The 72,089-nt window shown below is 38.8% G+C and overlaps 1 long non-coding RNA gene across 1 annotated transcript; it reads right to left on the bottom strand.

The window, feature by feature from the left end:
* Positions 1-11,648: 11,648 nt before the first annotated feature.
* LOC126649487 (uncharacterized) lies at positions 11,649-22,191 on the bottom strand. The gene is made up of 4 exons (XR_007631056.1): positions 22,098-22,191; positions 21,503-21,621; positions 14,762-14,848; positions 11,649-11,675 (listed from the first exon to the last, which is right to left on the bottom strand). It is a non-coding gene; the product is annotated as an uncharacterized LOC126649487 (long non-coding RNA).
* Positions 22,192-72,089: the final 49,898 nt, after the last annotated feature.

The raw sequence follows: 72,089 nt of genomic DNA, 5'->3' as shown, positions 1-72,089 counted from the left end.
TAAAAGAAGACATATGCCAGGCTAATCTGACTTAGAAACGTTGCTCCCATATCTTAATATCATATTTTAACATTTTCAGCCAAGCAACTATCCCACAATTAACAAAAAAGCAAACTTATTCTGACCCTGGGTATAAAATACAATTTCTTGGTCATGGTCAAAATCATCTTCCCATATTCACTACTTCAAAAAAAAAAAGGACTGCAAAGCGTAATACTTTGAGGAATATAAAGCAATCACCAATTGTTAGCAATAATATTTAAAGTACTCTCTTAATGAAAACATTTAAGAAGCATTTAACTACAGTGTTCACAGCAAAAATAAAGCTATGGTTGGGCAGATAATAACTACTATCCTCATTTAGCAAAGAATGAAACCCCCTCAGAACACCTGCTTTGGGCCAGAGATATAATAGAGCAAACGCCAAGGGGGCAAAAATACTCCCTTTTTACTGGAAATAAGCAACTTTTCCTCTTTTTATCCCCCCATAATATGTTTTAATCAGCAGATTCTTGAGGGAAGTTTGCACTAGCAACATGTAAATGTGTTACCTATAGATGTGAAATAGCAAATCACGGGACCAAGAAAGAGATGTGCAACCTTGAAACAAAGTAAAGCATTTTATATGGGCTGTCAGAACTTGCAGAAAAACTCAGAACTGACTTTTTTTCCCCACATTGTGTACCAGGAAATGCTGAAAGTCAAGCTTTGGCAGCAAGTTCCCCAATGAGTTTATTTCTTAGTTATACATGCAAATTTCTGCCCTGAAAATCATTCAAACACAGACTATCACCAACATCTTGGATGCTTTAACTTCTTGTCAGTGAAATGACATTTCTGAAAAATGAAATGAAATTTCATTTCTGAAAAATGAAATGAAATTTCATTTACTGAAAGATCAGTACTTTTGATAACGGTGCTGAAAAAGTTTCCAAATGCCTGTGACCAGAGCACCTGAGGAGGTCCTAGAAGAGATGCTCAGCAGAGACGACAATGACAACTGAACAAGTGAAAGAAAGCCTGGCTAATTTAAACAGTGATCATGTGGATACTCTGACATCCAACTGCCCACGAGTCAAACGTGTTCTACATGAAACATTAATCGTCACGTGCTTTGGGCTTTGCAATAAAAACACAGAAGACAGAAATGCAGGTGATTTCAAGACTATGAGAAGTTTAAAAGACACCATGCCAGATCCCCTTCAGCTCAATGACTCCTGTTGATATCAGAAGGCTGTAGCTGAGACCAGGTATTCCATTTACCCAAAAAAATAAGTTCATGCTGAAGTGCAGTTTCACCAGGGAAGCAAAGTGTGATCAAGGCAGTGTTAATCTCTGTGGTGACTCCTTGTGTGCATGGGATGAGAACGGAGAGAACCCTGTGAGAATTGTGGGTGCAGATGACAGAGGGAAAGAGCTGCCAGAACACTGGGAACTTCTGGAATAATTCTGGGAGTTAATTTTAAAACTTGATTAAACCATCCTACTGTTTATGGATCTTAATGCTTTCAACATTACAAAGCACAAAGTAAAACTTTTATTTTCCTTAAGCACAGAAAACACAGTTCTTAACTGCATTACTTGAAAGCCACAAGATATAAACTACAGTGTAACCACATTGTTCTTAAACTTGCAGTAAATCCCCCCTTCTTTGAATTTCCTGGGGCTGAATGCTCCAGTGTGTCTTCTGTGGTTAAAATCTGTAATGCCTCTTCCTTTTCATTCATTTCTCCCCCTTTGCAGTGCCTTTGAAAGGATCTTTCTCTACCAAACCTCTGCATTTTTATAGCTAGCAAGTCTTTCATGTTTCTGTCAACAGAAAGAAGCTTTGAACAGGATCAAGTATAATTACATCTTGATTTTTATTGTTATCACTGTATTTACTAAAGGACAGCAGACCTTGTAAGACACCTGTATTTTTAAACAGTGGTGGCACATTATTTTCTAGCTATATGGAGCAGTTAATTTTATCTCTGTTTGCATTGCAGTTGTCCTGAGAAAAGTGAGATTTAGAGAAAAGAGTGGAATTTCTTCCTTTAGACCTGTGCAACAAGGACCGTGGGTTTGACCCAACAGTTGTGGCTCAGCAAGTACCTCTGCATCCAAAAAGCCAACATCTGTGCCTTCAGTTTTAGTTGCAGGTGTGACAGAACCCACCAGTGGGGAAGGAAGCCTTTAAGCTTTGTACTACCAGTGAGTTTAAGCCAGTGCATTCCCATGTCAATGGAAAAGTCCCTGCCTCTGTGAAAACATACCTCCAAGATACAAAGAGCAAACAAACAAACAAACAAAAAGACATATTAAATAAATTCTGTAGCATGTCAGCCCCTACGACCTGTCTCATGATACTGCCTTAAGCAAATGACACATCTTTGCAGCCCCAGTTCAAAGAGAGTCCCTTTTCATACAGCATCCACCCCCTTCACAGGGCTTGAAGTGAAAAGGGGGTTCCATGGAGAAAGAACTAACACAGAGTTGAATACAGCCAGAAAAAGCTGCACAGCTCACCTTCAGCAGATCCCAGGTTGGATCTAGGACCATGCAGGCTCTCTCTGGTGCAGCAGGACCATACCAGGATTTTCTGAGTGCCATCAGGACTCGCAGCTTCTTTGTACACCAGAAAAGCAGGAGGTGCTTGACAAGCTCTGCCAGTGCTGCCAGCAACTTCAGAGGATGTGACTGTAAGCAACAGTGATGAGAGTTCAAACTGTAAGCAACCAGGTTATCAAGGTTGGCCCACACAATTAAAAATGAACCTGGGGTACTGGCCCAGGCCTATCCCATTAAAGTCAGGATTCTCTGTTAAAAATGAGATTCTCTGTTAAAATTGAAGCCTTGGGCCCTCAGCTGTCTTTGGCAGTGCCCCTGAGCCGATTGCCATCAGCAGCAACTCAAGGAACAACATTTTTGTCTTACGGTACAGACATTGTCTCTGGGACACAGCAACCAGAAGATTCACATGATTTAATCTCCTAGCTCTTTCAAGCAGGTAAAAGCCCAAATGTTCCAAGAGTCTCTAAGGGAGCTGAGGTTTGTTTTGCCACTGATCATCAGCAACGTGACAGAACTCACCAAACTGGCAAGAATGATAAAATATTCTGATTGTAACATTTAGACAATCCCTGCTGCTTTGCAAAGACATTGGTAAACATATTTTTTTTTAATTAAACAGAGGCTAAATAATTTTTAACCTTCTAAATTCTAATCAGGGCTGTTTCAGTATTTTCATAAAGGCATCTGTTGCATTTTTGCTCTATTTATAGCTGTGTTGTTCTGTGCAGAACTCTGGAGAGCATCGTGCTTTCTTTCCTGCTTTCCACAGATGAACAGAGTACCTGTGTACTCATTCACAATAAAGCCACGACCCTTGTTGCCATCACAGTGAAGCAAAACGTGCCCTCAGAGCTCTTGCCCAGCACTTCTGTGCAGCACTGAGGGGGACTGAACGAGCCTCATTTACCTCTCCACACCTCGGATCAGACACAGAAGCCAAACAAAGTCAGGTGCTCCACATACCCTCAGGGCATTTAGTCACTCAGATGCACATTTGCACTGACCCCAAGGAGACAACACTGCTTAAACCACGGCTCAAAATTACATTAGCAACTGGCAAGAGAGAAATTAGAAAGCACAGATGGCTGGGAGATATATAGATAATTATGTCACATATTTTATATTTGGTGCCGGAAAGCCCCCAAAATTTGTAATTAGCTCTGCCTTCTTCATACCATGCAGAGAGGGAAGAGTTTAAGAAAGTTCTTGAGGAACTTTCTCGACCTCAAATATCCTTAACGCAATTTAAACCAGCAAGGAAGACTGTGCAGGATCAAAAGGTCTGTTTGTTCCTCAGCAGAGAAATCAGGCACCTTTTAGGTATTCCTCATTTATTTGAAGCCCACTTACAAGATTTCTTGTCTGCTTTGGGCAGCTTGCCACCTCACAAAACCATGGTGACACCTTTAAATTCTGTCTTCCACTTAATCTTTACTTATTCTGAATAGCCATTTAGGAGCTTGGAAAAACCTGTCTCTGGGGTTTTTACACTCTGGAAATATGCAAATGAGTTTTCAGCCCTTTTTGCAGCAATAAAGTTTTTTTAACATATATTCACTCCAATAATTTAAATTTAAAAAGAAAAAAAATACAAAAATTGCTTGGAATTTGAGGGGAAAGTATGGCAAACGGTGAGTTTCATGTTCAAAATCAGAAAAGAATCAGCCCTGTGAGATGCAAACAATGCCTCTTCAGTGGTGCTATTTTCTCTCTGAATCAAAATGAGCCCCTCTGGAAAGGTTATCACAAAACTATTTAATTAGTATTATGGCATTACTGAAGTCGTGTAGTTCAGAATAACGATGATCTAACAATGCTGATGAAGGGTTCACAGGGCAGCAAGTTTAACTCCCCCAGAGCTGATCAACAACTGTGATTTCACAGTACAAAAAAGTTGTGCCCAATGTCAAGACACTTTGGTCAGAAGAACAGGTGAGGTTTTACTCAGATGCACATTCCCAGAGTGGCAATGCTGATTATTCTGTGATAATAATTTCAAAGCTCACCTTCAGTTAAACACTAGTGGTTTTGGCAAAGATCTGCAAAGGCTTCCACATCCTCAGGAGGATCCAGGTATCCATAAGCCCTAAGACAGAGCTGGGAGAGGCTTGGCAGGCACGATTCAAACTAAATTTTGTGATGTATTGTAATTGTTCTGACATAAAAGAACTCTCACTAGAATAGTGAAGTCCAAGATAAACAGTTTCAGAGAACTGGAGAATAAAAAACAGAGCAAAGGCAAATTAAATAATGGACTAAAACAGGAACAGTCACCAATCTGTCCAGAAATATCACACATGTAAAGATTCTTGTAGAAACATTTCAGAAGTTCTTCCTAAGCAGGTGCTCCCATCAATACTCCTAAATTATGAGTTTGAATCACTTGCTGTCTCTCCTCCTTTGTATCTCCTGTTACCTGCAGTGAGTCAGGTGGGGATGCTTCCTGCTGTGCTGGGTGGAATTACTCCACATTTGATAAGATTCCTTATCCACAGACCAAATTTATGAACTTGAGCTGGCATTTTCAAACAAATCCAAGAATATGCATCCAAGTCCTCATGGGATTTTTCGTGGAAACTTCAGCATATGATCTTCTCAAACCACGGGATATATCCAAATCCACTTTGAGGGAGGAAAAAAAAAAGAAAAGGGGGAGGGAGAAATGTTCCCATTGCTTCATTATTTCTGCAGGAAATAATCTTTCCCAGCACTGATTCCATACCCTGTGCCAGATTTGACAGGGAAGGCAGAACACAGTAAGTTCCTTCTAGAGCTGGTTTCAAGCAGAGAAAAATCAAACATATAAACAAACCAAACATGTAAAGTAGGTAAGAGCATGAAAATCACCCTAATTCTTCTTTCAGAGATAAAATCTTCCCTGTGTATGTGAGCACAAAACTTTTGTCATTTGTTTTTCATTAGTCCTAAAAGAACATGAATCTTTAAATTACAGTTACACACAGTTACAGCCAGTGTGGGACTCTTATTCTGGCTGATGCCTTGAACTTCAGGAATAAGAAATAATTAGGTTTTGCAGAGAGGAAGATTCCATACATACTGCAAGCCATGTCTTTGTTGTTATACTCACATTTCCCCCCATCTGCTTCCATGAAAAAGTACTGATCTTATGATATAGGCATAACAGACATTCTGACAGCATTTTCTCCTCTCTGAACAACTTTAAGTCGTGGTAAATATTGACATTCATCACCATCTTGCATGTCTTTACTGGGGAGAAGGACAGTCAAGAGCTGACGTGATTTTGACAGTGAAAAAAGCAAATTCTAAACCTGAATAGATCCTGAACACCAAAGGTGTGACAGGGTAAGAGCTCTATAAAAATCAGGAAAAATCTCTGTGGTCGTGCAGAATGGCTAACATTCAATGCTCATGTGGGGTTTTTTTGTCTTCTTCTTTCTGAAGGAATCAAAGAGAAACTTATTTGAGGTATCCTAACTTGGACTTTAACAAAGTTTCAGAAGTTCAACCTTCCTGTCTGTTTACTCCACCAAGGAAACGTTTTCCACTTAAGCAGCACATTATTCTAATTAAATTAAATTATTCCATTCTATGTCCCTGAGGTAGAAAGCAACCACATTTTCATTTATTTATGTGTTATTTTCCCTAGATTCTGAAACTAGTGGCAAAAAAAAAAAAATGTAGTGGAATTAATTTCGAAGATGCATCTGATTTATGTTACTCCTCGCAGCAAAACTATTCCCTTTCCATGGTTAAAGCTGCTTCCCTGATACCTCCCATCTGCAAGGGAAAGTGGCCACAATTTTTTTCCTTTTTAAGGGAAAATGTTTCCAGCAATCTCTCACTTTTACATGATGGGATTATAAAGAAAAAAAAAAGTTGGAACTGTCATGAATACTGCCCTTTTGAGGACTCTTACAAAGTTCTGGATGTGTTTTCCTACCTAAAAGTTCATGATGTGCTGTAACTAAATTAATACTGGTAAGGATTTTCTGTCCCTTCTAGCGAGGAAAGAAAATATGTGCTGAGTTACACTCTGAAAGGGGGTTAAACCTTGTGCCAGATTATAAATACTACTGCTCTGACATGGGTAAATGGGGTTTATTAGGATGCCTTGCTGCTTTTCCTCACATCACTTAGATAACGCTCCAATCTCCTCAGGTTTCCTTTCTTGTCACAGATTGCCTGTAGAAAAGTGTGAAGCCAATCTAGATGTTAGATTACCCTCAAATCATAACAAAGAGAAGTCAAAATACAGTTTTAAAAGCATTGAGCTGTTCTTTTTAGCCCAGAGCACTGTTTTTAAACTAAAGAAAGAAAACCTCTTTTAGTTTGTGCATTGCTCTTTGTGGGTCTCCCAGGAAGTGCTATCCCACTAGGTTTCAACTAATTGAAAATTAACTGTATGAAACAACAGGGCTTGAACTCTCCGTTGCATCCATTCCAGTTTTGAGTGGTTTCACCAAGTACAGTTGTTTTAATCCTAAAATTTCCCTCAATAACCAACACAGAAATGGAAATACCTTTTTGGGCTGCAATTTGTTACCCTTGGGGTGATGCCATGTAGTGGAAATCTTTAGACTCTGCTATTGGATGTGACATTTGTCGTGGCCTTTGCTCGTGGCAAAACGGATCAGTGGGACCTGACTCGAACCAGCGGCTCCAGACACGGATTGGAAACCCAAGGATCTGCCTTTGCTGTGTAATATTTCTGCAGAATGAAGAAAAAAAAAATTGCCATTAACTCACAAGTGTTTTCACTTTGGGTATATCGTGTATCTGACTCCTCAGCTATAAACAACAGGGTTACACAGCCACATTATAATTCATGCGCAGAATATTTGCATTTTTCCATAAATATGTTTCAAATTTCATCCCGTGCACTTCAGTCTGGAGGGTATCTACACTCTCTAGATCTCATTTGAAATTGAAAATGTGCACATTTTCATTTTTATGCAGCCTAAGCTGTTTGCCCACACCAATATTCATGCTCAGATCAGCTGAAGTGATTTGTCAATTTACATCAGACCCATTATTTTAGTTGGAGATTTTGGTTTTTTAAGGAATAGTGCCAATCTTATTTTTCAGCCCTCTAAACGATTTTATAGTCCTTATCTGATGAAAAACTAAAAACATTTCTTACATGTAATTAAATATTACACATTTCCACTACTTTTCATGGGAAAAAAAGCACCTCTGCCTGAAAATGCAGCGGTTCAGTCACATCCCAACTCGCAGCCAACTTTCCTTTCAACAGGAACATTGATCACAGTTCACTCCAGATACTCTGAAACAGAAACCAAGAGCAAAAATACACGTTCAGATCTTGCTGAAAGTTAACAACAGTTTCAGCATTGTGAAAGATAAGAAATCCCTCAGTTTGAAACAAATAATGCACTGGTGTTTTTGGCCTTTCAAAAGGTGACATTTGATGTTAATGATCTGGCTACTAATTATTTGGTTGCTTTTGAGTCTGTAAATTATAAAGCAATTCTGGCTTTTAGAGAAATAACAACTAAATACAGAGAAAGTATTATATATATATATAAATATATTAACGTTTGTTGAGTTTCTTTTTGTATAGTTATTTGCCACTGCTAACAAGTAGCACTTCAACTCTAAAGTGACAGTTACAACACAGAAATTAAATCGAATTTTTGTCCAGAAGATGCTGTAGAATCCTATGAAATTTAAAAAAAAACCAAACAAACAGACACAGAAAAATCCCAAACAAACCCCCAGTTGTTTGTTTTTTCTTTAATGCAGACAAATATACTCCATTCACTCACTTTGATTCACAGATGTACCTCACAGGCACTATCTTGTATCACTGCTAAGCTGTTAAACAACTGGCAAAGACCTTTTCTTATCAACTCTCTTGTTCTGTTGCCAAAAACACAAGCAAATGAAGTTCCTTTAACTTCGCTGGAACGGAACTGCAGCCACAGCAGCAGTCTCAGATGCGTGAACACTCAAAGGAAGATGCCAAATGCATTTTGTGCTGTTGACAAGAAATAAATTAGAAATGAGAGTCCAGAGGTGTGAACCATCAGAGTCTGTGCCTCAGCAGAATTTTTCCTGTTCGATATTGTATTCAAATAATATATATTTTACAGTGTTCATCAAAATCCCTGAACTCAGCTACAAGAGCCGAATAAATGGGAATGTGTATGGAAGAGATACTACATTTTTCAAGACTGGTCCAGCCCTTTTTACTCAGTGTGAAGGACCCTCAGAGAACCCAAGAGGATCAAGTGATTACTCATTCATAATAAGTTTGCAGGTTCAGGGCTTTCTTTGCTTACTCAAAGCTCTTTCTCAACTGCATTTGCAACATCAAAATTTTGTCACAGAGCAGTAGAAGAGGACCCTGATTTGCTTTATTTATTTTTTTAAAGAATGGCTGCAAGTGAAAGTGGAGATCTTAATTAATGCCATAAGCTTTTTGATTTATTTTGTATGGTTTCTTACTCTCAGAAAACAAATAGGTGTTAGCTGAGTACAAAAGGGAACCCACACACAAATAATTGAGACTGACCTAAACTGAAACAACTGAAACCAAACACAAGTCCGAGACAGGGATTTTGTTCTTCTTGCCCTCAACTTCATTTTACAATTACAGGTCTTTCTCTGAAGACAGAAGTTTGGTTAAACAAAAGCTGAGACTTTTTCCACTTAACAAGTAGGCTCAGAAAAATGGCTTTAAAGGGGAATCCCCACTAAATGTGTGTCCCAGGAGTGGCAGAAGGTATAATCCTTGGGCAGCAGTCTCTCTAAATGTCTCTGGATATTCCAGAGGGCAGGGTATCATAGCTGATATTTCAGCATTTCTAGAAAGCTCCTTTCACAATGCACATTTTATCTGTTTCCAGAAGCAGGACAAGCTTCATCCTCGTTCAGTCTGCCAAGTAATATTTCCCAAACAAAGGAAGGAAAGAGCAAAGGGCATGTCAGTCTGAGTTCTTGCCCCCACATGTAAATCAGTGAAGACATTCACACTCATTTATAGCATTTGCCAAACAATATTTTCAGTTTACAGAAGACCACTGAACTGCAAGGCTCTGCAGCTCAGACTTTTTTTTTTCCCCTTTCAAATCAGCATTTTTTAGTTATTCTCTGAGTTGCTGTTCGAGTCACACCTCTGCAAAGAGCGGGAAGCACTCAAATAGCAGCAGACCCTTCTGGATGAGGTTGGCAGCTTGGAAAGCAGTGACTTTCCTAACCAGAAGGGCACAGAATAGATTCACTGTCACATTCTGTGCTGCAGGGCCAGCACTTTTTCTCTAGCATGGTCTTCAATATCCTATTTCTGTTTAGAGAAGAAGAATGTTTGAAGACAGTACCTAAATACCAGTCCCTCCAGGTATGCAAAGGCTTCTTTGCACTGTGCCACAGTAAAATAACCTTGAAGTGACCCAAGTTCATAATTACACTGTTTCAAGAGTGATTTACATTGCCAGAGCTAACCAGGATGAAAAGGGGGTGTAGTGCAAATGAGAACTGAAGCCCCAGCGTTCTTCGGTGTTACGGCTTTGTATCTCTTGTTCCTTCTCTCTTTGAAATGCAGCAGGTATTGTTATAGATAGTTATATCTGCATATTACAAGCAATTACTGGGCAAAGTGCTTTTCTTTGTCAAAGCCACTGGCAAAACTTACATTATCTTCAGAGCCAACAAGCTGAGATCTCATGGCTGTGTGCACACACTGAAAAAGTGAAGCCCGCTGCAAAAACGGGGGAAGATGGAAACTGCATTAATTTAAAACACGTGCTCTTAAGAAAAGAGAGGCACAACCCAAAGGCCCGTGCTAATATAATGAAACCTGACTTCCCTTCAAAGAACATATTAAAAACTTTTCACGTCAGCCCTCAGCATTGGGGTAAAAAATAAACCTTAATTTAACTCCACTGCAATCCACACTGTCATGGGCTCTCTAAGGCTTATTGTCATGTTACTGAAAAAGGCACATTGCCCACGGCCTTACATCATCCTTCTGCACCAGACAATTGACTGCAGGCCGGTTATTATCATTACAAATGTCACAGCACAAGGCACATGTCCCCCCTGCCTAATTTTTCTAGGAAGTTTTACAGTTCCTGAGTAGCCTAAAAACATTGCCTGACCCTGCCAGCATCAGTGTAGTTTTTCAGTCTCCACAGTTTTTTGCATTTAAGGTATAAATTACAACTTCTGGGGGTATACTTGGATCATAGATACTAAGGATGATTTTATGGCTATTTCACTGGTTTGAAAACAGTACTTCACTCGGGTTTATAGCCCATTAAGACACCATGTTTTCCCTTGTATTATCCCCTCCTGTGCAGTACTAATTTAATTTTAACACTGTGATTTGAACACCACACATACAATTAGTTTCTGTCAGGAATGGAAGGTCTCTCACTCAAGGGTGAGTTATAAAAAGGCTATGAAGCAGGATGAACTGATGATTTCAGATCAAGTAAAACAAGTCAAACCTCTGTTTTCAGACTTTTTCTTCCTGATTTTAAGAGAAGTCTCACTTCAGACAAGCTAAAAATTTACAACACTTTTTAAAAACCCAGTTAATTTTCTTTCTATTAACATTATTCCTGCACACATACCGAAATTCATTTTTAGGCAAATTAACAGCAGTTATCTGCACAGATAATTAGAAAACATAATGAAGCACTGGTTTAGAACTTCACCAAAGAGCTCTCAGTTCAGGAAAATTAAACAGCAGCGATATAACTAGTGCAGCATAAAGCACTCTAAGAGAATATTGAAGGGCTTGGGGTTTTTTTTTAAATGTCCACTAGAGGAAAAGTTGAGGTAAGCCCATACCTGTGGTGACAGCAGAGCTCTCTGGTTTAGTCCATTTGTCACTCATTTACAGAAGCCAAGACAGCTTTCCAGGAAACCCTCTCATTTCTCATTTTAGAAATCACTGAGCTCATAAATCACCACTGTGCTTCTAGAAAACAGGTATTTGTGTATACATCATCCTACAGTGTTTAAATTTTCCTGAATGAAGTGCATGCCATCTGTGGCTTTAATTTTGTCATACATCACATCTTACCTCTGATTCAGCTTTGATCAACTCTGCCTTCCTCTTGATACTTGCAATTAAGTTTTAAAGATGTGCCTCTAACCTTGGTGTAATCTTCCTGAGGGGGGAAAACAAAATATATGAATAAGATACAAGTTGTGCTGCATAAATTCAGATTTGAAGACAGAAGGAAAGTCTTTACAAGACCAACTGAGGCAGCTGGGAAAATCAGGCAGGCAGGTTCCTTCCAGTCTTTAATAAACACAACAGATTCAAGAGCAAATATGAGTCAAAAGAGCCAAGACAAAGCTGAGACAAATACAAGCTGGGAATTTACTGAGGAAAGCTGAATTATTTGGTACCTGTGAAGCAGAGGAGATTTGAGGAGTGTATAGTGAAGGAAGGCAGGAGGGTGAGAGGGAAAAAACAGAGAGAAAAGGTAGCAGTAAACCCAGCCAGGACCAGTTGTATCAAATATGTGCCTCTATAGCACTTAAAAAGGCACCTACCTAGCCCTGGTTCTGTAAATTAACTAAAAATCTCTCCAAAACCAGGAAATAAAGAATATCATCTAACATCCATCCTTAGAAAACATTCTCCTCTTAGGGGGAAGCAAGAGAGGAAGCTTTGTAGCATCCTCTGAGTTAAGAGGTTTTAATAATTTCCAGTTAAGGTGGATGGGAATGGAGAGAGCATTTTCCTGGTCACTCCTAAAGTTCCCACTGAAGAAGTGCCAGCTGGACACTGCAGATTGGGGGACAGAGGAAAGATGATGCCTTCATATCCCTGAGCTCACTGAGACAAAGCCTTTCCTACTTATGGTTACATTTTAGACCACCCAGTAATTCTCTCTGCCATCATTTAATTCAGGGTATTATTATTATTGAAGTGAAGCAGTACCTTTGATACAGATCAGTCTCAAGATTTCCTTCATTTCGTTTCTGCCACAGCAAAGTCAGCTGTGTCTGGGCCTTGTTATCACTATTTTGAAAACCGTATCAATTGTCCAAATAAGCAAGAGAAATTTTGAGTACTAAATATCCAAGCAGTGGAGGTACTGTTTAGATGTGCTTTAAAGACATTTGTCATAATTGGAACCTAAAATCTAAATTTCAGTCTGCAGTGAAACAAACATTATGTCCAAGCCTAAACCTGCAAATAAAAGCAACCTGGGATTAGGTACCATGGAATGCAGGTATTTGTCAGTGAATCACTAAACGGTGAAACTACTTAGCACCTCTAGGTATAAAAATTCAATTTTTGTCCTATTTCTCCTGACAAAAAAAAAAACAAACCAGCTCATTTGATGGGACTCTCTCTTAAGCTGCCTCATGTCAAAAGGTGCCAGAGCTGTGGTTTCATACGTTTGGAAGAAGGAACTGCACGAAGAACTCTAAACCAGCAGAAGAATCCTCTCATGCTTGTTCTTTCCTGCTGCTCTGACAGTTCCCTCTGCAGCAAATTGAATCAGGAAATGCATCTGGCTCTTCTGCAATATTTTATTTGTTTTTTTGCTTTTTAAAAGGAGAAAGGGGAGACAAATGGAGAAAAGCATAAGTAATCACTATAAGTAAAGAAATGCTCCCAGAAAAAGGTGTTTAGTTTCATTTCAGAGTTAACATTTCCAGTTTTATGAACTAATATTTAAATGTTACAGTTACATATGTAAGTCTCATTCTAATCACTGCAGAATCACATCTAGCAAGTCCCAGAGTTTAAATGGAACAGGGTTATGCACTACAGAGACAATACCTTCCACATTTAGTACCTCTAAAATCAGCACCATCACTTTCCAGTGTATTAGGACATTCCTGGCTTCTGTTTCCCCTTCCTGACCCTTTGAAATAAACCCTGAATTCCTATAGCTGAATAAAGAGACTGGAGGGCTTGAAAAGTACACTGATGTGCCAAAACAGATAACTGTAGTAGTGATCCACGTTTGCTGTCATAAAACTCTGGTAGTTTCCTCTTTCAAGCATCCTTTTAATATATTATTTCCAAATTATTGTTAGCTTGACTCCTGCTTTTTGTAAGGATTGAATTACCAGCAATTTACAGAGTTGGAAAAACATTATATCTGGCTATGTTTCAAGATTATTTTCACTTCTTATTTAATCTTTCTTTTCTCCCAACAGCTACAGATAAAAACATGACCATAGGACAACATATGGAATCAGAATCATTTATGTTGGAAAGGACCTTCAAGATCATCAAGTCCAACACAACAGACTAACACTGCCAAGTCCATCACTGTATACATAATTATATATATACACCATACATATAAAAGTGTGTAACACTATATATATAACATGTATCACTTACATGAGTACCTAAAGAACAGTTTATTTGTTGATTGTTTGCACTATTGCTCTAGCAGAAGTCAGAGATACAACAAAAATGTTCAGTGCAGTAATGGCTCTTTTGAGATTTCAGGTTAGGAACAAGAGCCTGGAGATTTCTTCTTCTAAGCAGAAGAATACATCCATATAGTAATGATTTTGTTTAGAAATATGTGGGGGGTTATACATTTGTTTTCTTTTACATATGGCTGGGTTCAGCTTCCTGAAAGCTGTTGTGTATTTACCCAGTCAGTCCACAAAAAGGATAAAATGTGATTTATCTGATTAACCACAAGTACACACCATGGTTTGAATTCAGAATATTCATGAACAATCAACTCACTAAATTATTATCTGGGAAAAGCTGTTAATAAAAAATATTTGAAGAGGTGCACTCAAGGAAATTGTGATCTGTTTGTGGTTATTCTAGAAGTAGAAATGAGGGACTAAAATCACTCAATTATCCCACTCCCTCCAGATTATTCTCTCTGCTCCACTGAGTAAGCACATTCAACTATTAAATTAGCCCTGCTAAGCTGTGCTATTTGTGGGGGCTATTTTTATACACAGCAGGCAATAATCATTGCTTAATGAGAGCCTAGGCATCACCACCAGGTGTGATTTTTTTGTCGTTAGGGGATCTATTTTTCTACTTTTCATAGTTTTCATCCCAGGCAGTTTTCATCTTCCCCCTTCCCCCCAAGTCCCACCTATTTCTTCCCTGAGGGTTTTATGTTGAATGCTGATTCCAAGCTCAGCGTGGGGGCACGGGACTTTATTTGGCACTGATTGTCCTGAATTGTCACACACAGGTTTCTGTGAAGATGTGCAATGCAAACGTGATTTTTGTTATAGCACTTACATTAAAAATCACTTCTGATTTTCAGCCTCTTCTGCCCTTTCCCTTGCAAAGAAATGTTGGTCAAATGTTGGTCTCTCAAAATTCTACCTGTAATAATGAAAGAGATGCATTCATGGTACTTACTGACAACAAAAGCAAATATTTTTTTTCCTATAATAGGGACAAATGCTCAGCATCTCAAAACCTTAATTACCCGCTATGAATGGCTGACTTTCTGCTTTGCTGCTCAGCTATTCAACCGGAAAGAACTCTGTAAAATCTCGAGAACAAAAATCAAGAAGGAATAAAAAAGCTTAGAGTAGCAATTCTGTACAATTGTCACCAGCTTTAACTGTGTAACATAGATTATTTCTTTTTTTTTTTTTAATTCAGACTTGAAAACCTCAGTCAGGGAGCAGCCAAGGATGTGGGAATCCCTTCACATTTACATAATGTCTCTTCTTTTTTGGGAGTACCAAAGGATAAGTTGGAAATACTGAGAATGGAATGGAAATCCAAAATATACTTTTGACTTGAATGTTTGAAAACAGTGCTATAACAGCAATCATAGTTCAAATCAGCAGCTTCTGTACTTTATCTCAGGTTCCATCACACATGTGCTGTTCCAGTGTTACCACATGAAATCCCAACTTTCTAATTTGATTCAACAACATATCCTGCTTTACTCTCATGGGTCCTCTTTTTACTACACACATCCCACAACAACAAGGTGAAATTAGTGATTATCATCCATGTAGCTCTTAAAACCTGTAGTGAGCCACATAGAAATACCATTAACAGTCATTTAAATCAATTCTCTTGTTCTGCAACAAAATTTTGCAGGATTTGGAAACTGCAAGTAGAAACAAGAACTCAGGCCAAAAAAAACCAAACAAAAAACAACAACAACACACCCCAATCATAAGATTGAAAAATATTTGCTAGGTGATATTGTAGTAGGTTCTTCTTCTATGCACCACAACCACATTTTAAAGTCCTTGAGAAACCCCCAGATTTCTGTACAGGCACTCATACATTGCATTTATTTTGCACCGGGGAAAAAAAAACCCCAAAACACATTTTGCTGTTTCCCGGCAACATAAATAGTTAAAATCTTTGTGCTGTTCTATCAGCACATGTTCTCACCCCCAGATAACTGTCACCACTGAAAAAGAGGAAAGTGATCCAGCAGTGCCTGCAATATGGATCACTGCACTCCCTGCTGTACCCAAACCCTTCAGAACAGTCTGCTGTCCAGATGAGAGATACAAGTCAAGTCACATTTGTTAAGGAAATGGTCATATTTCTCTTCCATATATCTGTGAAACTCACAGCCAATAGACCCTCTTGAAAAATAGCAGCTAACCGCATAAAGGATTGCTCTCTACCAAAATTTCACCTGCTCATCCAAATTCTACTGGGGCCTTACTGACAGTGCCTTTTACTGCTGTGCATAAATCACCCAGAGCCCAGTGAAGAGACCTGGCTGTGTCAAAAACAATACATCTTTTCAGCACCATAACATGGATCCACACACCTATGAAAATTAAATAGAATAAACAAATCATCACTTTTAGCTGTATACGTGTCCTTCCAGGTCTGCACAAAGAAATGATCAGAAGTATCCCCATCTCTAGCTTCAGTTTGATTTATGAGGAAAATTTCTTCCTTAATTTTTCTGCCCAGAAAGATGCTGGAATCTCCATTCTTAGGTGGTTTTTGAGATGAGCCCAGCTGAGCTCATCTACCCATTGGTGACAGCCCTGCACTGAGCATATGGTTGGACCTGCCCGGGTTCCTTCCAGCCAATGCTTTCGTGACTTTGCATTGTGAAATCAGTCTCACACGTGAACTGGAAGCTAACATCACATTTCTTACGCTCTCTGTTCTAGCACAGCATGATTTTCCTTTCTAGACACCTTTCTCCCTACTAAGATTTCCCTTTTAATGCTTGTCCACTCTTATATAAACATTAAGATACTTCTTCCACTCCGCTTTTGACCAGCTGCCTGATCCTGACCTGGCTCAAACACACTGTTTCTCTCAGATATCAAGTAGAGTTGGACCTCTATTGACAATCACTGCTTAAATCCAACTGCCAGCTCAGTTTTGCTTCTCTGTTATTAATACAGTTGTAGTATCAAGCACTGAATATCTGGATATCTGGGTGTCCCCTGTGCATGGGAGGCACAAATGCAGTAGCAGGAACTGTACAAATACTCAACAAAAAGATAATCCTTTGGCTACTTTCACAGCAATTCCTTGAGTGTAAGCATGCTTGAGATAAGAGAAAAATTACATCACTTATTTCTGCAAAAAAGTTATTTACTGGGCTGCCATGAGTTGCAGCGTTACGAAACTGAAGTCATAAGCAATTTTCTCCTTCTTGAAGACAAAAAGGGAGGGCTGTAGTAGAAGTGAGAGCAGGAAACCCAGACTGCCCTGACCTTTAGAATCTCAGAGTATTTAAGGTGTGGCAGTTGCATTGATTTCCTGGGTCTATCACACTGTGTTTCTCCTGCACTGGCAAACAGGAGACTGGGCTGATTCCTGGGAGCTGCTATTTGCATGGCAAGCTGATTGGCTTTCTCTGCTGCAGCTTCTGTCAGTAATGCTCAACAGAGATCTTCTCACCGTGTGTTCTCCCTGTTGTGTTGGCCAGAGGAAAGATAAAATACAGCAATTTTATATACTGATTGTATACATTTACTTGCTCTGCATTTACTACATTATAATTTTAATGCTTTAACTATGAAAATTAGGGAAAGTATTGCCCACAATTTTAAGAAAAATATCTTGTTTCATGGCTGGTAAATGATGGATCAGTGGGTTCTGGTGCACCTTCTTCTGTCAGGGTGACAGGGGAGAATCAGTTCTTGATTTTCTCCTTCCTGGGGTTAAACCTTGGGTTTCCTCATGGGAATTCATCTCTGAATAACCTCTTGCTTTTTTCTCTTTTGCCTTTCTGTTCTTGCTCCAGCAGGAGGCAGGAACAAGCCCTCTACCTTTTACAGTCATCCAAGTATAAAAGGTGGAGGGTAACCTCGTGTAAGGATTGTAAATTGCTCCAAAAATTAAGTTTGCAGGACAAACGTCTCTGATCTCATAAACCTACACATGTAACCTGCTGAGGATGCTGAACATTACACAACATCTCTGAGGTAAATTACTGCTACTGTCCTGGGTTGCCCCCATGTCATACACAAGTTACCACAGGATGGGATTGCACTCAACTCCCAGGAATCATCAGCAAGGCTAAGACAATAAAAGGGCATAAAAATGCCTGTCTGTGGACAGCTTTTGTAACTCTCTCTCTGTCAGCTCAACAGCACGTTGATAGAAATCACCCAAATGTTCAGATACATGTTCATTAATTAACACTTGTTTCTTTGTAGCACCAGAGCTCTGTCAGATCTTTTCAATACATCACATTTTGATTTTTTTTTCCTAATTTTCATTCCAGTGTTAGTTTTCTTCATAAGCATCCTCATTTTTCTGCCTACTGGAAACTAAGCAACTGTGTGTCTTACATGCTCATTGCATAGCATCGTTTGTACAGCATTAAAAATTATATCTGAAAACAGTTAAGCACAAGTTTCACCCAATTTGTTGTGGCTGAAATTAATTTCTTGAACTACTGCTTGTATTAACCCATCAATTTAAACCATCTGCTAGTTGCTATCTACTGTTACTGTCATTTAAGGTATCTAAGGCACAAAGAGCTAGTCAGGATTAAGAAATTTTCTGTGGCAAACTGTTCTAAGTTAAAGCAACCGAGTTAAATAATTAAATGCTCTACTTCATTAAGTTCTTCATAGAAGTAATTTCATACCTTAAAAATTTATTCTTTCCACGGGACATAAAAAGCCAAGCCATAGAAATAAGAATGTTATGCATATGATTATAATGATATTCAGCTGCCTGAGTATATGCATATAATGTTATTTTAGACTCTCTTAAGGTATGTCAGATGTATGTTGGGACAGCATATGTGGTTGAGAGCCTCCACCCTTCTGGAAAACCACTTGAAGTCAAGATGTAAATGTTTCTAATGTCAGACCAATGTGATTTGACAGCTGAATCATTCCCTAAAAATCTGGTTTTATCACTGTATACATATACATATATATATAATTGATAATGTTACAAATTGGAAACCAACAGAATATCCTACAAACACAACTCCAATTTAAAAATTTCAACCTTTTAGCCTACTTTATGACAGAAAAAGCAGGAAACCTCTCAACAGTCCTTTATGGAACAAAAACCCAATTTTGGCTCTCCCTGTCACTGTATTTATGTTATTCTACTGCCTTAGAAAAACAGAGCATAGACTGTAGGCTGAGGTTCCTGTCTCTGTCATCCCCTTTTAAATCACTCTCCCTACAAAATGCTTAAAAACTTTCGTGTGGAAACCTCATCTTTCACTCAATTGACACCATAATACATAAAGATTTATGTTAATGAAAAAAACCGGTTACGTATTCGTGGAGCTGTAGTGTCAGAGCTGCAAAGGAACTTCAGAGGCTTTTCAGAGAGTACACTCATTTCTGTTATTTCTGTGCCCATAGCACATGAATTTCCTCTTTGGCAATATTGGGATTTTTCAGAAATTGTGGGAAGCTGTCATTACTTACTGACATTTGTGGGTTTATTCAACCATCCTAACTCAGTCTGACTGCTCAAACAGTTGCAGACAGGAAGCAATTTCAAACTTGGTTTCAAAGCTGGATGAGAACCCGTAACACAACAGGACTGATACCACTCCTATAATCAGCGAGGATCTTATATAGAATTTAATTAATTGAATATAAAGATTAAAAACCTTGGTCTGAAATATTACGGATCCCCAAATGATTTTCAACTGGTGCTAATTATTTGAACTGTAGGTCTTCAGTTTCCCTCTAAGCCAAACCATGACTTTGGATGGAGTCAAAACAATAACAGCAGCATTGAGGTCCCTCGAGTATAAAAGGTGTGAGGCCAAAATCAGACCATTTATCTAGAAATGTTAAAAACAAACATCCAGTTTAACAATTTCTGTTTAAGAAGTCACTGCTGCCACGAACAAAAAAGAAGCCATTACCAGAGGCAGCAACAAGACAAAAAGTCTGAATCCATTCACACTTTGTAGAAAAACAACTTAACTGCTGGCACTGCATAAGGAAGACACATGGCTTCTATAAAGCAGAAGTTGTTCAAGCTCATGCAAAACTCATCTGAAGGATTGATGTGCTGAAGAGCTAGAATTTATTTTGGATAAATTGACTGTTGTTTTTAGGATGAATTTCAGGAGACATGCAATAACTAGTGGTTAGGTTCCAACTAGATAACACAGCCAGGCTAGAGTTTCCCGTGAAAAACACTGCAAGAATTACATTATACATCCATTTTCTATGTTTAGCAGTTTTTAAGGTATCAAAAAAAGATATAGGGATTCTAACCTGTGTGGATCACTTACATGATCAGTTGCATTGTAAGTGAAAACTTCGTTGTTATTTTTGATTCTCCACGTTTTAGATCAATGAGGATTCAAAGCTTCTGAAATCTTCTGCATTTGTTACCTTTCCAGCCAGGGGGAAATTCTCCCTGGCATTTCACTAATGAAGTGCCCCTAAAGTCAGCTGGTACAGATTGTGAATGTGGCACATAATGATTTGACTCAATCACATCAGCAAGTTTAAATCCAGGGAAAATTCATAATAGCCCTTTCTACGTTTTTAATCAGTTTACTCCAAGCCATTTCTTTGTTTCAAGTGCCAAATTGCAGCTTAATTTAAAAAGGATGAAATTTTCATTAGTTTTTGAAAATTTATCCACAATCAGGGATTTTATATAAATAAGTCAAGTCTTGTCTTCCTTTTTTTTTTTTCCCCAGTAAAATTCAAAAAGATTCACATCTATTTCCATCAAATAAAATTGCCATAATAACAACTCCGTGTTTCTTTCTTTTTGAGAACGTGAGCTTACAAATAGTAGCTTTTCTTGCAGGAAACCCTCACAGTTTCTATCCAAAACAAATCTGTGCTGTTTGATTCACTTCTAAAGCAAGGGGCAATTAGTAAAATTAGCAGAAAATAAGGATCAAGATCAGTAAATAATCCCACCCGCTGAAATAATCCTGCAGTTGTGGGGGAAAAAAAAAGGACACACAAACAAAACAAAAAAAAACCAAACACAAACACTTGGAAATCTTATTTGTACTTGCAATATAGAGTGATGTTTATGTCAGTATACATCTTTTACATGGCAGAGATATTTATGGCTAAATGCTGACATGTTGCCTAAGAGCAGCAGCAAAATGATGAAGATAATGAAGAAAAGTAGATGCAGTCATTGGAGTTTTGTTTTTTTTCCTATTTATGCCAGGAAAACTTGCCTATTTCCCTTGAGAAATGAGAGTCGTAGGCTCTGTCTACACCACAGTCAGAAGTGTGACTGCAGCAAATGTACCCTTACAGGATAGATTGAGGACACCCAGCTCAGGTATTAGCAAGAAAAAAGAAAAAAACCCACAAAATAAAACAAAAAAACCCACCACATAAATACATGGTTTAATTATCCTGAGTCCTGGCTGGAGCCTTGGTATCTGGACTGACTAACTGGATTAACGCAGGACTTCCAGGTTTTCCCTGTCCCATCCAAACCAGCAGGGCTACTTTAAATTAGAAGCCCCCCTGCCCTGAACTGGAAATAGCTGTTCAGTGCTAAATATTAAAATATTCTGGCCAGGTTGCTTGGATCTAAATGTTGCTTTCTCACCTCACTGCAAGAAAGTCTCCTCAGCTGGAGAGCAGAGCGCAAGCAGCAGGGCCTGGAGGTTAAAGATGCCAAAGCAGGTAAACCAGGCTCATCCTGGCTGTAATTCCTTCTCCCTACACCTGCAGAGGAAAGGAGAACCACTTTGCAGCTGCACATCAGAATCTGTCCCAGCAAAACTCAGATCCTAGCAGATGAGAAGTCACCTAGAACAGTATTTGTGCAGACTCTCAATTAAATATTCCCATCATAGCTCCTCACAACACACGGTCTTCTAACATTTTCAAAGCTGAATTTAAATATTTTATCCAATAGAAAGGAAAAAAAAGCAACACACATTCATAGCAGATTATCAGCTCAAAGGTAGACTCCATTTTTACTCACTCATTTGAATTTCACCTAAAATTTCACATCATTACAGGTCATAAATCACTTAAGCCTCAAGTGGTATATAGGCCTGTATTTATCCTCTAGGATGAACTGGGAATGCCAGTACAAAGATTTGGAAATGCTCTATCTAAGACTGGTGATGAAAAATTATGTGTCTCTTGACCCATTTCATTGTCCTGGTAGATGACCACCTTGAGGGAAAACTTACCTCCTCTAATTCCTCCCACATCAAAAAATCAAAACAAGTCCTCTCAGCTTCAGATGACCTGTTTCAGATTAATGTTTTCATCTGGAATGGGAACAATATTCTTCCTGAGGAAAGAACAATATATTTGCCATTCAGAATGAGAGCTTTCATATGCCCTCCAGGAACCAATATCCCACCACTAAATGGCTAAAATACATGGCTGGAAACAAAAAGTGCCCCTGTTTGCATTAGTATGCTTGAACTACCAGCAAGTTTTTGCAGTTAATGCTGTCACTTTGCCAAAGACTCATGAAATTTGGCAGAAAACGTCGATTCACCAATCCCATGAGAAATTTGTCCCTGGAAAACACAATGCATAATCATTGTCGTGGCAGAAAAAACACTAAATTACACAGGGGTTTGTAGGAATTTTCAGCACTGATCAGTGATAGCCAGCAGAAAATAAAGCAGAGGAAGCACAAACTGTTAAGAATATTAAGCTCCAAGTGAGATTAATTTGCAGATCTGTTAAATTTAGAGCACCCTAAAGCAGAAAGAGTATATGAAGAGGCTCTTGCTTGTCCTTCTACTGAGTCCTTCTACTTTATCAAACTGAAAAAAAGCATTCTGTTTATCCACCTCAGGAGCCCTAAAGTATAATAAAAAGTTAGTGGGCAATCACCACTCCATGCCCACCCCAAAAGCAGCAAAAAGCTGAAATGTTTAGCAGATGACTCTGCCTTCAACCAAAGTTTTGACAGGGAAAAGCAATGCAGGGAGGATGAAAGGCCCAGACAAGGGTAGAGTGACTGCAGTACATGAAACGCCACCAGTGTGTTCTGATAGTCAGAGCATTTTGCTCTGATACTGTTGAGAAAACAAAATTTAACCAGTGACATCCAGTAAATACATAATCAGAGAATGCTTAAGTGACTCGGGATTTGGAAGGCAGTTACTTAAGGAGTAAGTGAACTGTTTATGTAGCAGAATTAAAAATACTTTAAGATGAGGGTGTAGAATGACTTGGTAGATGTCTTCAATAATAATCCAGCAGGTACCACACAAAGAGTTTTGTTAGTACTGGCAAAGCTAAATAAACCCTGAGGAGAAGTATGATTGGAAAAAGCAAACCTTGTGGTGTAAAATAAACATGCATGTCAAAATCAAGTACCAGGTTCGCTCAGACTCCTGACAGAAGTCTCTAGCAGTGAATTGGCAGCCTTGCTGTTTATACTGCTCTAACTCTTGTGTGACTTTAAAGAAAGTTTCTTTTTAGCCAGTGCTGAGACCCTCAGGCAGGAAGTTCCCCATCAAACTGACTTTAAACCGGAGAAAAAGTGGAAGATCATCTACTTTATGTCTCATCCCATCCTTTATCCCACCATCAAAGGTCCTGGTGATAAAAGATGACTCACCAAAGCAAGAATTTGTGGGGTTTTTTTGGAGTTGATTTAGGCTATAGAAACACAAACAGGAGCAAAAACTCTGAGCACCGAGTTCAGAATTCTAATATAAAATTATCCTCGAGATACAGAAAATTAACTCCCAGTGAGATGAAGCTGTGGATTTATGTGCCAGCCTGCAGAAGATAATCCATACTAAACTTACAGGGAGAACTGATGAAGGGGAGAATTAACACATTCTTGCTCTCATCTTTAACACAAGCTTAAAATTTTTGAGTCTTGTCCTGATCCAGATTTTTTGAAAGATCTTTGGAGATGTTTGCTTCGTCCAATTCAGGTACTAATTACAGGCTTTGAAGGATTTTGAAAGACAGTTTCCCTTAGAGATGAGTGTAAATTCTAGGGGTTTTGCAATATTTTCTGGGATTCCTGAATGAAAATAAGTCTTTGATACAGAAATAAAATAGTTATGTCTGATAGGTGATTCACTCCCTTCTAAGTCATACTATTAATGCCAATAGAAATTATTGACTAAATCACATTTGCTGAGACTTACTTGGATGTCAATAGTATTGAAAGGATATTAAAAAAAGGATATCCACATAGCCATTCACAATTGGAATTTTTCTGAATCAAAATTACATATAGTTGTGATACGGTTTGCATTCAGGAAGAGAAATCTAAATTAAAAAGGCAGTCTAAGAGCACAGAGCAAAATCTGAGCACATTAAAAGTCCTATATGTTCAACAGAATGAACTTTTCCTACTTAGTGCTATTGACTTCTTTTACCAATGGAATGTGTCTGCACTGCATGAACGTGATTTACATTCAGAAATTTCTGATTAGATGTATATCTCATGCTCTTGACTAAGTTACAACTTCTTAAAATATTTCATAGCTGCTATGAAGAGATTCATCCTGGATATTGGACAACAGTGGAAATTGCTGCATAAAGATTACATTAATCGTAAAATCATCAGGCATTAATTCCACCAGCTACTCGAGAGGCAAATATTTCTCTTTTGTGATTAGGGAAGGGCAGTGAAGGTTGCCAGGCTTATCAGCAAGTCAAAAAAAACCAAACTGGGCCTGGAATTTGAGGATTATGATGCCCAATCAGCTGGATATTTCCAAAGGACTCAATAAGGACAGTTATATCAAACTCTACACGTCCTGGAGCCCTAACAAGAAAACGGAGCAGTAAACACTTCTTTGGCCTTCACTGCATATAAGGACTGATGAAGTTTCTCAATTATGCCTCCTTTTTGATCAGGGTGCTTTTCTTCCTGCCCCTCACACTGAAGGACTAGAGAATTTTAGCTTAAATTACTGTGTTCTTTAAATGAATCAACATGTCTTCAGTGAAAAAAGCTTTCCCAACAAACACAGAAGAGGAAGAATTACTGTTCACCCTTAGGCCTCTCCATTGTTATTTGTTTTTTTCTTTAATGCATAAAAACACTGGTGTGAGAGGAGAAGACAACCTTAAACTACAGCCATTTCTCTTTTTCCTGTCTTCTTGGTGTCTTTACATCAAGTTCTGCCGTGAGCTCACTGGAAGTTTCAGCGCTGAATGAAACAACTGCAGTTGAAATGCAGATAATTTTGGAGACTCCTCGGAAGGCAGAGCAATTTTTTTTTCCCACTCCAGACCTCTTTCTGATCCACATGGGTAATGCTCCAAGTGTTATGTTAAGCAACCATTATGCTAAGAGAGCCAGCATTAGGAATCCTGAGCTTTGACTGTCGCTTCACGAGGCAGATTTATGGCTGATGACAGTAATTGCTGACACCAAAGGGGCTGGTGCACCATCCAAGCACAAAGCAGCATTTGGAGAGAGCAGAGATACTGCCATTAGATGAGTTCAGGGATCTGGTAATGCCTGCTTTTTACGACTAGAAAATTACCTTTCATTTAAATAATAATAATAAAAAACTGTACTACACACACAAACAGGCACTTGTTTGTGTAAATGAGCATAAACGTTGGCATTTTTGTTCAGCTTTGGTTTTTTTAAAACGACCTTACCCACAGTAAACACAGTGCTCTGGTTCCTCTGTGCTTGACTTCTTACTGCTTTAAATGAACCAGTCAAATCTTAATTTAGGATATTTTGTCTTCCTTGAGTATATGTGCTTATTGTAAGTGCTAAAAAGGAAAAAGGGAGTATAAAAGCAAGGCAAAGTAAAACGTCTGCAAGAAGGAAAGCAAATCCTGTGCCTGCAAATTGCTGGGTTGGGATCTTTGTCAGAACTCAAAGACCAACTCTGTGCACCCAGGAAGTCAATTTAGAAATTTTTACGTGGACTATTAAGGAAAAATAAAAAGGTTTTCTAGTTGCAAAGCTACATATTAACATAAATTGGTAAAACTTGGTCCTATCTCCATGTTCTTTCTCATTCCCTGCTCCATTTTAGGCTTAAAAAGCTCTTCATAACATTGCAATTTGTCTTTCCTCAGAAAACTGAATAAGCAAAAAATAAATCAGCTCCATAAAATATATTGTCTGATATGTTTTTCAAGGTTCTGCTCTGCCAGTAAATCCAAGCATGATCTGAATGGTAACAGCAAGTTTATGGACAATGAATAATAGCATGACATAACTAATTAATGCTATTTCAATCCAGACTGCTTAAACAATCAAGCCTAATTGTGCTAAACAATGTGATGGTTTTATATGGACAGCAGTGAGTGAGCAAATCCAATGGAGATTTAAAGCTAAAGCCCAACTAATTTATGCTTTATGGGTATAACAAACTCAGCCCAGTACCTCTATTACTTCATATCTCTTGTTGGTTCTGATTTCTTCCCTCAGAAAAAAACAAAAAACCAAAAAAAAACAAACAACCAAAAAAACAACCAACTAACCAAAAAAAAAACCCCAAACCAAAAAAAACGCCAGGTACTGTGCTTACTATGTCTTGTTTGGACATATTTTCTGTCACTGATTTAAAACCAAACCAAACCAAAAAAAAATACATGCCATGGATTATACAGAACAGCTGAGCTGCTGAACATGCAAGGATGAATCCTGGATATTTATGCCTCTGTTAGGCATAAATCTTGAGCCTGGTTAGGTTCTTCCTAATTGCCCTGTGGCTAATCTTGATACAGCAGAGTACATAAAGCTCCATATTCTGATTAGCCTCCAACGTGATCAGAGTTCTGGGTGCATTGTAACAACACCCCCACCAATCCCTTTAAACAAGGAGAAATCAAAATAATCAAAACTGATTGCCTGCAAGGGGACCAGTTTAATTTTATTTACATCAAAGCAGGCAGCCAACCCTACTGCACTCCAAAGAGTCCTTGACAATGGGAAAAGGGGTGAGAAGAGAGAAAGACAGAGCAAGGACAAAGCTGGAAGGTGAAGAGCAAAAAGCACTCTGTGTTGTCCTCTGCAAATCCCTGATGTTATCTTTCCTCCCTGCCCAACCATCCTTACCTGGCAGTTCTTCATGCTCCTGCCAGGTAGACCCTACTTTCTCCACCACAAAGTAAGGCAAGGGAAGCATTTAATGTGGAAATCAACTAAATTAATAGCTAACTTTATAGCAGGGAAGTGATTTTTTTCTTGAGCAAGCCCCTGAATTTCAGATCTGAAAGAGTCATATCTATGTGATTTTATACCACATGTCAGTCTGAGGCATTACTATCAATAGATACACTATTAAAAGTACACAAAACTCCTATAAAACGTTTTTATTGCCTTAAGAGCTTTATTCAATATTTAAAGAGACTTACTACCTTTTCTATATTACTTTCTTTTTAGTCAGTCAGTTCAAGCACAAGCCTAGTTAAATGCACATTTAATCTTCATTATCTCAAGATAAAGCTGGTAGTAATTGTCATTCCAATCAAACCACGTAACAGAGCTCTGCAGGATTTCTCTTCTGCAATATTCAAGTTGGGCAGCAATTTATGTCACTTTTGGTACTTGGGTTCTTCTCCATAATGAGGTTTTTAAGTGTCCTACCTGACATTTACATTCCTAATGAGATTCCTACACCTCTGCTGGGGTCCATAATGGCTAATGTTAATAGCTCAAGCTGTTTTACTGGATTGAAAAAGTTAGAATTTATTTTTATATCATGTCCAAGTACAACAGCACTTTCCAGTTCGAATATACTAAACACACACAACTATGACTTCTATGACAACTATGTGCTTCACAATTGAACACATTTAACTTGCCCTTGGTAGAAAAACACTATGATAGTTACTCACTGTGTTAGCACTTTTCCCCTGTGAGAACCACTTCTCACCCCAGGTATGCGCCTGGCCTTCCCCTCTATCCCACTTGGTTTTCTGCCTCTTCCACTTGTTGCTTATTTTTACATTTACACTCAAATTTTATATTAACCTTCTTCAGCAATGAAATTGGATTTGCTGCCACTCAGGGGAACAGAGGATGGGCAGGCAGAGAGGCAGAAAAGACAAGCAGCAAAGAAAAACCCCGGGCTGGCTGCTCCATGTGGAGGAGGAGAGGCTTAGAGAGATCCAGAACGATTCCTGGCTGCAGGTTAGGGGGAGTGGACCAAAAATATTTCCAAGGCGAAAAAAACTGGCTAGTCTAAAGTAGGTCTGTCTCTGCTATTGCCTTTCAAAGTAACAGAAAATCCCCTCCTGTTTCAGGATCTCAGTGAAGAAGGTACTAGCTGGCTGTTCTGCCAAAAGAGAGGGGAAATGCAGTGTGTGTTTGCTGCCTGAAGAGGACTTTGATGGTTTTCAAGAGAGCCATTCAGACTGAACTCTTGTGGTTCTTTTACAGGTGAATGAACAAACGCACAGGGCCCGGTTCTGTCTCATCTGCAGTGTTTGGTCACTCAACAGCATTGAAAATTTTGATTTGATTACCCTTTAGTGCTCGTTTAGTCAGGAACAAATGGTTTCAAGGCACTGGAGCTCAGAATCCTCCAAGTTAATTAGTTAAACTTGCTAAGTTAAACTTGCTTTTCACGAAGTACATTTTAACACCCTACCCCTTAAATCTATAAAAAATATAGTTACATTACCGTCGCAGTGTAAAGATATTGAATAGTGATTGTCACACCAGAGAAAACACTGAAATCTTACTGTCAGGACAGATTTTTTACAGCAGACTCCAAAACAAACTGAAACACAGGGATGTACTGACTGGTTTAGCAGCCTTGGATTTGAGGTACACAAAATATTTTTACCTGCTGATAGCAGTTGTGAGCAGGTTCTGACATGTCTAATAAATAAATACACATTAGCAAAGTAATCATCGCCCCGTGTTATGATTTCTCACCTCTGAGAAATTAATGTGCATAATTTGTTTCTGTTTACATGCAATATTGTAATGGCACAACAGCTTAAGCAAATGTAACATATTTTCTGAGTGCCAGCCAGGGGTTGAACGCTTTCTGTGATATTAAGCATCAATCCTTCTCACTGGGGAGGGGGGGAAAGCAACAAATATTTTTCTCGTGGTAGAATTGATTTTTGCAAATGGAGTCTGGTTCAAGTGGTGTAATAGTCTTCCCTATTTCTTGCAGTTGCTCAATGCACAATCCCATCATTCAGTCCCAATCAATTGGGTGATAAAGTATTTCCCTCACCAGGGAAAATGGAGAGCTTGTACCTTGTGTACCTGATATCAATATAAATCATATATTTAGTTGGCTAATAAGAGATTACATCTTCCCAGCAAACCTAGTGCAGTGAGTCCCTTACCTTTAAAAAACGTGGGAAGTCACCTCCAGTGATTGCAGTTCCTAGATTTCTCTAATGTAAAAGTTTTTGAACGCTTACCCCTCAAAGTTCATTGTACAACTCCGTCAAAATGAGGCCTCTGTTATGAAAATAAGGTCTCTCAGACCCTGATGAGGAAATCAAACCCACAAAATGAATCTTAGAGAGAGAAGACAAATCTTACAGAAAGAAGATGTTAAAAAAATTTGGAAATTCCCAGCCTTGTTTCTATTAAGAGGAATTCCTGTTTCTGGAATGCTCTTTTTTGTTCCTCTAACTCGTGGCAAATATCTTGTCCATACACAGATTTTGAAGAAAGCATTTCTGATCTACAGGGCAATGGAATGGCTTTGTTTGGGGTTTTTTATTAGGTTTTGTAGGTAATTATTCAGCATTGGAGGTTGAAATGCTAAATAATGTTGGTACACATTGTTTCATTAAAGCTATGACTATATTTGACCTAAATTTTCAAACATTTGCTATTTCTTGGCAAATTGTGTCTTTTATGTTGTTTCTTCAGCTCCCCCTCTCTCATATGTTGAAAGGTTTCAGGGCTGTTTTAGAGGTACCTTGGGGTAGGACAAATGGTACCTATGAGAATGAGCTTCCCACCAAAACTTTGAAAAACTCCTAATATTTTAAAAATGATTTATCTATTTATTTTTGAGAGGACACTTATTGTGCAGCAGGTGATGCGTTTGCATGAGTGAAGCAGGTATGCAAACAACTAGCCCTGGTTAAAAATAGCTGTTATTGGCCTGTAAGTGCTGACTCCTCACTGCACACTAAGCATGAATCTGAATTTGAGCCGCTTTGATGACAACGCATGTGCACAGTCAGCTGCGTCCCATTGATTTTGGGGGTGTTGGTCTGAATAAACATCAGTTTGCCCTGCAGCCATTCCCAAAACAATTGATCCAGGCACCGTTTTTCACCGACTCACTAAGTGTTAATTCAATCTGATGGGCACAGCAGGCAATAATACAGACTACAAGGAACTTACCTTCAGCAGTGTAGGAAGCGCATCCTTTTCATCCAGACGTGTTGTTGATGCAGATCAAATGAACTTCCACGTAAAACCTGTGCTGGTTGCCTTTCAGCAAATCAGCATGTTGTAGCAACACACACCATGGTTTTCTTACTGCTTCTTTTGTAGTTTTTCCACGAGGATCTGCAAAATAAAACAACACAACTGCCAACACCACAGGCACGGCCTCCTTTTACACAGAGTACTGAAAAAGCTCTTGATTAATTCATTTTATGTAAAAGTCAAGTGACATATTTAGCAAAGCAGAAGATGAAAATAAGAATAATAAGAGGAAAAGCACTGCTCTCTATAGCACTGAAAATGCAGTGGAGAAGCTGCTCAAAGAGGGGATAAACTGGAATTGTTCCACTTTAGCTCAGTCTGAGGAAGTCAAAGGGGAGAAGCAGGAACTGATTAAATATTAGATAGCAATTAAATACGGAAGTAGCAGTTGGACATGTAAATTGACAGAACACTTTCTCTGGGCATTACTAAATTAGCAATTAAAAGAAGTGGAACCTGCTTTGGAACAAAACTGCTGCAACCAGAAAGCTGCTGTTTTAAACAGTTGGTTTCTGCTGGCATGAAATCACCATCATCTCTCTAAGGTTAGGCCAACCAAATACATCCAATAAGGTGTTGTCTTTCAATCCTTATAAAAACAGTAACACAAAATTTCCATTAATGGAACATGAACATCACAAGAAGAGGCACAAAACCATGTCTTAGCCAGCTATTATCTTAATGTGTTTCCATTTTCAGAAGAGAAAGAAAAACTTCTGGGAGGGAACAAAAAGACCAGGCAGGAAATGGAACAAATTGTCATCTTTGTGAGCCCACAGGCTAAATAAAGTGAAGTTACCTTGGCTAAATGGGAAAATCAACTTCATATTGGTCCAGGGACATGAGCTTTGGAGTCTTAAACAGAATTAGGAAAAAGCTAAAGAATTTCCAGATAAATTCCTGCTGCTTCAATCTGAGAGAAGAGAAGCTACAACAGCACAGGGGCACGTGATTCAGTGCACATACAATTAATAGTTCATCATGGGTTATTAAGGATGTGATTAAAGGACAGCCAATTTACTAAAGACTTAAGAGGTTAATGGTGAAGAAAAAAAAAAATAAAGTGACAATGTCCTCCCTTCCTCATCGTTGCCCTTTTGCTGTGATAAATATATGCTTGCTACACCTTCATGAACACAATACTGCAGATTTTCCCTGTACATTTAAATAAGCACACTGCCTGAGAAGACATGCAGAAATTTAGTTGGGGAAAAAAAAAAAAAAATAAGGGGGAGGAGAGGTGTTGCAATGCAGTGGTTAAAGGAGAATTTTAATTTTTTTTTGGAAAGCCAAAGCATTTTCAAAGACTAACTTAATAGTCACTACACACTTTGTGATGTTGTTAAAGGCTGATAAGCTATAGGTGAGAGAAAAATGTTCACCTTGTGTCTAGTGGGATCAAGGTTAGCAGTGCTCTGTCTGTGCCATTCCATATTCCAGCTGAGAAAATGTGAGTTTGGGTGCACTCCCTGCAGCCTGTGGTGATGACCATGGTGAGGAGGATCTCTCCCATTTTCTCACCCCTCAGCCCGGGAAGGAGGGAGGGATGGAGGGGGGGAAAGATGTTTGTAAGATTTGGTTTTATTTCTCATTACCTTATTCTGATTTGACTGGTAATAAAATAACTCACTTCCCTAAGTCAAGCCTGTTTTGCCCACAGTGGCAATTGGTGAGTGATCTCTTCTGGTTCCTGTCCAGGATCCACAAGCCCTTCATCACATTTTCTCCCCACTGTCCAGCTGAAGAGGGGACAGTGCTGAGAAGAGGACAGGGTCAGCCCACCACAGATACCTGATTACTCGATTTAACCTGAATAAAACTCAAATAAACCACAGTCCTGGAAACAGACAACTGGATTCAGCCTGGGGGAATGTTCAGCCCTTGGAGCTAATTGCAGTGACCACAAAGAGCTTTCTGTGAACAGATGCAGTCATCTCTCTGAAGGACACCCAAGAGTTACACCTATCACATCTCTGACACTTAAGGAAAAAAAAAAACTGGCAATAATGAGCTGACCTAAGGTCTAATCCTACAAGCACACATGTAGCTGACTCCATAATGTCCCTGTGATGCTTTCTGGGGAGTTAATTCTCAGCTGTCCTATTAAAACCCCATAAGCCCCCTAAAAGGGTCAAGAGAGCATCTGGGGTTCTCCTTTAACTGCTATCATAAAATAAGCAGCTGGATCTGTTAAGGCTGGTCACCAGCAAAAAAACAGTCTCCCTGGTGTTTTAGAAGAAAACCAGTCACCAGTGGAGATTAGTTCTAAAGCCATGCCAGGAGCTGCCTTTGGCCTGAGGTTTGGTTTGCCTCTGAGTCAGCTGAAAGCAGCAAACAGTCCTCGTGGCAGATTTGCAGTGTCACAGATCCCTGGAGGGCTGCTCGACACCAGCACGGTCATCACTGATTCCAGCAGTCAGAGCACCAGCTGTGAAGTGAGTTTGTAACCTCTGTGCTGGATGCTCCCCCTCTCTAACCAAAATCTGTGGTCAGACGACCTCGTGGAGCACAGCAGGACCTGTGGGACGGAGCTCAGGTGGGCAAAGATCAGCAGGAGTTTGCAGAGAAGCTGATCCACTGCCAGCAATCTGCTTAAACACTCTGATGTGGACCAAAGGATGGCTTGGGAACTAAAAACAGCAAAACACACCTTTCTGTTGCAAGGGAAGTTGTTCTTGGAGTCCACTTTAGTACCCAAATCTGAGCAGATCAGATATTAAATATCAAGTGACAGTCACAACACACTGACTTACAAACTTACCACTGCTTTGGTTAGGAAGAGGTGATTCCTTAATCCTTAAGTGAAGTGCAGGGAAGGGAGCAGAAAATACAGCCATTTCCACCACTCCATGATAGTGTAGTCAAATAGTCATGGATAGAATTTAACACATTTCCTTCCATGTCCTCAGGATTGTCCCACCAGTCCCATGCAGTTGATCTTGGAAGAAGGTCAGGAATATCTAGGGAAGAGCCAAACGAATTAATCTGACGTCAACAGCATTAAAATATATAGGTGTTTATTTCCACACTACAATAAATTCAGCTCAGGTGACCCTAAACCTGTATTTCTTGAGTTTATTGCTCTCAAGAAAAAAAAAAAAGAATTAAACAACTCAGTCTTCAATCCATTTTTTTTTTCTTGAAATGCAAGCATGCGATTTTGACAGAAGTTTTTATCTGGAAACACTTTGAATATTCATTTCAATGTAATTATAACCAAGATCTGTGGCACATTGAGTTTAAGTTATTTTCTATGCAAACCAGAACTGTATTTGCATTTAGTGAATGAAATATCTCATTCACATCTATTGTGTACTGTGGGGTAGTTATTTAGCTGATGTTACTTCCCCAAGCAGAGCATTTTAATTTGTACAGTATAGAAGATTTTTCTTTTGAGTTCAATGATAAACTCTCAGTCAAATACTATATTGGAATAAATTTATTAAAAAATTAAAATTAGAGGAGAAAAGTTTATTGAGGGTGATTTATTGTTAAGAATAATGCCAGAGCAATATTTTTGATAACTTGGAATATTTTGAGTTTAACACAAAAAAATTATCCTACTGAACTGTCACTGAGAAATAGTAATTATTTAACATTTTTTTCACTCCCAATTATATCTGCTCTGAAGGAGGAAAATAAGCTATAAAATTTACGTTCTGTTGCCAATTATGTAATCTGAATATCTGCATTTCTCTGTGCCACAGTAGGAGAGACTGGCACTGGCAGTTTTTACCATGTACTTCTCAATGGCATATTTAACTGATTTAAAGTGATGTGGCACATACTGGTAAAAAAGAAAACACAGAGTGTTCACCAAGGAAAATCTTTTCCATCAATAACATAGAACCTCGTACCTTGATGTTTCTCCTGATTTTTCACCCTCTGGGTGAAAAACCTTTTCCTGATTTCCAACCTAAACCTCCGCTGACTCATCTTCATGACTTTCCTCAAGTCCTGTTACTGTCTTAGAAAGCTGAAGGCTCTAAAGCTGCCCAAGCTGCTAATTCCTCCCTGAATATTTCAGTATTAAATACCTGAAACTGTAAACCAATGGGACAGGCAAACTATATTTTTTATGCCTTTACTACCCTTTACTGCTGAAACAAACAGCTCAGAGAAAAGGACTTGAAAACTTATTTGTTTGTTGTTTAAAGTTCAAGTCAGTAGTTGTTACAACGTGCCATATTCCTACATTTTTTTCATAGCATTCTGAGAAGTTTGAGGGCTACTGCAAAATAAAACTCATATATAGTCCATTGAAAAACACGCAGTATTTTCATATACCTTCTCAATTGGAAAAACAAAACAGTAACAAAAAACAACCCCCTTCAAAAAAAAAAAAAAAAAATCCCCAAAAGCCACAGTTACTAATTGCATTTGTCAGAAATGGTGCATCTTCCCCAGATGAATAAATTTTCAATCTCTCACTCATAACTACGTGGGTTTATAATAGACCAGCTGCCCCAAAGCTATACATGGTAGAATAACAATGAGGCATCACAAAGACCCTCTCCAGCAGCATTCTACTCTGAGAAAACAAATAAAAGGCCCAAGTCTTGCCTTATCTACTCCATGCAGTCACCAAGTCTCAGGAATTTCAAGCATATTGCAAAGCTGGGCCAGAAAGGTAGGGAACATTTCACTTGTGTGAAGCTCAGTACCTGAAATTCAAACTATAAAACATCATAACCTCTAGAGATGAATACAAACCCAGCACGCTGAGTTGAACAAATTGTTTAAATCTGACAACAGAGTTGTTTTACATCACTGACATCTCATTCTCCCATGGCCAAACGCTCCTTCTGCCAGAACATTTTGGTCTTCAAGTCAGGTCTTTCCAACATGAGCAACAGAAGTTAACGTGACATCTCATCCCCTCTGAAAGATTTGTTATGGAATTTCTATTTATTTATGTAAAAGCAATCACCCAGCGCAATATCTGGTTCTATCATCGTTACTATTTCTTTACTTTGTTCTGGAAGGCATTTTCTGCAGCATGAACACTAAACTGGCAGCATAAGAAAGGGTTCTTTCCTGGGAATAAATACTCAAAAAAAACCAACCACTACCACAGGTTGCTACGGGACAGAAACTGCTCCAAGCAGTTTCCCTTACTAGAAAAGATTTTTTGACATCAGATTTTTAGTTTTCAGTTCATGATAGCATTTCCTCCAATTATTTAATATATTCTGAGGATTTTCTTTTAAACAACAACAACAACAACCAAACCAAAAAACCAAAAAGCAGAACATTTGATTTCTTTTTTCTTCCTATCAATCACAAGCAAAATAATTGTACAGCTTCTACCACGGTGTAACATTTATATTTGCATTATGCTGGTTATCACCCACTAAAATCTCAGCTATGGAAATATCAAGGTACAATTATGATAGTTATCTTTATGTTATAACCCAGACATGCACTTAAGCAGATGTTCAGCTTCGTGCTTATTAGTAGTCTCATCGAAGCAACGAGACTGAATTCTATTATCTGTCTACTCTGCTTTCTTACTCCTTTTTTACCTCCTTCTGTATGCTGGTATCCAGGGCAAAATAAGCACATTTCCTACATGTGTTTTCAAAGAGGTGCCTTTAACTATCCATGCCATAAATTTTAAGCATTGCTTTCTTCATTCTGCTTCATTTTTTATGCCAGCTGACACAATATCAGACTGACATCCTCATTTCATTGCACATATTTTGATTGCTGAATGCACACACCACCAAAGGTTACACCACAAAAGCTGTGTGCATCCTCCAGCTTTTGGGTGGCTGGACCCAACCACTGCTCCAGGTGACAACAGAATTTATCTCTGATGTCAGGAGTTAATTCCCCTCTCGATCTCAGAATGTGTTCCTGCTCTTTCAGATCACCTCTCCAGCTAGGAGGATATAAACGCTGCATTGTTCCAAGGCAGCAGCACCCACGGATACCCTTCCAAATGGCTCCACAGAGAGACTGAGCTTCCTGCAGGAGCATCTGGATGGCTGCTCAGTGGCCATCTGTGTTTCACCAGGAAAAGGATTAGAAAACTATTTGCCAGATAGAACCTTATGAGTTTGTGTTGGGGTTTATGCTGTTGGTTTTGTTTTTTTTTTTTCCTTAAGAGCAGTATCTGGAAAATGGACCTATAACAATGGCACCTGGAATTCAGGTGTTTCTCAGTATTTAAACAAATGTTCATGGACAAACTTTGTGCACTGTTCTTAAAATTTTAATTGGTTTGTGTTTTGGTTTTTGTTTTTTTTTTCTTCTCCATTCTTTCCTTCTCTCCCCTCACTTGCATATGGAAATCGCATCTTAAGCTTGCAGGTTTTCCCAGTGCCCCTTTCTCCGTTATTTACTCAAAAATAAAGTAGTCCCTAATTATTTGGATCCACTGGAGTAAACAGTTTTTGAGAAGAAATAAGTCTCTATAGCTCTGTTTAGGTAATTAGGATGTGACAGCACATCACACTTCAGATGTTCCTCTCAGCAGATTAGGCATTTAAAACTGGGATAGGGCTTGATATAATGGGAAGAATGACAGAGATTTAAGTAAGAGCCAGGACAAAATATTAGCTGACATCTGGAATAAACAGAATATCTCAGAAAAAGTGCTGATCCTATAGGATTGATTATAGTGGATTACACATCCACCAACAGATATAGTACAAAGAAGTATTATCTTTGCTTTAGAGACAGAGCCTAGTTTTGAGGGCTGAAGGAAGAAAAGGAAGAAGTTAACTGTGATTCTTGTTTTCACAATATCTTACTTTGGCAACAACAAATATTGTTTGAAATTTAAAAAAATAAATTAAAGATTTATTTTTTTTCCTGAGAAAGAGGCAATGATCTTGGAGAGAGAAATATCACCTGCAAGTCAGAACACTGCTGAAAAACACACGTAACTATCTCTAATGCAATTATAAAAATGAAAATGAGGTCCAGAAAAAAAAAATAAAAAGGGAGAAATTAAAAAAGCTCATTCTTGCTTACGTCTGAGTTTTCCACTAGTTTAGTCATTTATAATGAAATGGATAAAAGAATCCATTTGGATTAAGGGCACTTTGATAGATTGCTCTGTTGGGGTAGATCTGGAATACACTGTGTCAGAGCCAGGTTTGGCAGAGAGGAACAGCACCAAGTTCTGCCTCACAAAAGGAAGTTTTCAGCTCCCCCAGCTGCCTGCCCACATGGGAAGAGCTCAGCTGGGAAACCTTCTGCCAAAAAGAAGTGTGAAGAGATGACATCTTGTCTTGGTAAGCAGTAGATGAGCATTTCCTGTAAGTGTTTCTAGAATAACCCTCCTAACTACTTCAAATTAGTTCATCCTAAATAGAAAACGGATCAGAATTAGGGTTCTTTGGCCTTGCCCTGAAAAGGGGAAGGTTAAAAAGTTAACCAAGGTATGAATTCAGTTGAATAAAGTAGTTGAGGTACACGAATCTCAAGGAGGCTTCGATTCTGTTCAGGGAAAGCTGCTACAACTACGAGGAATCTGTAAAGTGAGCAAGCACTGAGGAAGGATGGAAAAGATGGCAAGGGAGAGGAACCCTGTGGAAAGAAGGCAGCAAAAATCAACCATCTCAAGTGAAAACTGTGGCCAAACTGAGACCCTACACGGGATGGAAGAAAACAGGCCCACTGACAGACAAAAAGCTGTCTTGGACATCAAGACATGTAACAATAAGGCAAGAACAGTTTGTAAATTATAAGTATCAAGAGGAAACAGAGCTACAGAGAGACAAACTAGTAGCAGCATTGCTTGATGTGAACCAGAGGGACTGGAAAATAGTCCAGAAGACTGGAAAGAGCTGCCTATGAAATTGTATGCACAGTAGCAAGGATGTTTAAGCAATCTATTACAATGCATAGAGCTGCCTGCAATTAGAAATCTGCAAATGCTGTAACTTTGGAATGGAAATGCTTTGCCGACTGGTTTTAATAACACATAAAACTCTGGCTCAGGCCCTAAAGGAAAAAGGGTACAGCTAAATTTAAAAGAAAGAGTTAGATCCCGACTGACCTCGGATACTTTCTTTCATAATATACCTGGCTTCCCAGAAGGAACAGAGAACAAAGGGATGCTCCACTGGGATTTAGTGAAGCATCTTGACTTATTGCCACATCAAAACCCCCTGCTTAAAATCAAGTTTAAGAGAACAAGAGGAGGACTGTGCCCCCTGTAATGTTAAAGGGAGAGCTACTGACTGGAGACAGATCAGAGCTAAAGCTCCTCACGGAGCAACCTGGGGACAAATTTTGCTGAGATCATTAATAACAAACTCACCAAGAGCACGCCAACATCCCAGCATTTGGAAATGCTATCTACAAGGGGCCTGCAGGAAGCACTGGGTGATCCTAAGGAAGAGAATGAAAGGAACTGCATAAAGCAAAGTGAAAGGTTGTGCCTTTGGGGACCAACAAATTTGGCCATCAGTACAAAACAATGAAGACAAGCCTGTGCCTGCTACTCAATCTCGGGGCATTATGAACCACAAGCGTGACGTGTCTGAGGAGGGACTGAAAGCAACCCCGGGATCCTCTGAGAGATAAATCACGGGCAAGAAGGGGATAAAGCTGAAGGAAAAGGCCACGGCAATTTTATGTGAAGAGGTGAAACGGGCTGGTTTGCTCGGCTCTGTGAAAAGCTGGCGGGAATGTGAGTGCTGTCTTTAAATACAGTGAAAATAAAGGAAGGGCCTTCCAGCCAGGTTGTAAAAGCACAAAGTTAACCTAAGAACAAAGGATGTAATGAGCATATTCAAAACAGAAATTAAAAGAAGGTATATAGCCACTAGGTAATGAGGTTTGAACAGCTTTCCGAGGAGGCAAATCAGATCTGTTTCTGAGGCATCCTTTCTGAATGCAATTAAAAAATAAATTGATGTTTACTAGATTTTAATCTGCTTCCTCAGGCCTTTTAATATTTTTTTTCTGGTGAGACAAAAATAGGATACGGACTATAATTGATTTAATTTCTGCTTTTTGTTTGTTTGTTTGTTCAGGAAAGGCCTGATTATTTCAGCATTGGAAAAGTTTTGAGTATCTGGGGGCTCTATCTTAATTCCAGCTGCATTTTGGATGAAATGTTTTGATTGTATCTCCACCAGGCCTTCATCAGAAATCCATCATACCCAGCACAAATTGCATGATGCAGTCGTACAGCTTGAAGTATTCCTAATAACTGCCATGGAGAGGCTACAAGAAATTCTGGCCCTCCAGAATAATGCAAAGTGTTGAGCTTTTATTCCTTCCTCAACATATAGAAAAAAAAAACCAATTTACAGCCTTACTGCATCCCTGTTTCACTCCTCCAGATCCCAAGGCCTTGGAGTTCAGCTGAGGGCTACCTCTGCTAATATGTGAATGACAGATCTGCTCTCTGTTTTTATTCTCCACGTTTATAAAACACTTGGAATATTTTCTTCTAGTTCGATACAACACCAACACCAGTGCTGCAGAACTCGTAATTATTCAGGAGGAAAATGAGAAATGCTGATTTTCATTAATATATTCCACAATTATTTCTTAATACAGCAAATTTTTGACCATCAATCACACAGACCACGATTCTACACCATGAGGAGGAGATAACATAAAGGGATATCGGTCACTTTGCAACGAATGTACTGCCCAACCTGTTCTGCCATCCTTACTCAATAACAATCCATCCTTGAGATGGAGAAATCAAGATCAATGTTTTAATAATACAAAACCAACTCTGCACTGCATGAATGTTTTTTTTTTTTTGCTCATGTTGTTCGAAGGCTTCGGGTCAGTGGAACCCAAATTAATTGTCCCCGTGGATTGTTCGCCCTCCCATATTTTCCACGGGTGCTTCCAGGGAAGAACTTCTCAGCAAGCCTTTCATATTCAAATCAGGTAAACATCAAGCTATATACATTCATGAGTGCAGCAGTAATTACCATGCTCTGAGGACATGTTGAAATGACATTATCACTTGTCAGCAGGATACCACCGGCTGCCCTGTCGTTGACAATTTACATTTAGCATCAGCGTTAAATAGTCTGCTTATTAGTTTGTTAATGACCCCCCCCCAAAAAAAAAAAAATCGATGGTTTAAAACACTTTAGGATATAGAATGTTACCTTATAGCCTTGGTGGGCAGCCAAGATTGGCCTCAGGAAGCAGCCTGTGTACGGTAAAATATCAATTCAAAATTATGGATCAGTTATTAGGAATAGGTTGCCCCCACAACAGGAAAATGAGATGATGATAATGAACCCAGAGAAAAACAATGATACAACACTAGTTAATCAAACAGTATTAGAAGAGAAGATCAGCACAGTCAATGCTGTCTATTTACAGCTTCCAACAGACAAGAAAATGTCTTACAGAACCCTGAATACTTACCTAATTTATCTTATTATCCAAAATACATCAGAGGTGGCTGGTCTCCCTCTTTCTACAGCAGAAAAAGCTGCAAAAAACATACTGTTAATGAAGAAAAGAGTTTTATGAAACAACCTCATGACACCATTCTGAAAGGTGATGGTTTTTTTGAGATCTTTTGCCCATTTAATGATTGATAAATAAAATTGGTTTGCACTCCTCTGGTGCAATAAAAGCCTGGTAGTCTTTGAATCCACTGATTTTAAAGATCTTCTATTTTTAGGAAATACTACCAGGCATGAAAGCAGCATTTCCAGTGTTCCCTGGTTACTTTGCACATACAATTGATTCACACATATGCAACAATAAGTTTTCCAAGTGTGTTTTGACCTGACTCCATCTGCCTTATTAAACCCACAACAAACAATATCTCTCAGGCCCAAACATGCTGAACCAAAAAACTATCATCACCTTTTCCTTCAAAACTCACCCTCTTTCAAGAATTTCTTCTTAAATTCCTCCTAAGTGAGAGTGCTTTGAATGGCACAGAGCACTTCAGCTCAAAGAGAGATAATTAGGGATTTTAGAGTCCTAGAACAGAGGAATTATATCCAAGCTGCTACAGGAATAACAAAGGGAAAATAAAAAGATACTTGCAGGACTTTGTCACTTTTTAAAGCAACACAAAACTGGTACTGGAGGTGAACAAAATTTGAGAAAGTCAACGAAAAGAGCATTTATTCACTCACTGCGACACAGAGACCTTCCTTTCAGAACCACCCTGTAGATATGGGTAGAATTTAGAATTTAGAATCTTCAACAGGTAAATTATAAGTGACTGTCATTCAAAACTGATGTATATTTTTTTTTGTACACATGGCCTGTTACTTTGAAAGTGCGTCTGCTGTGTGCATATATAGATGCAAGACAGATGCAAAAATAAGAAGAAATAATGGATATTAAAAATACTATGGGTATAAGATTCCTTACCTGTTTTTTATTCTGGTTGAGGTTAAGGTTTTTCAAAGAGAACAACCTGAAAGCATCAATAATGTTTTACAATGCTTTGCCCAAGGTATTGTTTAAACTTAGATCTACAACAGAAGTCAGAATTCATGTATCAAATCAGTTTCTGCCTGTTTTCAGCCACCTCTAGAAAGAAAAGAAAGTAAGAAGAAGGTAGAAACTCTGAATACCTACAAGATTTTCATTGCAGGAATCTACTTCAGTAGAGACTGCTTGGCTATTCAATTTTATTATTCTTTACAGAATAGGTTACCAGCTACTCATTTTCTTTGTCGTATAGTCTTCAAAATCTCCATCTGGAGTTTGAGGCTGATTTGTGATGTTAGAGATTTATATCTTATCCCATTGCTGACAATTCTTAAGGGTGATCTACATACAAGAACTATATTTTTCATACAAGCTGCAGTGAAGGCTCTTAAAGAAAATTAGCTTTGATACACTCACTACGGCACAAAGAGAAAAATAGCTATTTCTATTGCATATATAATATATAACACATAAATTAGGTATGTAAAATATTGATGCCTCTCTATTTGCCAATGTGTGCCAACTTACTGCAATGACCTGATCCTCTCAGTAGCAAGAGGGAAATCCCACAGGGTTTTGGTTTCTTGTGCTCTACAGGAATTCAAAAAGGAATACGAAAAGTTTAATAATGCCATGAGAACATAAAAAAATTTCAGCTTGGGAAACCAACAGCTAAGGAGAAAGAATGGGTTTTAGTCATCCATTACTCAAAGAGAGATAAGGGGGAGACAAAACCAGTGTCTTTTCAACAGCATACAGTGCAGAGGACAAAGGACAAAAAGCAAGTCTCAATTTTGTACAAGTTATCTGCTCTCAGTTGGGGGATATAAATACACATATATTTTGCTTCTTTGGGCATACATAAGAAGTTTATTCTCTTTGAATGTATTGTCTTCCTCAGCAGTGCTTGGGGAGCATCAGGATTTGGGTCACGTGTGACCAATACAAGTTTTTAGTTGTCTTTTACCCCATGCCTAAAACTTTCTGTCGAGGTATTTTGCTGTGCCAGTAGATCATGCATTTTAGCACAGACATATTAGTCTGTTCTAAGGGAAGGACCAACATTATTAAGATCTGAATAGTGACCATAGCAAGCCCACCTTGTCCAGCATCTCACCTCAACCAGTGAACCACGGCAGATCTGCAGGGAAGAGTTAAAGAACAAGTGTATCCTGTATCCCAGGAACTCCAAACTTTCTAACAGGTTGTTTCCAAGCATCTTTCCATGGAATTCATGGGATGGAATTCATCCTGCCTTTAGGTAGCACTCTTACAGAGATTAGGCTGCAGAAACATATCAGTTGTGTTGTTTCTGTTTTAGTTTTTTTTGTTTATTTGTTTCCTCACGAACGTTTTCCTCACTTCAGCATTTGGGTGTTTGCACACCTTCGTTATATGGGGTTTTTCATACACACTGGAAAACATTAAAAGAGTGCTACACAAAGCTGGAAAGAAGCACTGAAAAAAGCAGCATGAAATGTTTTTGAATGCAGACCGAGCTCTAATGAATACTTTGTGATTTTTCTGGGAAGAATCGTATTGTTACAGGAAAAAATACATACCCTGTCTCATTACTAAATTATGGCTCTTCTAGAATCACTTCCTTTCATCTGCACTCCTAAAGGTTTGTCCTATCAGACAAAACTGGCACAACCCCACTCTGCTGAGAATGTTGGGAGCAGCTCAGAGGACATTTCAAAGGCCCAAACCTTTATTAGTTTATAGAAGAGAATGTACAAAGCAAAGAAAATATGTAGCCAGAAGGTGAACTACCTATCTTTAGGCAGTAGAAGCACCCTCATGTCATTTTTTCCCAAGAATATCTTCCTTCCTCGGTCCTTCCCACACCTCTTTTAATGATCTAGCCCCTGATTTAGCTCAGGACTCTGTTTTAGAGCCTGGTTTTATAAATAACATACTGGTGACAAGCAGCTTGAGAGTCACAATTATAAATCAGAAGTGACTGTGAATTTCTTGATGAAATCAGAAAGATCTGTTCCTCAGAGCTCAAAGTTATTCACAACTACAGAGTGACTGCAATAAAACTTTCCCTGGGAAGAGTTTCAGAACAAACTCAAGCAGGGCCTGAGCTGGAATCTTGGCCCTTTACAAGCCAAATGAGTAACCCAAGTTTGGCACACCAGTCAGTGTGAAGGGGCTGGAATAGACAGTTAAACCAGAAAAGAATTTTTTATTTGTGCTTCCAACAATCTTCATGAAGTTTTGTGTTTAACTCAGGCAAACTCTCTGATTTATACAGGAAACATGAGAATCAATGCATTCAGTGGACTTTGCACAGTTAACTGGCAAGATGGATATTTGTTCCAGTATCCTTTAAGATGATGTATTTTTCTATTCCAGAAACTAAGAATGGAGAAAAAACCCTCCAGCTTTACAACCCAAGTTCTTACATCATGTTGTGTAGCATCAGTGCATTTTACACAATACAGTATAGACTTTTCAGCTAAAAATTCCTCAAGATTCATCTTTATGCAGGTCATCATGATGTGTTCTATTAGCCATCTCAGATGTGGGAGGAGAGTGGCAGGTGCAGCTTAAAACAACACTGAGTATTTATTATTTTTCTTAATTAAGAAAACTATACAGAAGCAGCAGGAAATTAGGTAGGTAGGTGCCATTTCAAATTCAAAGAACCCAAATATCAGAAAAAAAAAAAAAAAAAGAAGTATCTTTAAAGACTCAGCTCATCTGCTATTAATAAAATGCCATCTGCCATTTTATGGTGCATATATAAACAGCAACAGATAGATGCCAAGGCAATTTAGAATTTCTAACTGCAGCTAGGCCAGAGCTAATTTCATTCAAGGGATAAATGAGGAAGTCTCCCTTTGCCAACTGACAAATGTAATGATTCATGATTAATGAAATCTTTTCTCCTCCACAGGCCTTTCCTTTAAACACGCTCCATTGTTATCAATGGATGAGGGAAACTGTACTTTCAGAAACGAGCACAGCAGAGAAAACAATCAACCCTTGAATGACTTGGATCCAATTCTTACTGAGAATCAGAATAAGTCATGATTAGAGAACCAGTAGCTGCCTCTACAGAATTCTAGAGCCATGCCTTTTTCCAAATATAACTAGCAAAGCTAAACTCGATTGGAGAAAATTTAAAATTAATATCGAAAAAGAATTATGCTGCAGAAACTTTTTTCCCCACGGAAAATTTTGTCCAAAGATATTTATATATTTGATGGTGAGCTTCAAGGGAAGAAAAAAACCAAACCTCTCCTTCAGCCTTCTTGCTATGTATTAATTCTATCCTTATTCCATTTTCCCAAATCAAAATATTAACGCAGCAATAACAGTTCTACAGACTCTGAGTGTTTCAACTCCCAGTTTTGTTTCTGTGAGTTTGGTATCACCTATCCCATCTTTGCCTCCTAAGCAGTTTAACTAAGCAGTTTTCCATGGGTTTGGGTGTTTATGTTGTTTGGGGCTTTTTTTTTTACAGGTGTTTGTCTGATCTGGATTGAAAACCTCCAAAGTGAAGGTTTTCTCTGCTCTAAACAACTTGCAAGACTCGTGATATTTATCATCTGAATTTGCCCTGCTCCACTCAATTTGTGTAAGGGAGATTCAGTGGGAGATTCCAGTCTGTCTCAGCATGGATGTGGTGGGAACAGATCATCCACTCCTGTAGCTTAAGGGAGCAGCTCATCTTCAAATCTCCTCCTCTGTTTTTGCAGTTCTCTTTCTTTCTCATTTTCAGAGCTGTAAATGGTTTTTCATGCAACAATGCTCTGCTTTCAGCTGATCTGATTTCCCATTTTCCACTTCTCACTCATTCCTCCTAGCTGTAGATGTATTTTTTTCCCATCTCATGTACCAAGAACAGTCAATAACATATTTAAAGAACTTTCCTCTACTTCACAGTGGATTTTCAAGACAGTTCAATGGTATTTGTTTTAAGGTCAAGGGAAATTTATAAACAAGTCCAGTAGGTGCCCATTAGATGTTGAACTGTTCTACCACCTCTTCTTTCTTTGAGATGTTAACCCCAAGAATTCAGACTCTAAGCTTGGCAGAACTTTGTTCCCCTTTGATTTTACTATAACTAACTTGACAGTATGTGAATAACAGGTTTCTCACTTACAACATGTAAAAAAAACCCCAGGTCTTCTATTTTAAGTCATAAGAAAACATAATGAACAGGTAAAAGGCATTTCATGAAAGACATCCTTTTTAATTCACTTTTAAAAGTAGCAGTTTCTTGACTTTATAATGAAGCTACACAAGCAGATGAAGCCAAATCTTGCCCACTGAGTCTACTCTTCCCTCAAAACCAGACTTTCCTCAAAATCCCTGCACATGAAGAGTATTTCTCACATTGCAAAGAGATTTTGTCTTCCATACCTCATAATCTCTAACAGAATGGGAAAATACACGTGGTCACACAAGCAGATGATGTTTAAATAAAGAAGAATAATTGTCAATGGACTGGAACCATAAACTGATGAGAAAGATTAATATTTGTAAGAACCTGAATGACTAGAGATTGACACAGTATGTACAAGCACCTGTTTATTGAAAGATTATATTCTAAATAAAATTTCATAGTATTCACCTAACTTGCACTGTGTTGCAGAACCAAGAGCTGGAGATGAACTCAAGTTTAAACTTGAGTCCTAAATTTGAGAAGTTGTTGGTTATCAGACGCTCCAAAAAGCTGGAAGGGGAATTAAAGCTGAGTCTTTTTGAGGTCTTGTACCTGTTGAAAATGTAACATTGCACAGAAACCCACACAGTTTAGGCTGTTGGGTTAGTGACCAAGATTTGAACTTGCGAAGATTGTTCAGATTTTGCTGCCAGAACACCAAAGCTTTTGAATAAGCAGCATGAATGCTATTTAATACATGAACTGAAACAGCAGAAATTAGTCACAATAGATGGAACACAACAAGGGAGATCAAGATAATTTCTTCGTAATGGAGGTCAGATACATCAAAAGGAATATCAGTGATAGAGAAATCACTTCAAGCTTACTTATAAATGTTTATTTCTTGCAATTCCCACATGATTAAAAGCAGAGTTGTGCAGCATTCCAAACGTACAATTGCTATTGACCTGATGGTGATTGTTTTTCTTGGGCAAAACATAAATCTTAAAAGTGAAAAGATTATAAACAGATACGCCCAATAAACACAGAGATACTTGCATGTCAAGTTCATTTTCCATGTGTCTGCAATCATCTATTTGAAACCACACAGCCAGAACAGAAAGAGAAATCAGGTCAACAAGTGCACATCCCCTGCAGGGGTATCTCAGGCTTTTCTGTAATAGACCTTAGCACTTTATAACTAAAAACTATCTTTATACATAAAATAAATTGGCACTGTTCCTGCACTATGGAAAATACTTGTGGAAGTTGAGTTGTTAAGTTAGAACACTCAAGTTTCAGCTTGTAAAAGGATATGAAAAGACATGCAGGAAGTCCTTCCCCATTAGTGCTTTGTGTAAGCACTTCATGACAACCACTTCGATGATGTTAGAAGTCTGTAGACACTTTTTACTTCATAATCTAATTTTAAGGGCTTATTTGGGTCAAGTGGAAACTCCAAAGAGAAGAAATAAAACCAGTAGAGTTGCTGAAAAATAATGACGCTGAGAGACAATGCCAATTTTAATCTTTAAGGTTAGAACTAAAACTAGTAGTACTTATAGGACAACTATTTTTGTTAAGGCCAAGTTCAAGTATTCATCACATAAAAACATAAAAGCAATGCAAAGACAACCTATGTCTCAGAGAAGACAGAATTCCTCCATTTCTCTATTGGACCCATTTGTGAGAGGTTGGATATTTAAGGATAAACCTCATTTATAATTTTGTGCACAAAATGTTAAATGCATGAGACCAACTAAAATAAATGACAAATTAACACGGACAGTGAAACAAGTAGTTCTATAAACTTCTTTTTGGAAAAAACCCATGATGGTACCTTCATAACTGATTCTGCATCCTGAGCCCTGTGGTCTGTTTTTGTAAAGCTGTGATCAATTGCCCAAAACCAGAAATAAATGAAGCAACTCACCAGATACGTCCATCTGCAAATATTCGTTGTTATCATCTATTTCTTCTGAGTACCTCGGTAGTTAATTGGGATGGTGACCTATATGAAAATACAATACAGAAAAAGCAATGTGAAGAAACATGGAACACGGTTCATGTTCAACATAATTCATTAATAATCACTCCTAGCTGAAACATGTACCACCTGAATGGCAGGTATTTGCTTCAAATTAAAGCATGGAACTTCAGTGCCACTAAATAATAGCAGTCTTGTTCAATACTGAAAATAAAAACATTTCAATATCAAGGCACAGGAGATGCTCTGAAGAGCTTAATTGCTGGAAGGGCTCCAACACAGCTGTTCATTCCAAGGAGTCTTGAAACTGTTAACACTTATCTAAACAGGAAAACACCATGAAATAAAACTTTATTTACAAACTCACACTGCTGCAAAACTGAACCCTCCTTAAACTTCCAGGTTTTGGCACCGTTTCTCTCGAGTATTTGGCAGAGCTTACTACAGCAACGTGCAGTTCTGTGCTCGTTGTTTCTCCCCATCTCAGCAAAAAAAAGAGCCCAGAATTTCAAAGGGAAGTGATTGCAAACAGTCTGCAAACCTCTGCCTACAGGAGACCTGAAGGGAATAAATCTCCTGCCCGAGCCTTTGTCATCCCAGTTTCAAACACATTCATGGAAACCCTGACGAGGATTCGAGCGGGACCAAGGCCACAAAAAACAAAGGTGCAGATATTCATCTTGAAACACTCTTAAATGAGCTGGGGAGTGACTATTTATTTAAACCCTGTGCAGGTTTCTTGCCAGGCTTAGCACAAACCCGCCAGGAGTAGGGCTGGGAATTGGAGCGGTTCAAAGGAGAGGGTAGGCACTCCCCAAGAGATCAGAACAGATTTGTCCTCTCATTTACGCTGGGGTGATGTAGGAAATCAGATCCAAGAGGTGGCCTCAACAGCCACACGGCCTCCCTTCCCCCAGATTTAAAATTGCTGAAGGCAGAGGACAAACATGTCATCCTTCTCTCTGTGTATCCCATTCTCATGCAAATGGCGTGGAGTGCTTTCCTCTTAATTACCCACCTTCTTGCCAAAGCTGTCAGGAAAAAAAGAAAAGCTAACTTTTTTGATTTATTTTATTAAACTTTTAATATTCAAATTTATGGGAGTCTTCGAGCCTAAAACCTCATTAGAGCTTATCAAATAATTAATGCTCCAGAAATTAACTAACTGAAACAACATGCACACCACTCATCCAATTAAGCAGATGGATAATCCAGAGAGGGGGGGAGGGGAAAAAAACCCCAACAAAACAACAAAAAACCCCCAAACCCAAAACCGCTTTGCTGCATCCATGAAAGAAAAATATAAGAATATAACATAAAAAGCACATTTTAGATTCAAATACAAAGTCCATGAAAGTGAACTATCCACTAAAGTGTCTAAAGAGGGGGAATGGGTGATAGTCTCAGTTTAACATCACACACAGCTTTAGAAAGTTGTTATCCCTTGAGGAAGCAGTTAAAAACATTTATCCACTCTTTTTTTTTTTCCTATATTGTTGGCTTAGAAATATGTGGCTCAACAGCCCAAAACCAGGCCTAGCAACTTAAAATTCCCTTTGGGAATCGTAATATGTCTAGCTAATAAATCTCGTCCTCTTTCCCCACCAAATCAAAATTCTAAATATTTAAAATGAAATTTACCCTCAAAGACAGGGAACATCTGAAGTGAACCCAGTAAACCTTGAAAGCAGTAGCTGAAGTTGGAACAACTGAACTTGTCTTGCTAACCTTGATTTGTGCTTCCAAATGGTTTGAAGGCTCAGTACTGGGAGAGTCACCTTGCACTGGAGTTCTCTGGGACTGTAAAATCATTCCTGCTCACCAGGGAAGCCTCTGGAGACCCAGGTCTGGGGAGTTAAAAACGGTGGAAAGTCAGGAAGACCTGGGGAATTTTCATCTGGGAAGATGGTGTTGGGAGTTCACTCCAAGATATTCAGACACAGAAAGCTCAGGCTGCTCAACTTCTCATCAAACAGGCTCTTTGAAGTTAAGTTGGCTTGAGCATAAGATCATTACACTTGGCATTCCTCTACAACACAATTTAGACAAAAATTTCTTTTAAAAAAAATTTAAAAATCCTTGCAGTCCCACCAGTGGCCCTATTCTAGCTGTGGCCTCCCTTTAAGTGCATATAAACAGCTGATAAAGTGATCACAATCCAGCCTAAGCCCAGGAGAAAGACCAAACAGAATGTGGATTTTGGCTGTCTTCCACCTAGTCAGTGACAAGAAAAGGCTTGAAGCAGAAAATCTTACTATTCTGGCAAGAAGAAACCTCCTTTTTTTTTGCCATTAAACATTTTTTGGCCGATTTTCCAAGGCAAAACTTAAAAAAAAAAAAAAAAAATAAAAAGGAACAAGAAGTGCATATAAAATTAGATTACCTGGAGACAGCTTTAATTTGTATAAAACCGTAAGAAGTTTTTATGTGACTGTTTAATCTTTTAACAGCTGCTTCTTTAAGTACTCGTTTGCACTAAATATATCACATGTCACCCTACTTATGATCTTCCTGAAACAAAAGAACATCTTCCAAAATTACTGTAGCTGGCAATATTAAAGCAGCACCTACTGGCATCATTATATTTAAGTATCTGAACCAGACATTACTGTCAGCAGAATTTTTTTAGACCTTTCTCCCTTCTTTTTCTTACAGGAGGTTATTAGAGTTACTTCAGTGTCCCATGCCCTGTGATAAAATGCTAGAAATGAGCTATTAAAATTGGCCATAAATACCTATAAGCCCACGAATTGAAGTGTCTCAGATCATGTGCTTTAAAAATTTTGTTGAAAGCACATTCTACCAGCTACCCCGAAATTCTTAGCAGACTGCTGACACTGGTGTTCAACAGCTTCCTGGGGATAAAAAAAAAAAGCAAGTGAGAGATCCACTCAAAACACAGCTTGATCTCCTTGCCCACTGTGAGTGGGGGTTTCTTCTGCATGAGCTCTTGTTCCTAAATATATCAACTAATGGGAACAAGCAGTCTAAATTAACAAATTCTGAATTAAAAGCTCTAAAATCACCAGCTTCTGTCCACAATTTTTGGTGGTGGGGTGGTGCCTGGATGTTGGCATTATTTATGGACAGCAAAATCAAGTCAGGCATACAATTAAGGAATGAAATCCTAGGTTGCTGGGGAAAAACGCCATTTCAAGTGCATTGGCAACCAGGTGAAAGGGGAGTTTCTGTAGGGATTTTACTTTCCCTTTCCACCCTTCTCAGTGCCCTGAGGCTATCAAGTCCTTCAACAGAGGATGCACCTATAATATTCCTTAGTTTTTCCAACTGAATTGTTATTTTCCTCCATAGAAATATTATTCTATTTAAATTATTAAAATAGTTGCTGTTGTTTAAGATGCATATAAGAAGTACCAGAGTTAAGACAGAAAGTATTTTTCTTGCATTTACCTCAACCCTCTGACCCTTATGTTCTGCCATATGTCTGAAGAGTTGTATGTGTTGCTCAGAACATTCTTGGTTCAATCACATCGTAATGCCATGCAAAGATGTGTGACCTCACCCCAAAAATACACGAGTAAAGAGTCTCCTTCAGAAGGAGAAAGAAAAGTTCCTGCCCACAGGTGTCATCTCCACTTCCCCTAACACTCCACTCCAGAGGCCACAAGTGTGGAAAATAAAGTGGTTGCTCTGGAAAGGTAGAAAGAAGCCTTTGCTTTGTGGCCTGAGTTTAAAAACCCACAGGGTGCTTTATTTGAGAAGGCAGGTAATGCAAAGCTTGAGTGACTTGCTGAGCATCACTGTCCTGCAAATACTGCAGCTCTGGGAGGGTGAAGGAAATAAGAGCAGTTTTGAAGCCTAAAATACATCCCTCTTACACAGAGAGCAGCTAAAACACTAATCAGTTTATATAACATAAAATAATAGGACAGTCATATTCCCCCCCTCTCTGTGGAATCAGAAATTAAGCAGGTGCTTTTCTAAGCTGCTCAGAACCCTCCTGTAACTCTCATAACCTGCAGCTCCATGTGGGAGAGACGGTAAGCTTTGCCTTCCCATTCAGTTTTCAAGCCCAACAATACTCAGCAGGCAGTGGTACATTTAGCAAAGAGATCTTATCCATCACTGCTGAAAAAGTCCCTGGCATTGACTGATGAATGGAAGATAAATCACAAGAGGGCTGTCCATTCAGGCAGGGCTGAGTGGCACTGACAGAACCCTGCATGAAAGCTCATTTTGTGCCTGCCTGTACAATATGTGGTTTGTAGAGAGCCTTGTTCTCCAATGATATCAGTCCCTTCCCAGTGTGGAGCCCTCTCCCTTTTATTCCCTCCAACAAAGGTGTCCAGTTTGTAAAACAGAGAAATCCTCAAAGTGAAGAGACGTTATTGTGATGTGAAATTCAAGTTCAGACGGGGGCTGCCTTTCTTGTTCACCACAAACCAAACCGAGCGCAGCCATTTCTCGTTTCTGAAGGGGAGGAACTAAAAAGGGCAACGAGACAAGAGCTGGGGAAAGAAGAATCCAGGAGGCAGGGTAAAAGCATTTCATGGGATAGCAACCTTCCATCTACTTAATATTACCCAGCCCAACAATATATTCCTTGAACTGGTCAAACCAGTGGTGCTTGCTGACAATGATATCTCTAAATATCACTAGAGATGATGAGCACAAAAGGGAAGGTTCATTTTGTTCCTTACACATAACATTACCTATCCTGTTCACTCAATCTAACAAAGCACACATTTTTTGGTAGCCAGGACAAGCTCATTTTGGTAATGAGCCCTGAAGAGTCAGAAGTTCCATTTCTAAGCAGTTTTTAGCCAGAAATCTGCTTCAGAGATTGCACAGGTTTTAAAAACCAGTACTTAGGGTCAGTATCTCATAAGTGGGCCTTTAGCTCACCAAGACCAGCAAAACAGCTCTATAACTCTGCAAGTCTGCTTAGCTAAAGGTTTTTTTGTTTACTCCTATGAATAAAAATATATATTAATATATAAATATATAAATTAAGATATGAAAATTAAATATAGAAATAAATATATATATATATAAAATTTTCTTTATTCCTATAGATATAAAAAAATCCCAAGGCTGCTGAAACAGGGTCACACATTCAGTTCCAGCTTGTTATCACAGATACTGGCTGATAGGTGGCAGTCCCTATGTGGGGTGTCCCCACAGCTCTCCCAGCTGATGATTAAGGGTTGCTTAGCTGACACTGAGAATAAAGCTGAGGAACAATGCAGTAGAAGTGTGGGCTCAGGGTGCCTTTTAACTGGGAGTGCACTGTGCCACAGATGCCAAAGGGACAGGAGAACTCCTTTTGATACCCTCAGTGAACAATCACAGGACTGCCAGTTAACCACAAGCCTCTCAAAAATAACTTTACCTCCTGTATTCAGCCTCCTGTAGAAATAATTTTTACTAAAAACCTGATATTTTTTACCTAAAACCAAACATGCCATCTCTGCTGAAGCTCTTTCCTTGGGAGAATTGCAGTGACTTCAGGCAGGTTTCCTGAGCACACCTGAGTCAATACAGTCAGCACCAAGGACGACGTGAAATCAGAACCTGCAAAGAGACTGTACGTGTAAGAGCAGGGCCCAATTCAGAAACACAGGAGTTGTTTGAGAGCTTGGTCATTTCATTCATTTTCCAATTTGGAGAGAAAGAGCAGGGAGCCACCCTTAATTCAGCAGTTTTATAGGGCTACTTTTCACAGTGGTCCATCAGTCACAGCATCCAAAGCCAAAGCACACTTTCACTAATCCCTGTATTTGCAGCCTTTTACAGTAACTTGATAAAAGCAAGACAAAGAGTCAGATTTTAGAGATTTCTCCTTTGGAAGACAGTTTCTTTTCTGTTGCTTTAAATCCTTAAACCATGTGACTCATTTATGGATCTGTAAGTCATAGGTACCAGTGAGGGACTTCACAGTACACGTTAGGATACAAATATACACTAAGATACTGAAAATACTCCATCAAAACTTTTATTTGCACCAAAACTACAGTGCTGCTGAAGAGCAATTTTACTGGCCATTTCACAGATGTCCTATTAGGTCATTTGGTGTGAACCAACTCCGTTACAAAGTTTATGAACACCTCACACAACCCCACAGTGCATCCCTTTCATGTGCTACTGTTGTTACTTCACTAATAAGATTAGCATGCTTCATGAGCAGGAAGGATTAAAGCAAATCATTACATATTTGTTCCCATTTATGAGAACAGAATTTTCAGCTGTGCCTCCAGGAACCATGACCGGTTTTTGTGCACATCATGATTAGGAAAGAGCTTTAGTACAGACAAGCAAATCAAAAAGCAGATAACACACTGAAGAGTCTATCTATAACAGGATTGAGAAGGAGAGGATGAAAACTTCAAGAGAACTTCAGATTTCTAAGGATCATCTTAGATTTCAATGCACTGCAGATGAGTTAAATCCAAGCTGTCACTCAGAAGATGGGCTACTCACCAGGTTTTTGGTTCACTCTCTCTTTGGTCAGATTACACAGGGATAATTCCTATCCCTCCTAGGATAGGAAATGGTTACTACACTGGCTAATTACGGATCTTGCCAAGCCTAATACCTGTAGTGAGAAACAAATCCAGACCCACAAAATCCAGAAGCATTAGCTGGAATGTAATACTCGAGCACATTTTTTAACTTTGGTGTGCTCATATGGGGAAGGTTCTGAGATAATTCTTTTCCCCTTAGCTTGTTCCTAAGGAGACAAGAGGCTTCATGAATTGATACAAGGGGCATCTGAATAATACATTTGTCTGTGACAGAAATATCTCTATGTTAGAATAAATGTTAAGTAACTACTTGCACTATAGAATTAAATACCGATTGTTATTGCCAAGCAGCTCTACATTGATTCCAGGTCACTGAAATTTATGTTGTCCTGGACAACTCTAAACACTTCATCAAAAACTCAAAACCCATGTATTCAGCTAGTGGCCAGCTCTTGGAAACCTGCACATCAGGGTGCATGGGTGGAAAGGCAATTAATTAGCATGGAGGAAACAAAAGAGGGAACTTTGTCTATCTAGACTTCAGTAAAGCATTTTTGCACCATTCACAGCATCCTCCTGGAGAAACATCCTCCTGGAGAAATTGGCTGCTCAGGGCTTGAATGGGTGAAAAACTGGCACCAGGGCAGGTTCAAGTTAGATATTATGAAAAAAAAAAAATCCACTGTAAAAGTGGACAGGTACTGGAATAAGTTGCCCAGGGAGGTGGGAGAATCCCCATTTCTGCAAGTGTTGGAGGGGCATCTGGATGTGGCACTTGGAGATTTGGTTTAGGGGTCATTATGGTGGGGCTGAGTTGATGGTTGGACTGCACAGTCTTGAAGGTTTCTTCCAGTCTTGGTGATTCTGTTGTTCTGTAATGTTTTCCCATGACATGCAATGGTTACTCACAGCTGATAAGAATGCTTACTGAACATATCAGCTATTGTCTGTGCAATAGTACAAAGCAATTCGATGGTAGATTGGTAAATACAAAGTGATCAGACTGCTTTAAGAGAAAGGTATATAAACAACCTGTGATAGCTGTTGTTTTGCATTGCTTCACAAGTTTAAGAAAAAGTGTGTTTAAATAACAAAAATGTACAAAAATACCTTTTCATGGGCCTCCCAGATTCGCTGTTCCACAAGTTATGCAGAAGTGTAATATGTGCCATATATTCCAGCTGAAAACACGTGTCATCTGTCCCAGGGTTAGCTCAATGCAAAGTTAACTCAGGACATTAACACAAGTGTAAAAGTCCACATCAGTATTCTGCACCAGCTCACAGTGAATCCACATGCACTCCCTGGACTCGAGATATCAGCAAGTATAACTTCATCTGCTGCTGTACCAAAAGAAGCTGCACTCATATGACTTCCCCATTCGCTCAGCACTGGGGAAAATGTTACATTATTTCAAGTAAACTCGATTTTTTGTCTTTTTCTCTCCATGTAAAATGCTACGGAAGACACAGTTTGGTGGGGTTCTTAGGACCAGAGGCAAAAACACAGCAACCTAATTAAGCTTCTCAGGCAGGGGACACGAATAAAACAGCGATATGAATGGAAAGACAGATACTGAGCCAGGAGTTAGAAGAGTTTATACCCAAACCCAACCACAGCTTAATTCAAACGACCTTGAAAAGTGTTTTCTCCTCTCTGTGCCTCTGTTTCCTCATCTGCATAAGCAAACAGCGATGCAGACTCCACTCCACAATGTACTTGGAGATCGAGGCATTATTGGAAACCGATTTCACGTTTGTACCCAGGTGACATAACTCAGTTGGAATGAAATTTCCTCACTAAATTTACAGACAAAATGCTTTTTTAATTAGATGACTAAACTGATTCGTCTTCTCCTAAGATATGGAGAGATTTAATCCAAAAATAGCAGCTGGTCAGGATGAACTCTTGTCACACTTTTAGAAAAGGGAGGTTTTTAGAAATGTTATGGAAAAGTTCAGCAGCTGTATTCACAGCCACTTTGAATGCATCGCTCTAACTAGATCATCAACATTTTCCTTTAGCTTTTTAAACAGAAGACAGGCAGAAGTAACCTTATTTACATAATTACAATTATACACTGTAATGAGATTCCATCTTAAAGATATAACAGCTTCCCCAAACACAAAGGGGAAGAACAAGTCTGCAAATCTAAGCCTTAAAAAAAAAATCTACAAAATAACAGTTAATGTGTTGCTATATGTACTGTGCAATTTAGAAACCTTTCTAGAAAATGCTATATAAATAAAAATACTCTGTTTATTCTGCATGCTAATAGTTCAGACACAGATTATTTTGTTTAAATGTTCTAACAGAGTATAATTTGCCTTTTTATTTAAGAAAATGCCCTGCAATGTACGTTTATCTTTCTCTAATCAATGTCAAAATATGTAAAGATGCACCAGTGAGCCTGAATTTATCCAAGGTGCTTGCTGAAGAAGTGAGGACAACTATGCAAATTCACGAAGACTACACAGACTGAAAGATTCCATGTGGTTTTGCTGTAAAACAGTGATAAAATTCCTAAAGACTTGGCTTGCTCACTTTGGTCTAGAAAGAACCTGTAAACACAAGCACCACTTCAAAATTAAGTTAGGAAGCTCAGTGTCCAATGTAACCAAGTTTTGACTTCTACAAGGATGAAGATTTTTCAGCCTCTTTGAGCTTATTTCAACTCTTCACCTTCCTCAAGACAAAGAATTATCTCTCTTTTTTTCTTTTTTCAATTTGAGAAAATTATTTAAAGTATTTAAATTACAAATTACATTTGTATGGTTCTATTTTTTTTTTTTAAACTTATGCAGTAGAAATTATTATACATACACAAAGTAATGCACTTGAAGAGAATAGGGAGGTCCACATAGAGAACAGCTACACACAGGAAGGTTTGAAGAGGGTTGCAATTGACTCAAAGTATTTTTTTTCAAAGAGTAAAGACAGTTGTGTTTTCAGAAAGCTTAGAACAATATCATTAACAGAGCAGTATTCAAAGACAGATTGTTGCATATCTGCAGAAGAAGATGGAGTAGGTAAAGCCAAGTGTGGTTCAAACAGGAGCACAGGAACGAAACAAAATATTTTTCCATTTAAATTCGCTTCAGATTAGAGCATCTGGCACTACGTACACTAGAAAGGACCTAAAATATTACAGCTCTATTTTCTATTTTAATGGATAATCGGTAACACTAGATTACAGGATTTGCAGGTTCCAAGTGCTGTATTTTCCTAGGGAAGAGCCTCCTTTCATTCAGGCTTAATAAGCTTGGCCTATCTCAGCTTTTCTCACATCAGTCCGAGTGTCACATTTAGGTTGGGGGGAAGCTTGTTAGCAGTAATTACCAGCAGTAGGTTCTATTATTTGCCAAAGTAATTTTCCCTGCTAAGTACCACCAAAACTGCCTCGGGCCTTTAAATTTTTTTTTTTTAATTTTTTTTTTTTTTTCGCCTTCCTCCCGCTCCCTTTTTTAAGCGGGAGCATTTTCCCAGGATACCGCCCCGCACCGAGCGGGCCGGGGCAGAGGGGAGGCTCCGGGTATCAATGTGATCTTGAGGGATGGGGTCAGCCCCAGCCAAAGCCTTTCACAAACAGACCCTGAACCCTATTAGAGATGCAAATCCACTCTCTAAAGTGAGGATTGTTTCCCCGCTATAATGGAAGCCCGAGGAATTCCTGGGCAGCTCCCGCTTTTCAGCGCCTTAGCAAAATTTCTGCAGCCTGTTTAAACCCCGGGCCATTGTCCCCGCCGCTCCGGTGATTTCTCTCCCTGCCACCGGCTCACAATGGGCCGATGCGAACATCTTTGTTACCGCTTTTGTACTGTATATCGGAGTAATGTTTCAGCAGATTGAGGCCGAGCAGGAAGAATTAAACCTGTACTACACAGAGCGCGGTGAATTGCCGGATTTACATATCATTTCAGGGGGTGTTTCTGGTGGCCCTCTCTGAATGGTGTTGTGTCTCGAAGGATGTAGTCAAGGGATGAAGTGACAGAAAAGGAAGTGATTTAGATATTCACTGACGGCTTAATACGAGGCGGGGACAAATTGTGCCGGTTCTCCCGTTGCATCCTTCCCTGTTATTAAATAGGGAGGAGGAGGAGAAGGATGCACCCATATCCCGTCGATCTGCCAGGCTGGGCTGTGCACTGTGGCCAGGAGAAAGAAGAGTGGAGGAGATTTAAGCTTGTTCAATAGGAGCTTGCTCTGAAACAACCTCAAGTTGCCAGGGCGCACTACCCTGATGTTTTGATCCTACTGTTCTTGGCCAAAAGATAAACTGCCCATTGAGTCAGGTCTTGACATTACACAGGCAACATATTTCCAGGTCCTGACATGCTGTGCAGCACACTTCTGAGGAAATAGCTGTGCTCCATGTGAAACTGCACGATTTGAATCGGCCTCACACCACTCAGCATCTTCTGCAGCTTTAAAGACTTATTAGAGACTTGGGTGTTCTTTTCAAAATTTACTTTGTATCCCAAAACCTAGTTTTTTCTAGGTACCTATTTCTGCACCTTCTATCAACTGCATTCTGAAATAATATCTTTAGGATCCCTCTTTTATTTAATTATTTTTTTTTTAGCTTGTCTACACAAATCACTATCATTCTAGAACTGCATTGTTTATAATGGACTTAAGGATACTTCTTAGTAGAAGTAAACTCTGCTGTTTAAACTCATAAGGCTTGACAGTGTTTACATAGTTTACAAATGTGAACCACAATCCACATATGGATCATATTCTGTGTAACTGGCACTAAAACAATGTAATAAGAAGAGAGATAAGTAACTAAGTCTGTAAAATGGTGGAGTAAGGGTAGAAATAATAAGCAGTAATTTCAAAGTTTTCGAATCAGAAGAAAATTTATATCGACATTAAATCAAAACAAAAAATGCACTTAGGATGCAAGTTCTTTTCCACAGAGGGTAGGGCTAAATCTTACCCTCAAAAATCAGGCATACAAGCTTTCCCTTCCTGTCTTTCAAAGTACCCCAAAATTGAAACACGGTGCATAGATTTGAGGGGGAAAAAAAAAGTCAATAGCAAAGGCCAAAACAATGTGATTTTATAGTGTCTTTAACAGTATTTCTTAATTGTGGACACTTCTACTCCAAAGAGAAGAACTTTTGTTCATTTCTGCCCGCAACATCTGGTAGTAACCAGACAGATTAAAAAGAACAATCACCTGAAACAGAACAATCATCTGTTGGAATGAGGTCCAGAGGAGAACCACTAAGCTGATCCCAGGGCTGGAACACCTCTCCTGTGCAGACAGGCTGACAGAGTCGGGGTTGTTCAGCCTGCAGAAGAGAAGGCTCTGGGAAGACCTTATAGCAGCCTCCCAGTACCTAAAGGGAGCCTCCAAGAGAGCTGGAGAGACTTTTTACAAGGACATGGAGTGACAGGAAAGTGGGAACAGCCTTAAACTGAAGGAGGGAAGGTTTAGATTTGATACTGGGAAGAAATTCTTTCCTGTAAGCGTGGTGAGACACTAGAACGGGATGCCCTGAGAGGCTGTGGACTCCCCACACCTGGAAGTGTTCAAGACCAGGCTGGATGAGGCTCTGAGTAACCTGGTCTAGTGGAAGCTTCTCTGCCCCATGGCAGGGGTTGGAGCTATGTGATCTTTAAGGTCCCTTTCAATGAGTTATTAAGAAAGAGAAGATATGAGTCTGGAATGTTACTGTAGTAGTGCTGTACTTGCTGTATACAACAGGGAAATCAGGTTTGAAAAGATCAAGTGATACGGAGTGCTGAGCTGTTTCCATGGGTACATTTGAATACACGGTGCAGTGTTGTTAATTATCTCTATATGGGTCAGAAACCCATGCAAGATACACCCCAGCAACAGTACTACTTCTGTTTTTTTTCCTTAGCAAGTAGTAGTGTTAGTTTAGATGGACCATTTCTACCCAAAATGACTGTTAGTGGAAAATATAGGACCCTTTGGCAATTACTAAATTCTTCTGCCCTGATCCCTTTTTGAGAGATCCTTCACCAAGAAATCCAGATTTCTGGCTAGAGATCTACTAAGCTTCTTCATTAATTTCTAGTCATTCTTGCAAACTTTGCAGACACATAACGTACAGCTCCTCTTGTCACCTGGATCAGAAAGAATTTACAGCAGAGAGGTATCAACGCTGGCTACGGAAGTACAAGTAAGACTGGCAAGGCAAGGTGGCTTGAAACCCATTATATCAGTCACCAGCCACAAAAATTATGGCTCCTTTCCCTTGATCACCTGTCAGTCATTTCAGTTTCTTTACAGGTGTTACATGCAGTAGGCTGTACTCATTCAAAACAAACTGAAATTACGCTAACAGTTTTCTGTGCCATATTTATTTTATTTTTTTTTTTATTAACTATATGGAGTGTCTAAACTTGAAAGCAACAGCTCCTCCCAAAGTGTGTTTAAAATGTTTGTATGTGTAACTTTGGCAAACAGGTGAACTGGGAAGCTGGATATAACTTTAGACAGAACAGGGCTGGTTGGGACAGTTGTTATTCATTAATGCTACATTTGTTTTGCATTGACAACGCAAAACCTACATGTTTATTTTGACAACAGGCACCACTCAACCATAATTGAATTAAAGCAAAAAGCATCCACCCACCCTGCCCCCTACAATTGCAAGTTGTGTAAGTCAGGCTTGGTTCATTTCCCACCTTACTGGCAGAACTACCCAGCAAACAAGCTGACAAACAAACTCTGCTCCACTTGTCATACAGACCAGTCCTGCATGTACTCTTAGGAAAAAAAATGGCTCAGATAATTCCCAGAGTACTTTTATATTAATTCATTTCAGTAAATAGGTAGCCTATTCAAACAGCTTTTATTGCTTCATTGTGCCATAAATATTTCTCTGCTCTAGTCATAAGCTGCTAAACAACATCCCCAAGAAAGCCAACAGTCAGTGTGTTTTACACTGTTAACAAGACATACTCACTGAAAACTAAGTCACCTAATTACCCTGACAGCTTAATTTCTAAATGTGAGGCATACTTCTTCTAAATAGCTTAATTCAAGTTACATTTCTTTCCTAAAGTATTCCTGATACCCTGTTAAAACTACCAAATCCTGATTATATAGACCCTCCATAAAATAACTACTCCTCCCTTCTTAGCCCATTTTTACATCTACTATCAGCCCAGCCCTATGCTTCCTTTTTATCTTCCTATTACAAAATGTTTTCTTGTTAGCACAAGCAAGAAACCTATTAAAACTATCTCCAGCACTGCAGGCTTTGACAAAGCCAGTCCTTTTCAGCGTCATGCCAAAGTCCCAGCACATCCTCCAAGGAACCAGGAGTCCCTATTTACTTATTTGACAGAACTGCTTATTAGAACTAAAAATTACACTATTTTAATTCGCTGGAAGATGTACCAAAAATTGTCTCATAGACAATTACTATTTCTTCTCAAATTATGTTAAAAGGGCAGTCTTCTGTTCCTTGTAGAAAGAAAGGAACAGGAAAGTCCATTAAACAAACAAAAAGCCCAGCAAACCCAAACAGTTCGGCAATTTGGTAAACTGCTACTGACTTAAACCACACAGAAACTGTTTGCTGACAGAAAGCTCACTGAATAACCTGACAGGACTGCAGGCTCCCAAATTCTGATCTAGATTTTGTTTCTGTGACTGGAGACCTGAAACCTCTGGCTTTTGAAGGAAGAAGGGTAAGGTGAAGAAAAACTGAGTAAAATGGTTAATTGAGAATTGAATTTCCCTAAGAATACCATGACTACTTTGCTTTAAGGTGCTTCCAGAGCTTCAGAGAGAAGTGACAGCCACACAAACAGAGAAAATGGCAAAATTACTAATCAAGGGGCAGAGGGGGGGATGACACACACCCTCCTTTTCCATAAATCACAGGGATCAACAGAACATATCCATTACACTGGCAAACAGCCCCCTTAAATACATCAGCACTTTGGACAAAGACACGCTTTGTCTCACAGGCTTAAACTTCCATCTCCAAAACCTCTCCCACTTTACTGTATAACCTACTCTTACAGAGTATCAACCACTACCTTAAACAACTTTTGTTTCCCGTCACCACTGCCCACCTGGAAAACATATCCACGCATTTCACTCTCTTTTTGGATGATTGTAACACTCTCCTGAGCTTTCAGCTCATAAGCATATGATACATTTTTTTTTTTTAAAGTGTCACAAGACACCACATTAACTGGAGCCCAATTAAAAAGAAGTATTAAAAAAAAAAACAAACACAACCAAAAAACTCTGCAAAAGTGAAACAAAACAAAGTGCAGACCCCGTTTTTGTCACCTAGAAACATTAGGCAGTTCCTTTGGAAAACACATGTGTAAACAAAAACCTCTGCTGAGATCCTGTAATGAGTCAAGGGTCTGTCTTTCTTACCCTGGAATCCTAGGTGGATCAAGCCAGGTGTGATGCACACCAGACCAAGTCTTTATGCTGCTTGCACTCTGTGCATTTTCATTATTTAGTCATTAAGCAGTTCTCACTTCCTTTTCCTTAGATAAACCCAGGTTTTGAGTCCTTTGTTACCACCCAGAATTAGCTCCTGATGGACCCTCTTGTCCCTCAGGAAAAACCAATCTTAATGTCTCAGTTTACATTCCTGAGACATTTGAAAGGCATTCCCAATTCTTTATTCTGTCTTAAAAAGCATTTATCCAGAATACTCCGCTTCTCAAATGCCATTCAAGGCTGAAAATGCAGCGTTAGGAGCACTTACACAGCTGCCATGGCACAGGTTAGTGGTCTTGGTTGGACCTGATGATGTCAGAGGTCTTTTCCAAGCACAATCAGACAACACTCAGGTGATGGACAACTGAGGTTTTAACTTATCACCTGAATGATCTTGAGTGATTTAAGTTGCTGATACTGAGGATTTCATTTAAAATTAACAGTTATAGTGAGAGAACAACAGCTTACTGTAGGGAGTGTGTGGCTTTCCTTCATTTTGAACTGATTTACATTTATTTGTGCGTTGGGAGGGTTTTTTTTCAGAGTGGAGATGGGGTCAAGGGGCTTAGGAACAACCTAAAGGGTACATGTTGAACACATACCTTTCAGTAAAGGTCACACACAAAACCAAAAATCAAATCCAACCCCACATAATTGCCTTTTACTTTCAAGTTCCAAACCTTTTTTTTTTTCAAAGCACTCTTTAAAAGTTCAGTTTTGAATTTCAGCAAACACTGGAAGCTTAAGTGTGGGACTCTCAGCAACATGTAAACTAATTATTGATTTTCCCCCTTAAGACAGAGAGCTTATTCCAAGGAAAAGAGATAATCCTCTTAAAGTTTTGCTCTAAGAACCTCTAGGAACACAGATAAAATAAGTTTATAAATAGGTATCCATGGAGAATTTATTTGCATTTCAGTGGAGCTGGGCCTGATGGAGGGTCTGAACAGTGATCTTCAAAACCCAAACACACTGTTTGCCCAACAACTGCTGCCCACACAGTTTTGGGTTCATGATAAACTGTTCTGTTTAGTATTTAAAGCCAATCGGTCCATTTGCTTCAGTCAAGTTAATTCTGATGACTTCTAATGACTTGAAAGTGCACTTCTGTCACAGTGACACCTCATGGCTCTGGAGGTGGTTTGCTTGGAGCAGATGTTCAGCTCTACTGACTAATCCATACAAAAATGTATTTCAAGGACTGCAAGGCTCTCTTCCTATCTTTTTTTTGTCTTCAAAAAGCCATCTGTATTTTTTCCTACCTTCCCCATCACCTTCCCTGTGTTTTCTGGAACACATATAATTATATTAAGTTAATACTAAACACATCTACTATTGCTCAGAATCAGGTGCACTTATGCTCACATATCCTCTTCTTTAAGCCTTGATCACGACCAAAATCAATAGTTTATTACAGGAACAATTTTTCATGTGTCCCTTTCAAAGTGCACCTCACAGTACTCTTAATATGCAGAGATATTTCCTGCCACCTTCATTTATTAGTGAAGAGGTCTTAAATTAGAGAGAAAAGGTTCAATGAAAATAGTATCCCCACTTGCAAACGTCAGCTTACTTCTTATTTTCAACATGGTATCTTACAGTATTTGCCTGAGAGATGAGAACTGAAGTTCCCCTTCATCATGATGAATTCCCACTGACCAGTAACATGGTGTCAAGAGAAGAGACAAGGAGGGGACAATAACACCAAAATAAATAAATTTTAAAAATTCCTCTTGAACTTGGCAGAGAAACACGCACAGGATAATGATATCAAACCAAAAAACTAACTACCTACCTACCTACAACATTGCTACTTTACTACCCATACAAGTAACAACAGCAAAGGCAATTAACTGAGAAAATATTTCCAATTCAAATCACAGTGTGTCAAGACCAATTCTGAGAAGATCTACGTCAAAAAAAGGTATTCAGATGGTGGACTCAATCAGTCCCTACCTTACTGCTGAAGGGAAAATAATAGAAGTGGTTGGTTCTGTATCAGCCATCAGAAAAATATGTTTCTGATATTAAAGTCACTCCTAAGATTTAATAATTAGTAGAATAAGTACTTCTAACAACCTGCCTTGTGTTAATAAATGCACAGTACTGATTTTTAGTAGATGCACAATGCAACATAAGTAAAAACTGGAGTATTAAAATTAGAATTTTTTTTTTAAAATAACTTTCCCTGTTTTTGATATAATGCTGAACTTTGCAAATATAGTTCACTCCTCAGACTTTATTTCCTAGTGTGAATTCCTCAGCTCTAATGTTGTTCTTTTAACTTTAGGATTGAATTTATTACTTTTTATATTGCAGTGTTGTCCAAAATATGTGGAGTGGCATCCAAACCCAAAGAAGCAGCCAATTCTGGCAAGGAAAGCAGGCAACAACCCCTGCAGTCCAATTAGTACACAAATACCAAGCACATAAAATAGGAAGGAATAAGAAATCTCATCATCACATCATTGCTCTGATATCCAAATCTTTGCACCAACACTGATTCATACAAAGGTACATATTCAATTATTTCTCAACAGCAAAAGACAAAAATATCTTCAGGAAGCTCTGTCTCATTTAAATAAACAAAAATACTCCCCCACAACAACAGTGTTGCTCTTTTAACAGTAAAGGGCATCTTTTTAAGCGAAAATTCTTTCAAAGACGTAAAAAATTGATGCACACTCTGTAGAGATCAGAATTAAACAAATTTTCACCCCACTTGGGAACAAAGCAACTCTCTCTACCATTTACCCTTTCCTTCAAGAAGGAAAACAAAACCAAACAAACAACAAAACCAAACCAGAAGAAAGCCCATTGAATTCTTTCCTTACATTGATAACTGGAGGGTGAGATTCACTCTAAGTCCACAAACGGTCTAGACCCTGCTTCCCAGTAACATGTACAACACATTGCCCAAGTTTTCCTACTCATTGCTAATACGTAGCTGTCATTCACAATTCACAGCTCATTCATTAATAAATCCTGATTTCACACTGAATATTCCTTTAATTTTCACTTACCAGACAGTTGGACAAAAACTTTATCAATGTTAGAGTCTAATAAGTCAGAATTTTGTTTATTAGGTTTGTAGCAGTTTTCAACAATTTCTTAATCCTTTATAAAGCCTTTACAAATGCAAAATTAATATTAACAAAGAGACTAAGTCCAGGGTGGGTTCAATTATATTTGCTAAGTTTGCCACCCTGGCTACCTCCTGCCCATCTTGCACGGTTTTATTCTCATGTCTCAAACAAAACTATGAATAATTTTCTTTTACTGGAAGAGCAACCAAAACTATCAGGAAAACTCTTCCTACAGATTTTTTAGTTGAATTATTGCTTGTTCCATAATTGCTTAAGGTTTTGGTGTTTGCAAAAACAAGTTCAGGAATAACGTTGTCAGAAAAATCCTGAAACAATGAGCCCTGCGATTGATCTTTCATAGGAGAGGATTTCCATGTTTATGCACAGAGTTATCTGTGAATCACCTCTGTCTTGCCAGCTTTACATAACATTGCCCAACTGCAATCACAGAAGGGAAAAAGAAACAGTGGCTGAGAATGGCCCAAGCTCTGAGGCATCTGGTAATTTATGTGGGATGTCTCCCCTCCCGAGCACTGTGTTTATATTATCTTTCCAATTAGTTTTGCCTGGGCTCTTAAATCCTGTAGACTATGTGGGGCTGGAGATTATACTCGTAGACAAAGTGAATAAATTGGAAAACAAATAAAGAAGAGAATATCAAGTTAAAAAAAAAAAAAAAAGCAGAGATTAAGAGAGACAAGGGTGCTGAGGCAAAAGGATGTCAAGGGAAGAATTATTGGCCCAGACAGCAGCTCCAAAATAGTTCCTAAAAGTTTCTTCTCACTAACGCAGTAACTGCCCACAGGGTAGCTCTGTAGAATGCAAAGGAATCATGCTTAGAAGAAAACAGAAAATTGGTGAAAAAAAACCCAAAAAGTTTGAATTAGTCTGGAGTTTAAATGGCTACAACCTGTAGGTTTTCATTTGTTACCTCTCCACATTCTAACTTTGGACATCACTAATGAACAATGGACAACTTGACTTTTGCTCCAGTTATTGAGACTTGATGATATGTGTTATGCTTATTCTGCTGGCTAAAATCCTACTCTGACTACTACAAGGCTGAAATTCATAGTTTTTGAACAAAACCATGTCCAGCTAAGTAGAAAAAGTTGTTCATTTTCAACATTGGACAATGAAGAAACAGAGTGGTCACATCTAGCTATACTTAACACATGTTTGAAGCTTAACACATGTTACACATCTTAAGGTATCAAACTTTTGGCTTGGATTTTGGCTTGGAACATCTTGATCTGTAGCATTTCATTTGGAAAAGTGTATTAACACTACTAATGCCTGCTTTTTATTCTCTCCAGTCTTTTTTCTCTTTTGGGCAATTTATCAAGTTTCACATACCGAGACAGAATTAATTCATTTTCCAAAACGGATGTCCCCCCAAAAATCCAGTTCTTCCATCTCATTGTCTAACAGTGGAGCTTCTCTGAAGTTGGTGCTAAATTTGTTAGTGCATTTGTTGGTGCTAAATTCACCAAGTGAGGTATTGTGGCCAAAATGTGCAACAGTTCCTTGGGGCTTACACTATCATCGTGGGAGAGATTTTGTGGCATTTTACAAGATCTCAGCTACAATGCAGATGAATTCTGTTGATGTTCACACTTTCAAGCACCATTGTGTGCTGAAACCAGTCCCCTAAAGTCGGATGTTCAGGTCAGGGTTCAGTTTGTGTCTGACTGCTGAGTGGGTATTTGTTATCCGAAGAAAACAATCACCAGCGTGATCTCATGTGCTGTGTATCCATCATGTTAACACTTTTCCAGCATCCTTATCTCTGCCTCCAGGAAACTGTGTTTATGATGTTCTTTCGTTATCCCAAAGCAACTGTGGTGAAAGGTGAGAGAGTCCTTGATGAGGCTGAGCACACAACTGAGCTGATGGGCAGGATGCTGCATGATTTGCTAAGCAGGTTTGTGCCACGAGGCAATTATTCATTTAAAGCTGCCTGAAAACAATAACTCAGGCATATTAGGAGGCTCACTTTTCACAGCTTTGCTAGGGGTAGGTTCACTTGGCCAGAGGTTACTGCAAAAGCAGTTTCACACACATTATTACTGCTGTAAGGACTCTGTGCTTCCCATCCTTTACCAGTGATACCCTCTCAGGAGAACCTCAGGTTGGCAGAACCTTACCTGCAAAAAGACTGAAGAACTTCTAGAGTTCTTCAAATATGTTGTAACTCCCCTGAATTAAACATTTCTCATCACAGTAATATCATAGCAGTTGAGAATATCCTTATATGTTGCCACTCTAGGAAGGAGGCTGCACTCATGCACAGAAAAGGTATTTATTTCCTCATAATTTTTATTGGAAGGGACATCTGATTTGGAGAAAGAAGTCCATGATATACCAGGACTTTAATGGGCAGAATGGGTAAATGGTAGAAAGTTTTTGTCAATCTCCATCAACCAAAAACTATTTTAATATTGAGATAAGCCAATGGCAAGCATACTTTTCACTCAAAAACTTTAAATGTTCTTTTTAACGTTATTTTTTTCTTTGTGTCTGTCATTGTCTCATCACCTTCTCCATATATTCACCTATTACCAACTTCAGTCTTTCTTCTCACTATAATTAAGAGAGTATAAAAAGAAATGTATGCTAAGAAATTAAGAATTTTACACCTTTTTCCCATAAGTATCCATCTATCTATCTCCTGTATTCACCAATCCCTAACACGTCAACACCACATTCTATAATTTTTAACATTACAACAATTGGTAGCCCCCCTTTGTCTAGAGAAGAGATGGCAGCATGGGTAGACAAAGTGGTTTTTTACAAAGGACTGCTGAAGTCTGCAACCACAGAAAGCTTGGAACCTCAGTTTTAGGTTACTGGATCACTGAATTATTTTCCCCTCCATCGTTTATTTCTTGTAGTATTACAATTTCACTGAATATTGAATATAATCTACCAGAAAAAGTGTTGAATGCTTCCAGATTTTAGTTAGATTTCAACTCAGAATAGTTCTATAAAAGACTTGATTAAAAGGATAAAATTGCATACAATAAGTATTATTATATAAGTGCATATAAAAAGTTGTCACTTAAACAGTAATCACTGAACTGAAATTTTCAGATTAATGCTATTCACTACTGTCAGGTGCTAACTACACACACATGTAAACATCTAAAATAGGGCCCTTTCAACTAAGTGTAGTTGGTTGTTGGTTGGTTGGTTGGTTGTTTTTTTTCAAATATTATTGAAACTTTTAACACGCAAATTTTCTTCTAGCAATAAAATTTATTCTCTACAACCATAAGCTGATTTTAATTTTTTTAAATAAAAAAAGTAAAATAACAATGTTAACCTGGAGACAGGAAGGCTTTGATAGTACCAAGAGACTCACGAAAATTGGCAGCGCTGAAGGCGATGGCCATGAGCTGAAACACGCTTTGTTTTGACTTCTAGAAGGACAGGTCTCTGTCTTATCTCTGGAAACCCTGTAGGGATCATCTTTTTTTTTTTTTTATTTTGACCCCCCTATCACTGGCTGAAGAGTAAATTGCTTTTTCAGACCCTGTGAATAAATTCTGCTCATGAAATCACGCACTGTAAAGCAACAGAAGACAGTCCTGCTTCCCAGAGGTCAAGAATGAACTGCTTGCATAACATTCACAGAAAATGGCTCTCTTAGACCTGTAAATTGTTCCCTCCTCTATTCTGTGCCTCTGCAAAAGGAAGGTGAACCTTAATAGTAAAACCAAGACATGCATGGCTTGCAACCCTTTACCCCCACCTCTCAAAATCTCCCAAGTACTCATGATTAATTAACTGGCACGTGCAGTTTGCTGTGCTGCACAGCAAGAAAGCCTGAAGCATCACGGGCGTTTATTTTGGAGCCTGGAGAGTAAACAGGGTGATTATCATTCGGTTTTGAGGTGCATTTGAGATTCTAGTGAGGTTGGAGCATTCAATTCTGGCTGCTGTTTTAGAAGGAGGAAGGGCACTTGAGATTGGTAAGGTCAACAGAACGATAGTAACTAATTCAGAAGCAGGATGTCAGTGACTGAAGTTATGAAAAAGGGATTAACCTATAAGCAATTTAGGTGGAATGTGTTTTTCAGTACACGAAGGGTAACAGACGTCCAGGATGAAGTAAATTGGCAAGGTCAGCGTCAAACGAGCGAAGAAATCAAGAGGAAATGGGATAACGCTCCTAAAAAACATTGGGGAAAAGATGCCATGCCAACAACAGATTGCATCCATTTTCCAAGCTGACAAACACAGGATAAAAGCAAAAGTGAAAGGTACAGAGTGCCCTTGTTCTTGTGGGAAATACAAAAATACAGATTCAGATTACAAAGCCCAGTAACCAAACGTTTGTGAATTGAGATACAATTCCTAGGCAGAGCAGGTGCTGACAGATTTTGGGGTTCTTTTTCCTGTCCTATATTACAACACAACAACAACAACAACAACAAAATCTTCATTTTTTGTTTTCTATTGCAGAGTCAGCTAGCAGCGGAGAGAAAATTTTTGTGGAAAGAAAAACAAAGGATGAGAAGAAGCCATTTTTATATTTCTGTAGAGAAAAAGACCTTGGGAGGAGCCATAAACCTCATTTCACAGAATACCAACCCCTTTAAATCTCAGACACCACATTCAAGAAGGTTCTGTCGTTCTCTTTAGAGTGGTCAACATTTGGTATTGAATATAACATTCACTGAGAAAGTAATCCAAGGTGGTAGAATGGGATTGAAATTCCCAAAGGGCATAACCACTGGAGAAATCCAAACAGAACTGTGCCTTTTGTTCACAGTATTGACCACCAGAAGTTCCCAGTTTGGAAGGACATTTGAAGAATAGTCAGTTCTGATAATAGATGGTTATGCTGTTCTTCACAGAGCTAAATTACTAATTAATATTTATTCATTAAATTAATTACAAAAGCTTATAATAACTGTGAAAAGTGTGGAATAATCCACTCCATAAAATTTGAGCTCTGTTACTCAGAAATTTTTGTATGTGTGTAAATACATGAATGTGTGTGTATACATTTATGTGCACACACCCAAGCAAACACATTTATCTTAACAGAAGATAAAGTGGAAAATGTTTCTAAACACTACAGACCAGCTTAAGGATGAAAGCAATTTGTGGAGGTTAAAAAGAAAAGGACAAAGATTTGGAGAAGCAGAGAAAACACTCGAACTCTATCGAAAGATACAAAATCTGTTTCGACATATTCACATTGATTTATCTAAACAAAGGAAGTGAGTTGGGCCCTGTGCTGCTCCAGCACTGTGATGTGACAGAGAACTTTAATTATTTCCAGAAAGAGCTGGGATTTGGAGAAAAAAAAAAAAAAAAAAAAAAAAGAAATCAGTGATGGTCCAAGTTGGAAATAATAAGTTACATTACAGGGAGCAGAACATGTCACAGAAATCACAGGAAACTAAGGCCGTGACAACAGTTTGAATAAGATGCAAGAGTTACAAAGGATAACAATACTTTGGAAGAGCAAAGTAGAGCAGAGAGATGGAGAACAGCAGCATTAGCCCAGAGGAATTTTTAGAAGTGATAGAGTGTGCTACAGCACATCTTTCATGCTGTTTGATGCAAGAAAGCAAGGCAATGTTATTAATTTTGAAGCAAACAAAGGTAAATGGATGCAAGTCGGGCTTTACTGCTGTGAGAAGAATTCCTATTAAAGGTATAAACCCCAAGCCTAAGCAGAAAGTTGGAAAAGGCAGTATTTGTAAAAGGGAAGAATATTCACTATTTGATAAGACCAACCCCAAGACCATTTGGATTCTGATTAGTGCATGAGGTATTGGGCTGGAAAATACAACAAAATTTCCACAGCATACTGTGGTTTACAGAGGGACTGTTATGTTCAGCAGGGAAAAAAAAACTTGTAGAACGTGGTCATCTGCAATAAAACCAACAGCCCTGGGGTAAATTTAATCCAATAAAACATATATCCATATATTGGAAATGTTATTTGGAGGATAGATGTTAAGAACAGGCAAGGTAAGAACGATGCTGTTCCAGGTATGCCTGTCTCTAGGGACAGGTATCAGCCACATGGTTTGGAATTTCAGATTGCAGAGGGAACAGCCCAGAGCAGCAGCAAGTGGTATAATTGTGCCCATGGCAAAGCTTAGAACAAAGGCAAGTGACTTTTCCAAGATCACAGGTCAGGCCAAGGCACAGTAGCAGGAATAGCATCCTTCTCTTTGAGCCTTTAACCTCATCCTCTACCTACCAGACTGCATTACCTCAAAGGCAGAGCTTTCTGCATCTTTCTTTCTGATA

Source organism: Myiozetetes cayanensis, unplaced genomic scaffold (assembly GCF_022539395.1).
Source record: "Myiozetetes cayanensis isolate MyiCay16 unplaced genomic scaffold, myiCay2020 scf5-8, whole genome shotgun sequence".
Taxonomy (NCBI): domain Eukaryota; kingdom Metazoa; phylum Chordata; class Aves; order Passeriformes; family Tyrannidae; genus Myiozetetes; species Myiozetetes cayanensis.
This window is presented reverse-complemented; position numbering and strand designations above follow the sequence as displayed.